Source organism: Hypanus sabinus, chromosome 10 (assembly GCF_030144855.1).
Source record: "Hypanus sabinus isolate sHypSab1 chromosome 10, sHypSab1.hap1, whole genome shotgun sequence".
NCBI classification, from domain to species: Eukaryota; Metazoa; Chordata; class Chondrichthyes; order Myliobatiformes; family Dasyatidae; genus Hypanus; species Hypanus sabinus.
Genome location: NC_082715.1, coordinates 34,667,513 through 34,728,933, shown reverse-complemented (window position 1 = coordinate 34,728,933; position 61,421 = coordinate 34,667,513). Strand labels below are relative to the sequence as shown.

At 42.2% G+C, this 61,421-nt stretch overlaps 1 protein-coding gene across 1 annotated transcript; it reads right to left on the bottom strand.

Annotated features, from left to right (window-relative positions):
* Positions 1-1,137: 1,137 nt before the first annotated feature.
* On the bottom strand, positions 1,138-46,088 carry si:ch73-340m8.2 (tyrosine-protein kinase SRK3). The gene is made up of 10 exons (XM_059981643.1): positions 45,622-46,088; positions 37,316-37,437; positions 29,501-29,634; positions 26,998-27,160; positions 13,654-13,815; positions 11,186-11,241; positions 8,706-8,859; positions 7,158-7,289; positions 6,818-7,033; positions 1,138-6,660 (listed from the first exon to the last, which is right to left on the bottom strand). The coding sequence occupies exons 1-10, from the start codon at positions 45,960-45,962 to the stop codon at positions 6,629-6,631; spliced, it is 1,512 nt and encodes a 503-aa protein (XP_059837626.1). The 5' UTR covers positions 45,963-46,088; the 3' UTR covers positions 1,138-6,628.
* Between the last annotated feature and the right edge of the window lie 15,333 nt (positions 46,089-61,421).

Genomic DNA, 61,421 nt, shown 5'->3' with positions numbered 1-61,421 from the left:
ATATTGTCGTGGTCCTGATTTGGCATAGTGTTAATTACCACTGGATCAATAATCCAGAGACCCAATTACACGCTGGGGACATGTGTTCAAATCCCACCATGGTAGACGGTGAATTTGAATTCTATAAAAATATCTGGGCATGAATCCATGTCAATTGTCATTAAAACCCATCTGGTTCACAAATGTCCTTTAGGGGAGGAATCCTGCCATCCTTACCTGGTCTAGCCTATATGTTACTCCAGACCCACAGCAACGTGGCCTAACAAGCCATTCAGGTGTATCCAACTGCTTTATAAAAAGCTTATTGCGATCCTGTATGGTGGCCTTCCTCTCCCCCACTCTCACCTATGCCAGACAATGATGCAGCCAGTTAGTGTGTTCTCCATGGTACGTTTGTAGAAATTGGTCTGTGTTTTAGGTTGTATTCTATATTTCCTCAAGCTCCTAATGAAATATAGTCACCGTCTTGCCTTCTTTATAGCTGCGTTGATATTTTGGGACCAGGCTTAAGTTGTGAACACCCAGGAAATTGAAATGACCCACTCTCTCCACTTCTGATCCTTCTATGAGGACCGGTGTGTGTTCCCTTTCTGAAGTCCAAAATCAGCTCTTTAGTCTTATTGACGTTGATTGCAAGGTGGGTGCTATGTTACCACTCAACTAGCTGTACGCCTTCTCATCATCATCTGAGATTCTGCCAACAACCATCAGCAAAGTTATAGATTGCATTTGAGCTGTGCCTAGCCACACAGCCATGGGTGTAGAGAGAGTAGAGCAGTGGGCGAAGCACACATCCCTGAGGTGCGCCACTGTTAATTGTCAGCAAGTCCTTATCCTTCGAAACCAAATAATATATAACTAGATTTTTATCAATATTATATGTAGATTATTTAAATACTCTTCTTGGTCTATCGATTTCTACCAAGTCTTGAAACAAAATTGTTAGTGTTCTATGTTTTATAAAAATGGAGGTCTAGGTCAAAGGAATTGATCTAAGAGTAGGTTAAAAGGTCGGTACGATATTGTGGCCCAAAGGCCTGTACTGTGCTGTTGAGTTCTATGTTATATTTTCCTTTTTAGATTCGTCGAGAAATGGATCTACAGAAATTACTGACAAGGTGGATTTCTTAAGTTACTTGGCATTTATTTATAACATTACAATAATATACATATTTACAAAGACTTTACTGACATAGATACAAAAGAAATTCGTAAAATGTATGAGATTTATTTTTAGTATTTCTGTAATTATCTGTTTATTATCAAAGTACAGATATGTCATCATATACAACCCTGAGATTCATTTTCTCATGGGAACACTCAATAAACCCAATAACTATAATAGAATCAGTGAAAGACTGTACCCAACAAGGTGGACAACCAGTGTACAAAGGGTAATGAATTGTGCAAGTATGAAAAGAAATTAATAATAATAAATAAATAAATAAATAAGCAATAAATATTGAGAACATGAGATATTGAGTCCTTGAAAGTGAGTCCATTGTTTGTGGGAACATCTCAGTAATGGGGCAAGTGAAGTTCTCCCGTTTGGTTCAAAAGCCTGATGGTTGAAGGGTAATGAGTGTCCCTAAACCTGGAGGTGTTAGCCTTGATGTTCCTGTACCTTCTTCCTGATGCCAGCAGTGAGAAGAGAGCATGAGATAGCTGGTGAGGGTCTCTGGTGCTGGATGCTGCTGTCCTGTGTCAGCGCTCTGTGTGGATGTGCTCAATGGTTAAAAACCCTTACAGACCCAAAATAAGTGAGCTGTGTTCAAATTGTGGTTGTGGAAGTTGGTCCCATTTGGAATTCACGCCTCAGTTTGTTGGAAGTCCCCAATTAATCACTGTGTATTCTCAGTGCAAAATCATCATCAGTTTTGAGATCATAATTACTAATTCATTATTTTTAATCAACTATGTTTATACATAAACTGAATGGTACGAGTTGGACCAGATAATATTAACTGTTACTGGACTATGTACCAATCAATTATGGCAAAACTGAAGAATACAGCTTGCTTAATATATAGTTTTTAAATCATTGGGGTGACTTTTGCAGGTGCTGTAAATCTACAGGTCATGCTCTGTCTGACAGCTTTGGAAGAACCAATCTACTGTTGTGATCTGGCTTTATTACTCTGTAGGAGGTACCATTGCTAGTTGCACACCTAATCATGATACCTGTTCAGAAGATGGGAAGCTCAGTGAGATTATCACCATTTAAAAGTAGCCTGCACCTCGATGGACAGGTACCTTTACAATGTTTACTATTGTAGAGCTGAGATGAAGATATATATGTTATAATATAATGATTCTTCTGTGCCTTGCTGTCAATGCCAGGGGTGAGAAGTGACATCATAAGTAATGCCAGTTAATGTTTCTAGATGCTGGCTGAAATGCTGAGCAGAATGATACAGCAGGAGTCTACGTTTGGCAGGCCAAAACACGAGATTCTGCAGATGCTGGAAATTCAGAGCAACATGTGCTAAATGCTGGAGGAACTCGGCAGGTCAGGCAGCAATAAGGAGAGAAACGAACAGTTGATGCTTCAGGCTGAGAGCCTTCATCAGGAAGGGGGAGTGAAGCCAGAATAAGGTAGGGTGAGATGAAGGAGCACAAGCTGGCAGGTGATAGGTGAAACCAGGTGGGTGGGTGGGTGGGGCAAGGGGGGGAAGAAGTGAGAAGCTGGGAGGTGATACGTGGAAGAGGTACAAGGCTGAAGAAGAAGGGATCTAATTGGAGAGGTAAATAGACCATGGCAGAAGGGGAAGGAGGAGGTGATGGACAGGTGAGGTGAAAAGAACGGGTAAGAGGGGAGCCGGAATGGGGAAAGGAAATAGAGTAAAGGGGGACAGGGGAAAGTTAACAGAATTTAAAATCTATATAGACAGGAAAAACAGATGGATAAAATTATATCGGAGCTGACAGAATATTGTGGGAGTAGTTTCTTTGAAAAGATTTAATTTTAAGATCAAGAAGTTAAAGAGTGAAGAATAATGCAAAGCTAGTATTTTCAAGTTAAATAAGGGCATGAAAGGAATGCTTGCCAGGGTGAACTGGTAGATTAGATTAAAGGATCCATTCATGACAATAGAATGGCAGATGAGGGAATCCTCCATAATACACTGTATAGATACGATCCAAAGAGAAAGAAAAATTCCAGGAAATGTAAGAACTTAAATATAGTTAGCCACTTAAAACAATAACACAGAGAAGGGTGGCAGGTCAGAAAAAAAATTATAAAATATATGTTCAAAAGATTAATAAAGACAAAATTAGAGCACAAACTATAAATATTTGGCAATATAAATACAGATAAAGAGAGTTTACATAGTTCATACACTGGTAAACAAGAAGACTATAAGACCATAAGATATAGGAGCAGAATTAGGCCAGTTGGCCCATCCACTCTTATCAAGGCTTTTCACCAATTGATAGGTTTCAATGAGGTCATCTCTCATTCTTCTGAATTCTCGTGAATACAAGCCAAGAGCCATCGGACATTCTTCATATGACAAGCCATTCAATCCTGGAATCATTTTCATGAACCTCCTATGTACCCGCTCTAGTTTCAGTACATCCCTTCTAAAATGAGGATCATCATACAAGGAACAGCATTGTGGGCCAAAGGGCTTGTATTGGGCTGAAGGCTTTCTATGTTTCTGTGAACGTTTGATGGCTCCGGGTCTGTACTCGCTGGAATTCAGAAGGCTGAGGGGGAATCTCATTGAAACCTTTTGAATGTTGAAAGGTCTAGAGAGTAGATATGGAAAGGATGTCTCCATAGTGGGAGAGTCTAGGACAAGAGGGCACAGCCTCAGGATAGAGGGGTGCCCTTTCAAAACAGAGATATGGAGAGATTTCTTCAGCCGAAGGGTGGTGAATTTGTGGAATTTGTTGCCACGTGCAGCTGTGGAGGCCAGGTCGTTGGGTGTGTTTAAGGCAGAGATTGATATGTTCTTGATTGGACATGGCATAAAAGATTACAGGGAGAAGGCTGTGAACTGGGACTGAGGAGGAGATTTAAAAAAAAGGATCAGCCATGATTGAATGGCGGACCAGACTCAATGGGCCAGATGGTCTAATTCTGCTCCTATGTCTTATGGTCTTATAAGGGGCCCAAACCTGCTCACAATATTCCAAGTGAGGCCTCACCAGTGCTTTATAATGTTTCAACATTACATCCTTGCTTTTGTATCATCCAAATCATTGATATAAAGTAAAAAGGAGGCAGAAGAGTTAAAGATTATTTTGCATCAGTCTTCACTATAGGAAGTAACACCCCAGAAATAGCTGTAAATCAAAATTGGAACTCAGGAAATTTAATATCCCCAGGAAAGTGGTACTGAACAAATTGATGGAGATCCAGACTGAAAACTCTCTGGTTCCCCAAGGACTTCATCATAGGATCTTTAAAAAAAAAGAAATAGCTAGTAAGATAGTTGAGGAATTGATTTTAATTCTCCAGAATTTGCTAGATTAAGAGAGGTTTTTTTCTGGGTTGCAACTTATTTACTTAAGAGACAGAAGACAGGGATCTACAGATTAAATGTCTTAACATGTCTTATGGGGAAATGTTTGGAAACATTGGGACGTATAATTATTTACATAATAGCAGTCCACTTAGCAAAATTTAAATTACTCAGGCAAAGTGAACAGTTGGTTGAAAGGAAACTACGATTAACCAGTTTATCAGGTTTCTTTCAAGAAGTGTGCTGTGGATAAAGGTAGATCCATCGAATCATTAGATGTCAAGAAGGCATTTGAAAGGATATTTAATCAAACGTTATTGTAGAAAGTAAAAAGTCTAGTCTAAGAGGTAACTCATTTGAGAGGGCAGAAGATTGGCTAGATAACAGGAAACAGAGAGCAGGTGTTTTCCCAGATGGCAGCACATAATCAATAGTGTACTACTGGGACTGCTCCAGTGTCTGATTACATACTTGACTTGCAAGAAGACACCAAAGGTATGGTGGTAGATTGGCTGATGGCAGGACATCAAGTGCGAAGTTTTCACCGGAAAGATTGTAGTGGATCAAAGGTGATGGATCATCGCTTTCGCAAGGGCAATTAGGGATGGCTTGCTAATGTTTGCACAGCCCTCATCCTGACCTCCTGGTTGCAATTATCAAACAGGCAGAGGCAAACAGATAGGTACAGTGACATATATTGTGCAATTAACATACTTGAATTACTAACACACCTTTGCTTCTTTGTAGATAATTAAAGTATGTTAATCACATAATAAAAGCAACCTTACCTTCTTGTTTTGAAATTTAACCCAGTTTGATTGATTTTCTCCACCTTCCTGAAAGTTGGCAGTGAAAAGTTGGTGAGAATGGGAAGGCAGTGTACGGAACAGATAAGGTGTCATCATAGTCTCACAATACACAGCTCCCATGGCTGCTGCTCTGGCCAAATGGATTTCTTCCGAATAGCTGTGTTGTTTGTTTCCTTGACAAATGTCTTAACACATTTGTGCTAACTTTATAGTCAGTCCCTCTTGTGTTCTCTCCCCTCTTCTTTCTTCCATGGCCTTCTGTCTTTCACCAATCAACTTCCCAGCTCTTTGCTTCATCCTTCCACCTCCAAGTTTCACCCATCGCCTGGCATTTCTCTCTCCCCGCCATATAAAAATCTACTCCGCAGCTCTTTTTCTCCAGTCCTACCCAAGGGTTTCAGCCCAAAACATTGACCGTACGCTGAGTTTCTCCAGCATTTCCAGCATTTCCAGCATCTACAGAGTTTCAACTGTTTGTGTATTCAGTACCTACCTGATTAGAATTGCCTAATTGTTTTATGAAATGAGAAGTTCTGTATAAGACAAATTGCACGTTGGCCTTTATTTGAAAGGATTTGTGTCTTCCTGCAATTGTAAAGGCACTAGATGGGACTGCATTTGGTAAACTCTGTACTGTATTAGATTGTCTGTAATTGCTGAAAAGGCTGATGGCTAGATAGGTTCCAGGGATCTCGGAAGCCTGCTTAAAACACTGCCATTTACTTGGATGTTTGCACAGTTCTTCCATATAAACAATACTTATGATATACTTGAGTGCTGTATATGAAAAAAAGAGTTGTCCTGAATTTTGTGGTAAAAAGTGTTACAATAATCCTTGGGGCTATTTTTGTTGTAGCATATGACATTGGTCTAAGATTCTAATGTCACTTGACACTAAAGGATGCAAAGTCAGAATCGAGGGGCGACCTTTTAGAATGGAGATGAGCCAAAGAGTGGTGAATCTGTGGGATTCTTTGCCATAAGCAGCTGTGGAGGCCAAGGCTTCAGATATTTAAGGCAGAGGTTGATAGATTCTTGATTGTTCGGAGCATGAAGGGATATGGGGAGAAGGCAGGATCAGAAAATTGGATCAGCCATTATGAAATGGTGGAGCAACTCAATGGGCCAAATGGCCTAATTTTGCTCCTACATCTTAAGTTCCTATGGTCTTATTTTTGAAGAGCATGAATCCTTCAATGAGGTTTGACATTGCTATTTCCAGACAAGTGCTCTCAGATTTACAATTCTGTATTTATATTGTTTGAACATGCAGTATGAACGTTCATCCAGGATCCCCATCCTACTCTTGTTGGTAGCTGATGCAATTTGATTTGTTTTTCAAGTGTGTTAAATGCTGTGCCATTTTCCCAGTTTCTTACCTGTCACAAAACAAGACGAAAGCATTAACTTGTTTTCAGGAAGTGCAGACTACAGATAGAATGAAGGAACAGGATTATTGCTGCGGTTTTCAGAGCTGGTTTACAATTTAGTGCAAATCATTGTGTAGTTGAGTAGAAAGAATTTTATTCTGCTTACTGTTGCATTCCAGTGTTGATAGAAGTAATTCTTCTGTTTTTAGCATTGGACTGCATTTCAATAGCATGGCTTGAAGGTCTTTAAATGTTGGCCTTTCATCTGAATTCCGATTCCAGCACTGAAGCACAATATCATTAAGGCTGTCTGGGCAGCAGGCGGGAGGAGAGACGTCTATTCCATTCAATAAGTCATTTACAAACTCAAGTATACTTTTATCTGTTTCAAATAAAACCAGAGCTGTAAAGTGTTATACACTTTTACAAGGGCACAACAAATGTCCATGAATTCATAACACCTGCTAGTTATCTCCAAAACTTTACTGGTGATGTGCATGTCATACCTGGAAATGGAGCCTCACCATATGACACAATTTCTGTCAGCAGGACACCAAAAGACCAGACATCAGACTTTACAGTGTAACTATATTCAAGGAAAATTTCTGGTGCCATCCACTTAATTGGAACTTTACAATCTATGAGAAACATAACAAAAATTTTAATATGGCAGAATATTATGTAAAATATTCTTTGATTCATTACATTTTGGATAGAAAAATTTGCAGGAAACTCTCATTATTTATCTTACAACTGTACTTCCAAGGCTGGAGGGAGAGAGGCTGTCACATGTTATGAACTATAGATTTGATGGACTCTGGATCAGGATCTCTTTGGGGGGGCTTTTGCTGATGTTTGCATGGTGGGGAGTGATGGTCCTGGTGCTTCTGCTGGCACAAGTGGGGGGGGGGGTAGGTTGATGCTTTTTGCTGCTGGGGGAAGGGAAGCTTCAGGGCTTTGATGTTTCTGTCTTTCATTCTATGGGGTTTCTTGTTTCTTGGATGTCTGTGAAGAGTACAAGTTTCAGGTTGTATACTGTATACATTCTCTGATATTAAATTAACCTTCGAAGGCTGAAATTCTTTGGACAGGATAAAATTCTAGGGTAAAATACAGTAGAACTCCATTAATCCCACATATGCAGGGCTTTGGTGATAACGGACTAGCAGATTTTCCAGACTACGGTATGTCATCCAATTAATACTCTAGCACATTTGTAAATCACTTTTATTTTTGAGATTACACAGTAAGGTAGCACAATAAGTTTTCAAGTGAAGCTAGTAAATTTCAGAGAAGCATGGGAACCAGGGCCCTGATGTGTTGCCTAAGAAGGGATACTTGCCATGAGGGGAGTGCACTAAACTTTCACTGGACTGGTTCTGGGGAGAGTGGATTTGGTGTATGAGGGCTTGCAATTTCTGGAGGATGACAGGAAGGCAAATGATAACTGGTCTGTTATTGTCACATGTACCATGACACAGTGAAAAGCTTTGTTTGCTTGTCATTCAGGCAGATCATAAGCTCATATAGCTAGTATTAAGGGAAAAGCAATGACATAATACAGAAACACAGTATTATAGTTAGAGAGAATGGAGTACAAGTAGACAAATAAAATACAAAGGTTATGACGAGTCAGGTTGAGAGATAAGGACTTCATCTTTATTGTATAAGAGACCCATTCAAGAGTCTTATACAAATGGAATAGAAGCTGTACTTGAGCTCGAGGAGATCTCAATGAAAATTGCAACAGATTTAGAAAACTCCTGGATGTAATAGAATCAAAGGGTTGTCAAAGGTCCTGAGGAATGGTGGAACCAGCTTGAGGGGCCAAATGGCCATCCCTTCTTATGCCCTTGTTTTATTTCTTATGCGCTCATCTTTTTTCCATTTTGGTTTGAATGGATGGAAACATCGGCCAGTGTCTGTTCTGATGGCAGCCAATTCTCATTTATAATTTGATGATTGATTAATGAGCGAGATCAAGAAGAGCACATTCTGCACCAAATGCTGACCGGTTAAAAGCTGTTTGTATGGCAAGTTAAAGCCGATCTTACCAGGTGCCATCCAGTCGTGATCATTCTTAAGCAGGCGTGCAAGGCCAAAGTCAGAGATCTTACAACAGAGCATTTCTGTAAGGAGGATATTTTCAGACCGTAGGTCCCTGTGAATGCAACATTTCTCTTCAAGGTAGACCATTCCTTCTGCAATCTATAATATGGGAAATATTGCTAGAGCTATTAATCTACACTGTTTTACATCATAATCCTACTATTCAAAACTATTCAATTATAAATTGAAATCATCAGTCGAAACTTGCTATAACTTGCTGAGAGCATTCTTTATACAGAGAAAGAGGGAGATATGGAGGACATTATTTATTTCCTTTTATTTTCAGCTTCTTTTATTCCATGAAAATAACATTTAACCATTTCACATTTTTTACCCAAAAGCTTCAAGAGATACGTGCACTCCCAGTCACTTATTGCTAAACTGAAGACAACAGAGCGCACACACGCGCACACACACACACACCCCCCCCCCACCTTCTTATGCACATCCAGCACAAGTAAAGAAGATAATATTGCTAATCTTGGGGGTTCTTGTGCAGAGCTGTTGTGTGTTCCCATTAGACTATTCCCACCCAGCTCTCCTCCATAGAACCATAGAACATTACAGTACAGAAACAGGCCTTTTGGCCCTTCTTGGCTGCGCTGAACCATTTTTCTGCCTGGCCCCACTGACCTGAACCTGGACCATATCCCTCCATACACCTCTCATCCATGTACCTGTCCAAGTTTTCCTTAAATGTTAGAAGTGAGCCCACATTTATCACTTCATCTGGCAGCTCATTCCACACTCCCACCATTGTTCCCTTTAAACTTTTCCCCCTTCACCCTTAACCCATGTCCTCTGTTCTTTTTTCTCCCTTAGCCTCAGTGGAAAAAGCCTGTCTTTTTACACTGTAATATCTTCCAAACCTGTAGATGGACTCTCCCTACTTACTATGATTTTCTACATAACTCTGGCCTGAGTGCTTTTGTTTTAAATATTGAGATAAAAGTTGTTCTGATTTGACACATGTACATCAAAAGGTACACTGAAATGCATTGTTTTGCATCAACGACCAACACAGTCCATAGATTATGCATGGGGCAGCCCACAAGTGTCTCTCTGGTTCGGGTGAAAATATAGCATACCCACAACTCACTAACCCTAAATCTAACTGCATACATCTTTGGAATATGGGAGGAAACCAGAGCACCAAGAGGAAACCTGTGCAGGGAGATTGTAAAAAAAAACTTTCAGATAGTGACAGTAATTGAAACTCAATTGGTGATTGCTAGCACTGCTTTAGCCTTATAGCACCTTCAATGTTCTTCTTTCCTGTCTGTATTTTATTGTGGCAAACAAATTTATACTCTTTCGAGTAAATTTGAAGTTATTCAATGCTTAAATAAGCTTTCTACTAATTAGGAGTGTCCTATATATTAGTAAAATTCTATTTTGTGCGTAAAATATTATTTAGGATAAGACATAGGAGCAGAATTAGGCCATTTGGCCCATTGAGTCTGCTCTGCCATTTCATCATGGCTGATCCATTTTTCCCTCTCAGGCCACTCTCCTGCCTTCTCTCCATATCCCCTCATGCCCTGACCAATCAGGAATCTATCAACCTCTGCTTTAAATATACATAAAGACTTGCCCTCCACAGCTACCTGTGTCAACAAATTCCACAGATTCACTACTCTCTAACTAAAGAAATTCCTCTTCATCTCCGCTCTAAAAGGATATTCCTTTATTCTAAGGCTTGGATCCTCTGGTCTTTGACTCTCTCACCATAGGAAACATCCTCTCCACATCTACTCATGAGGTTACCCCTCGTTCTTCTGAATTCTACTGAACACAGGGCCAGAGCCAACCAAAGCTCTTTATATGACAAGCTATTTAAACCTGGAATAATTTTCGTGAACGTCCTTTGAACCCTCTCCAGTTTCAGCACATCCTTTCTAAGATAAGGGGCTGAAAACTGCTCACAGTACTCCCAGTGCTTTATGAAGTCTCAACATTACATCCTTGTTTTTTATATTCTAGTCCTCTGGAAATGAACGCTAACATCACATTTGCCTTCCTCACCACAGACTCAACCTCGACATAACCTTTAGGAAATCCTGCACAAGGTCTCCCAAGCCACGTTGCGTCTCAGTTTTTGATATTTTCGCTCCATTTAGAAAACAATCGACCATTCATTTTTTCTACCAGAGTGCATGACCATACACTTCCTGACACTGTATTCCTTCTGTCATTTTCTGGCCTATTCTCCTAATCTGTAGCCTCTGTATTTGATCAAAATACCGGCCTCTGCACTTAACGTCTGCAGATTTTGCAACAAAGCCATCAATTTCATCATCCAAGTCATTAACATATAATGTAAAAAGAACTCCCTTCCTCCTTTCTCCAACACATCTGCATACAGATGTCACTTTTCCTCATAGCCTCTTTATTTTATGCTGAGCGAGGAGGTAAATCTTCAGACCTGAATGGCAAAGCCATTGAGCAAAGAAAATTCCAGATTCCTTGTTTCTGAATGAGCTGTAAAATGAATCAGAAGATTTCGTATTAGAAACAGGTTTAAATTGTCTGGACTTGCAAATATCTCATAAGGCAAGTGACTAAGATTACTGGGTATTGATGCTCCATCACACTTTAACTTGCTGCTTTCCTTTGCCACCAGACCTGTATACCCAAGGCTCAGATACTTTGCAACTGGCTTGTTTATTCTTGCTGTTTCATATGCTGCCCACAACAGGTGTAACAGATGTTCCTTGATGCTGTCCATAAAAATACCTTGCCTGAACATTTTGGAATGATTGATAGCCTGTCTCTCTCTGCACTGTGACACCCCTCGGATCCTTCTTACTGAAGAATCAAACCATCAGAGGCTGGGTTTTACTTTTTTTCCCAGTGTCTCTGCCTGAACTTGCTATGACACGATAGAGCCAAATGGATATCAAGGCAACTCCTCCCCAAAGCTTGCCCAGGGATGAGAACTTGGGAATCCTAAGGGATCAGTCTTTCCAATCAAACTCCATCCATGAACACTTCCCCTGAACTGAGGATTACTTACACCAAACACATCACTTCATCTCCAAATGTGAGACTGAAGACTCGTACTTCAGTGAACTGAAACCAGGGTCCCTCTTTTCCACATCTCCATCAAGTTGCCTCTCATCTTCAGTTGATTCAAACAGAAAAGCTGCAGCTCACACATCCTTTCCTGGTTAGACATGTTCTCTAATCCAGATCATCCCTCCCAACTATCAGCAGCATAATGTCTCGAATCAGGAATAGCATAGAGACAGAGCAGTACAACACAATTACAGGCTCTTCATGCTGGCTACAGTGCTCTCCCATCTAGTACCAATTTCCACGTGAGTACCACCTCCACCTCCCCCTCCCTCCCACCCCTGCCCTTTACCTGTCCAAGTGCTCCTCAAGTGATACTATTGCACTTACCTCAACCACCTTTTCTGGCAGCTGTTCCACGTACTCCTCACCCTCTGCATAGAATAAGTTTCCCCTCTCACGGTAAAAATGTGCCCACTACTCTGGGGAAATACTATTACCATCCACCTTACAATTTATGTTGTTCAAAATTTAAAATATTTTTATAAGGATGCCCCTAACTCTCCTACAATCCAAGAAGTAAAAACTTAGCCCTGGCCTGTGTCTCTCTATTACTCATGCCCTCCAGTCCTGGTAATATTCTCGTAAATTTCTTCTGCACTCTGTCCAGTTTAACCACATCTTCCCCATAACAGGATGATCACAACAGCACACTGTGCTCTGAGTGTCAATGACGTGTACAGCTGCTACATAATGTCCCACCTGAATGCCTGAGTGATGAAGACCAGCAGACTAAATGCCTTTCTCATCAACCAGTCTGCCTGTTACGTAGATTTCAGCCAAGTATGGATTTGTACTCCGGGGTCTCCCTGTTCCACCTCATTCCCTCGTACCCTACCATTCACCATGTCCTAAGCTGGTCTGACTTCACAAAATGCATCACCTCATACTTACCTGTATTGAAATCCATTTGCCACTCCATGGCCCATTTCGCCAACTGATGAGACCCCTGCAATTTACAATAACCTTCTTCAATTTCTACACCTCCTAATTTTGTGCCATCTTGTTTGCATCCATAGGATTTCAATAAATGATGAATAATGAGGGTTCCAACAACAACCTCTGTGGCACACAACTAGTCACTGGTCTCTAATCCAAGAAGAAATCTCAATTACCACCCTCTGCTTCCTACCTCAGAGCAGGTTTTGAATCCACCTAACCAGCTGTCCCTGGATTCCAGTGGTCCTAACCTTCTAGGCCAGTCTGCTGGGGGGATCTTGTTGCGAGCCTTGTTAATGTCCGATCCACTACTCCCATGCCCATCTTCCCTTTTGGTTACCTCTTCAAAACAAAACTCAGATTTCATGCTGACTCTTCCTAATCAGACTTTGTCCATTCAGGTAGTGGTAGATCCTATCCCTCAGTACTCCCTCCAGTAATTTCACCACTACAGATGTCAGACTGACAAGCCTGTAGTTCCCTGGCTTGTCTTTGCTACCCTTCTTAAACAAAGGAACAATAACATCTTCCAGTCTTCAGGAACATTACCAGTGGCTCATGATGAAGCAATTACCCCACAAGGGCACTGCTTTTGGTAGTTTAAATGTAGAAAATTAAAGTAATGTCCTGATGCATGCTAACAAGAATACAACCCTCAGTTGACCTGAGCTGAAAGTACAAATCACTAAACTTTGGGGCTATGGACACAGATTTCCATTCTGTAAAATCCATTATAATGTTTTCACATTTTTTTTTCTGTAAATCATGTTTTACTCAGCTCATATAGTGGTTAAGATTAGTGATAACTGTTGATTTGCCCATCAATTCTCATGGCTACATATAAAGGAAAGAAAAGATAAAATCCAGTAATTGACTTACACTTGAGATACTTGTGGAGATTTCCTTTTGTCATTAACTCTGTCACTATACAAAATGGTTCCCTTTCTGTGCACACAGCTAAAAGTTTGATCAACCTTTCGTGCCGTAATTGCTTCATGATCTCAACTTCTTCCAAGAATTTCTTCTTCGACTGTAAATCCACTGCCAGAACGAAAGAGAATAATGAGCCATTTGTTCTTATTATAATCTATTTTGTACTTAATATCCTTTACATTTTATGTATTGCACAGAACTACTGCCGCAAACAACCTTTTTTTTTGGTAAAATGACATGTTGGATGTCAGGCAACAAATTTCTTCCCCTGTACATCAACATCTGCACCTCACAGTGAAAATTACAGACTCCCCCCCCCCCCCCCCCCCCACCTCTGGGCCGCTCAGCCCTGCTTCCCAGTCCAGTCAGTTTCTAATAGTGCTGAATGGTCAAAGTAAAAAACGCTACGCTGGTGTGGTCATAGACTGCAGGGAGCAAGAGCTCAGCCGGAAGCTTTACGATAGAGATACTGCACAGGTAACAATGGACCTTGCTCCTGATAAGGGTGAGTCAGGGATAGGAATCATGCCATTTAGTAGTACGCTACCAGAGCTACTTCAGATATTCTCTGCACCCTAATTCTGTTTCTACCTTCTGCATCATTCTCCATACAATGGAGCAAAATCATAAATAGGCATGGGTCTCTGACTCAGGCTATTTATCACATTCCAATTGATGTGTGGTTGCCAGGACATGAAAGTAACTTTATTTTTATCAGTATGGTCATAACTTTCTTACCAGAGAACTGTACTGCAGCACAGTGACTGAGGTTCGGATGGTGTTGAACATGAAGTAAGGAGACTGAGCACATTAACTTACTTCAAATCTGCCTACTAAGCTGCAAAGACAATTCATTAGAACAGAGCAAACAGATAAAACCTCATGCCGAATTAGATAGAAGAAAAGTTGTTGCATTTACACTGGACAACAAATTAATTTGAAACTGTTGCTTCCTCAGAATTTTTTTTTTGGTTTTTGATGGACAGCTTAAGTCTGAACACCAACGTGATTTCAGACTACTTGTATCACGTAGGAATTTGGAGAAACAAGAAGTGAACTTTTATTGAATACATTGTGTTTAATTGCATAATGGTGCTGGCACTGTGGTGAACTATGTGCCTGTCGGGACACGCCCCCTGCTGAATGCTCCTGTGGCTCCTCCCACAGGCCACTGTATAAAGGCGATCTGAGGCCTGACGCTCGGCCTCAGTCTCCAGGACATAGTATGATGGACACTCACTCCTGGTTCCTTCTTCCAGTCAATAAAAGCCGATATCTCGCCTTACGTCTCAGTGTGAGTTATTGATGGTGCATCAGGCACTTAGTAATAGATCAACTAAGCTAGAAGGAGTGAAGTGAAGTAGCAACAATAGAGAGGATATTTTGAGAACAAGTGGGTTTGCTTGTAGATCTTCTCTGGAAGACCATTGTTAAGTGACGCTTTCTTTTGCATTTGGCTTTTGACTCATTATATCTCGCTCTGACATTCAAAGATATTTGTTTTTACCTAGTGGTTTTGTTCATCTCATGAGACTCATGTGGATAGAGGACATGGTTTAGGGTGCCAATAGATCGTAAGATGTAAGAGCAGCATTAAACCATTTGGCCCATCGAGTCTGCTCTGCTATTTCACCATGCCTGATCCAATTTTCCTCTCAGCTCCAATGTCCTGCCTTCTCCCCGTATTCATTCATGTCCTGACCAATCAAGAATCTATCAACTCCTGCCTTAAATATACATAAAGGCTTAATCTCCGCAGCTGTCTGTGGTAAAGAATTCCACAGATTCACCACTCTCTGGCTAAAGAAATTCCTCCTCATCTCCATTCTAAAAAGATGCTTTCCATTCTGAAGCTGTATCCTCTGGTTTAGTCTCTCTTAACACGGGAAAGGTCCTCTCCATATCCACTCTATCAATGTCTTTCACCATTTGATAGGTTTTAATGAGATCATCCCTCATTCTTCAGAATTCTAGTGAATACAGGGCAAGAGCCATTGGGTGCTCTTCATGTGACAAGCCATTCAATCCTGGAATCATTTTCATGAACTTCCTTTGAACCCTCTCCAGCTTCAGCACATCCTTTCCATGATAAGGGGTCCAAACTGCTCATAATGCTCCAAGTGAGGCCTCAAAGTCAAAACATTACACCCTTGCTTTATATTCTAGTCCTCTTACAATGAACACCAACTTTGCATTTGCCTTCCTCACCAAAGGCTCAACCTTCAAATTAACTTTTAGGGAATCCTGCACAAGGACTCCCAAGACCCACACAACAGTTTTTTGTTGTCTCTCTCCACTTAGAAAATAGTCAACCCTTTCATTTCTTCTACCAAAGTGCATGACCATACACTTCCCAACATTGTATTCCATCTGCCATTTCTTTGTCATTCTCCTAATCTGTCTAAGTCATTCTGTATCCTCTCTATTTCCTCAAAACTACCTGCCCCTCCACTTATCTTCATATCATTTGCAAACTTTGCAACAAAGCTATCAATTCCATCATCCAAATCATTGATATATCACATAAAAAGAATCGGTCCCAACACAGACCTCCGTGGAACACCACTAGTCACTGGCAGCCAACAAAAAAATGCTCCCTTTATTCCCACTCTTTGCCTCCTGAAATCAGCCACTGCTTTATCCATGCTAGAATCTTTCCTGTAATACCATGGGCTCATAGCTTGTTAAGCAGCCTCATTTGTGGCAGCTTCTCAAAGGTCTTCTGAAAACCCAAGTACAGTATACATCTCCTTTGTCTGTCCTGCTGGTTATTTCTTCAGAGAGTTTCCAACAGATTTGTCAGGCAAGTTTTTCCCTTGAGAAACCATGCAGACTATGTCCTAATTTATTGTGTGGCTTCAAGTACCCAGAAACCTCATCCTTAACAATCAACTCCAACATCTTCCAAGTACTGAGTCCGGACCAACTGGCCTGTAGTTTCCTTTTTTCTGCCTTTCTCCCTTCTTGGAGTGACATTTGGAAGTTTCTAGTCATCCAGAACTATTCCAGAATCTAGTGATTCCTGAAAGATTATTTCTAATGCTGCCGCAATCTGTTCAGCAACCTCTTTCAGAACCCTGATGTGCACATCATCTGGTCCAGATGACTTATCTACCTTTAGACCTTTCGGTTTCCCAAGAACCTACTCTCTCATATTGGTAACTTCACACACTTCATGATCCTTGACACCAGGAACGTCTGCCACACTGCTAACGTCTTCCACAATGAAGACTGATGCAAAATACTTATTGAGCTCGTCTGCCATTTCCTTGTCTCCCATTACCAACTCTCGAGCATTGCTTTCCAACTGTCTGACTCTTGCCTCACTTTTACAATTTATGTATCTGAAGACACTTCTGGTATTCTCTTTAATATCATTGGCTAGCTTACTTTTATATTCCATCTTTGCCTTCTTAATGACTTTTTTAGTTGCCTTCTGTTGGTTTTTAAAAGCTTTCCAATCCTTTAAACTTCCCACTAATTTTTGCTCTAATAGATTCCCTCCCTTTGGCCTTTATGTTGTCTTTGACTTCGCTTGTTAGCCATGGTTGTGTCATCTTTTCTTTAAAATACTTCTTCCTCTTTGGGATGTACATATTCTGTGCTTTCTGAATTGCTACAAGAAATTCCAGCCGTTGCCGCTCTGCCGTCATCTGTGCCAGTGTTCTTGTGCAAACAATTCTGGCCAATTCCTCTCTCATGCCTCTATAATTCCCTTTACTCCACTGTAATATTGATACATCTGACTTTAGCTTCTCTTTCTCAAATTTTAGGGTGTACTCAGCCCCCTGCTGTACTCACTGTATACCCATGATTGTGTAGCCAAGTTTCCTTCGAACTCAATATATGTTTGCTGAAGGCACCACAATTGTAGGCCGTATCTCGTGTAATGATGAGTTTGAGTACAGAGAGGAAATTAACAACCTGGTAGCATGGTGCAAAGACAATAACCTATCCCTCAACATCAGCAAGCCGAAGGAATTGGTTGTTGACTTCAGAAGGAGTAGCGGACCGCACAAACCCATCTACATTGGTGGTGTACAGGTGGAACAGGTCAAGAGCTTTTAAGATCCTCGGGGTCAATATCACAAATGACCTGACCAAGCAGAGTCCACTGCCAAGAAGGCCCCCCAGCACCTTTACTTCCTGAGAAAGCTGAAGAAATTTGGCCTGTCTCCCAAAATCCTCACTAATTTTTATAGATGCACCGTAGAAAGCATTCTTCCAGGATGCATCACAACCTGGTATGGAAGTTGTCCTGTCCAAGACCAGAAGAAGCTGCAGAAGATCGTGAACATAGCCCAGCACATCACACAAACCAATCTTCCATCCTTGGACTCACTTTACACCGCACGCTGTCGGAGCAGTGCTGCCAGGATAATCAAGGACACGACCCACCCAGCCAACACAATTTTTGTCCCTCTTCCCTCTGGGAGAAGGTTTCAGGAGCCTGAAGACTTCTATGGCCAGATTTGGGAACAGCTTCTTTCCAACTGTGATAAGACTGCTGAATGGATCCTGACCTGGATCTGGGCCGTACCTTCCCAATATCCAGACTTGACTTGCACTACCTTACTTCCCCTTTTTTTTAAATTTATGATTTATAATTTAAATTTTTATTATATTTACTATTGATTTGCACTCCAGGGATTGCAAAGTGCAGAATCAAATATCGCTGTGATGATTGTATGCTCTAGTATCAATTGTTTGGTGGCAATAAAGTAATAAAGTAAAGTAACTCGATCGTAATAAGACCATAGGGCATAGGAGCAAAATTAGGTCATTCAGCCCATTGAGTCTGCTCTGCCATTCCATCATGGCTGTTCCCAGATCTCACTCAACCCCTTTTACCTGCCTTCTCACAATATCCTTTGATGCCCTGACCGATCAAGAAATGATCAACTTCTGCCTTAAATATACCCACAGACTGTGGTGGAGGCCAAGTCTATGGTAGAGCATTCTACAGATACCCTAATCTCTGGTTTTAAAAATTCCTCCTTAATTCTGTTCTACAAGGTTGCCCCTCAATTTTGAGGCTGTGCCCTGGAGTTCTGAATTCCGCCACTAGAGATTGCAAAGGGAGCTGGCCTATATATGACTCCCATAATGGTTTTTTGACCCTTGCAGTTTCTTAACTCCACCCGCAAAGATACAGCATTCTCTGACCATATGTCACCCCTTTCTAAAGATCCTTACACGATCTCTTACCAACAGAGCCACACCACTTCCTATGCCTTCCTGCCTATCTTTTCAATACAAAGTATATCCTTTGATGTTAGGCTCCCGACTATGGCCTTCTTTCAGCAACGACTCAGTGATGTTCACAACCTCAAACCGACCAATCTCTAATCACTGTTTATGATCACTTGCCCATAAAGGTCCTTTGACCTTAAGCTTTTAATCAATTCTGGTTCATTGCACAACAATCCATTATAGTTGATTCTCTAGTGGGCTCAACCATGAGCAGCTCTGGAAAGCCATCTCACAGGTACTCTAGAAATCCCAACTCCTGGAAACCAGCACCAACCTGATTTCCCCAACCTACCTGAATATTGTAATTTCCCATGACTATTGTAAAATTACCTCTTTGGCATGCATTTTTTTACCTCCCATTGTCATTTGTAGACCACATCCTTACTACTGTTTGGGGGTCTGTATACAACTCCCGTCAGGGTCTCTTTACCCTTGCACTTCCTTAGCTCTATCTATAATGATTCAACACCTTCTGGCCCTATGTCACCCCTTTCTAATGATTTGATTTGAGTTTTTTTTTTAAAAACAACAGAGCAATGCTGCCACCTCTGCTTTCCTGCCTGTCCTTTTGATACAATGTGTATCCTTGGATATTAAGCTCCCAGCTATAATCTTTTTCAGCCATGAGTCATTGATGCCTACAACACCATACCTGACAATCTGCAACTGTGCCTCAAGTTCATTTACCTTGAACTGTATACTACGCACATTCAAATATAACAGTTTCTGTCCTGTATTCATCCGTTTTGATTTTACCTGATTTTTACATTGCAACTTATCCTGTTGACTTGCTGTTTTGGCCCATCAGCCTTTGCTTGCAAACCAGCTACCTCATCTTCAGCACTACTACCCACCTTTCCTACGATACTTCTTGCATTGAAATATACACAGCTCAGGACAGTAGTCGCACCACGCTTAACCTTTTGATTCCTGACTTTGTCTGAGGTCCTTACCAACATCTGCCTCCACAACCTCTCCACTAACTGTTCTGGCATTCTGGTTCCCACCCCACTGAAGCTCTAGTTTAAGCCCCATCAAGCAGCATTAACAAACCTCCCTGCTAGGATAACAGTCCCCTTCCAGTTCAGGTGTAAACTGTCCCTTCCGTGCAGGTCCACCTTCCCTGGAAGAGAGCCCAGTGATCCAAAAATCTTATGCCCTGCTTTCTACACCAACTCGTTAGCCAGGTATTAAATGTATAATCTTCCTAGTTCTGGTCTCACTCACACATGGGTAGCACTCCTAACATCACAACCCTGGAGGTCCTGCTCTTTAACTTAGCACCTAACTCCCTGAACTCCCTGTGCAGAATCTCATCACTCATCATACCCATGTCATTAATACCTACATGGACCATGACTTCTGGCTGTTCACCCTCCACACTTAATAATACTGAGGACTCAATCCAAGATATCCCAGACCCTGGCACCTGGGAGGCAATACGTCATCTGGGAATCTTATTCTCACCTATAAAATCTCCTGTCTCCTATCATCACAGCATGAATCTTCTTTCCCCTTCCCTTCTGAGTCACAGAGGCACACTCAGTGCCAGAGACCCAACTCACTATGGCTTTCCTCTGTTAGGTCAACCCCTTGACAGTATCCAAAGTGATATACCTGTTGTTGAGGGATAGCCACAGGGATACTCTGCACTGGCTCCTTAACCCCTGTCCCTTTCCTGAGCCAGCTTCCTGTGTCCTGCTCCTTGGGTATATCTACCTCTTTATATGTCTGTCTATCATTTCCTCAGCCTCCCAAATGATCTGGAGGTCATCCAGTTCTAGCTCCAACTCCTTAACATGGATTTTTAGAAGCTGCAACTGGATGCACTTCATCAGGGACACTGGAGGTCTCCCTGCCTTCTCACATCCCATAAGAGGAGCATTCAACTATTCTGCCTGGCATCCCTACTGTCCTAACTGAGCAGATATAAAGGGAAGGAAAAGAAAATTCAACCTTGAACTTTCCTTTCCTTTGCCTTCTCTGACTGAAACCTCTCCTTGCTGATACCTCAAAGAGCTAAACCCTCAAGTTCACCACTCTGACTCCGGCCACTCAAATGATGACAGGCCCTGCCTTCCTTTAACTTGCTCTTACTAATCAATCCCAAATGCCGATTGGTCGTTGGTCAAATCTCTATTTCGCTCTAGCGACCTGCTGTTGCCTTTTCTACTCACCCGTTTAAAATCCCCTCCTCTCCAAACTTCCAAATTTATGAACCTTCGTCACACTTTAGCAGAAAATAAACAATACTACAAACATCTGTAAGTCAAAATCTAAAGAACAGATGAAGAGAGGAAAAAATGTACCATAATCTGGCGACTCACCAACACCCAAGCATTGATGCTGTCAATACCATCTCTGGTCCAGAAACCTCTGGTGCTAAACAGCTAGAAGCCAAGATTAGAAGGGGACAGACAAACAGTAAGTACCTATATTTGACTGACTCTCATTGACCTTCCCACATCATTCTATCTGAAATGCAATAAGGCTTCTTTCGCAGACAAAATCCCCGCTGAAGAGGATAAGACTGACGGTTGGCTACAGGTTCAATTCTATTGTAAACTGGGATAAAGCCAAGCTGAGTCATTGTTCCAGGTCTCCTCAGTCTTCTGCCTTATAGAATGGCAACTTGCCTTCAACAGGCTTCCAACTTAAAGAGGAGTTAATCTGCAGGATAAGCAGGAAGCTCTCAACTTCTGTCAGATCTACTTCAGAGCCAAAATCACCACAGCCTCGGACACTGAACTGCAGTAGGCAGATTGTGCTTGCCTGAAAGGAGTTCAGGAGTGAGGTAGATCAGCTGGCTGAGTGGTGTCATAATAACAACCTGGATTGAGGGATCAGCAGTGGAAAGGGTAAGATGCTTCAATTTCTTGGTTGCAGACATCTCTGAACATCTATCCTAGGTCCAACATATTGATGCAATTACAAAGATGGCACAGTAGTGGCTACATTTCATTGGGAATATAGGAGATTTAGTATCTCACCAAAGACTCCAGCAAATTTCTACAGATGTACCATGGAGAGTATTATGACTGGCTGCATCACCATCTGAAATGGAGGGGCCAATGCAGAGAACTGGAAAATCCTGCAGAGGGTTGTAATCTTTGCCAGCCCTAGCATGGGCACTAGCCTCCTTACTGTCAAAGGTGACACCTCAAGAAGGCAGCATCCATCATTAAGGATCCTCACCACCAAGGTCATGCCCTCTCCTCACCATCAGGGAAGTGGTACAGGAGCCTGAAGACACACACTCAATATCTTAGGAACAGCTTACTGCCCTCTCCCATCAGATTTCAGAATGGTCCATGGACCAATTACCACCACCTCACAAACTTTGCTCTTTTGTGCAAGATTTATTTATTTATTTATTTATTATTGTGACTTGAGTTTTCTTGTGTATTGCACTGTACCGCTGCATCAATTGACAAATTTCATTACATACTCTCAGTGGTCACTTTTTTTTAGATACATCTTTACATCTGTTCATCAAGGCAAATATCTAATCAGCCAATCATGTGGCAGCAACTCAATGCATAAAAGAATGAAGACATTGGTGAAGAGGTTCAGTTGTTGTTCAGAACAAACATCAGGATGGGGAAGAGGCGTGATCTGAGTAACCTGTTGGTGGTTTGAGTGTCTCAGAAATTGCTGATCTCCTGGGATTTTCACACACCACAGCCTCTGGAGTTTACAGAGAGTGGTGCACCAAGTGAAAACATCCAGTGAGCAGCAGTTCTGAGGGCAAGGATAACTTAAGAGAGAGGTTAGAGGAGAATGGTTCAAACTAACAGAAGTATGACAGCTACTCAAATGAACATACGTTACAACAGTGGTGTTCATTTGAGCATCTCTGAATGCACAACACATTGAACCTCGAGTGGATGGGCTACAGCAGCAGAAGACCATGAACATACACTCAGTGGCCATCTTATCGGGTACAGAAGGTTCCTAATAATATGGCAACTGAGTGTAGGTCAATGATAATAAACCATATTCTCAAAACCAAACTCAATTTTGGCTGTATTGGTACATGAAAATTGTACTATGCAATGACAATGAAGATATTTCACATTCTGATTCTGAGAGCTCACTTGCAGTTTATGCCCCAAGTTGTCACTGACACCTTTGTTGAAGTGAACTGAAATATGGAAGAGAAGAAGAATAGTCCTTAACTCGCCAATGGAGTTATTGGGGCACCATCTTTTGACAGTGTTTCTGTAGCAAGTTATTCTTGTTTTTACGAGGCCGAGTTGCCAGCTCGACGCTCAACCCGACTCGGATTCAAACTCGGGAACCTTCGCTCCGGAGTCCGGCGCTGAAATTATTGTGCCACCAAGCAGGACAAACTGAAACATGGACTTCAGATCAAACTGTTGGACAACAAAGGTCCTCGGTGACCTGCCCTGCCACATGACGCTCTCCAACACCTGAGATTTACGGTGAATTCACTGAAAGCATGGATCAATTTTCAAGTCCTTGGAATCAAGTGTCAGAAAATGTAGACTTTGCCGATGAGATCACCTGCTGCTTCGGTAGCCGAGCATTGGCTTTCTTTGCTTAAGGAAAAAAAGTTTTCAAAAATCAACAGCTCTGACTTGGCACCAAGTTTGTTATCCACAGTGCAGCAGGATCCTCAAAGATCTAAACAAGTTTCACCAATGGTGTCTCTGATAACTGTTATCAGCATAGGTAAACATAAGAATATAAGAAACAGGAGCAGGAGCAGGCCATGTAGCCTGTCGAGCCTGCTCTGCCATTTGACAAGTTCATGGCTGATCTGACTATGGACTCTTTTCCACCTACCTGTCTTTTCCCCATAACCCTTAATTCCCCTACTATTCAAAAATTGACCCAACCTTGTTTTAAAAATATTTACTGAGGTAGCTTCCACTGCTTCATTGGGCAGGGAATTCCACAGGTTCACCACTCTCTGGGAAAAGCAGTTCCTCCTCATTTCAATCCTAAATTTACTGCTCCGAATTTTGAGACTATGTCCCTTAGTTCTAGTCTCACCTTCCAGTGGAAACAACTTTCCAGCCTCTATCTTATCTATCCCTTTCATAATTTTAGATGTTTCTATCAGATCTCCTCTCATCCTTCTGAATTCCAATGAGTATGTTCCCAGGCAACTTAATCTCTCCTCATTGTCTAACCCTCTCATCCCTGGAATCAACCTGGTGACCCTCCTCCGCACCACCTCCAAAGCCAGAGTATCCTTCCTCAAGTAAGGAGACCAGAACTGCACACAGCACTCCAGGTGGGGCCTCACCTGTACAGTTGCAGCATGACCTCCCTGCTCTTAAGTTCAATCCTTCTAGCAATGAAGGTTTTGGCCTTCTTGATAGGCTGCTGCACCTGCAAACCAACCTTTTGTGATTCTTGCACTAGCACTCACAAGTCCCTCTGCACAGCAGCATGCTGCAAATTTTTACCATTTAGATATAATCTGCTCTTTCATTTTTCCTTCCGAAGTGGATGACCTCATGCTTACCAACATTGTACTCCACCTGCCAGACCCTTGCCCGTTCACTTAACCTATCTCTATCTCTCTGCAGGCTCTCTGCATCCTCTGCATTCAATTTAGTATCATCAGCAAACTTAGATACACTACACTTGGCCTCCTCTTCCAGATCAAGATAAACCAAGTCTGCATCCTCTCTCAGACCAACATCGCTGGTCACGTTCAATCCGCTCTGCTGGGTGAGTACCTGACAGACACCAGAGCCCTGAGGTAAATGAAGGAGGTTCTGCAGACTCTGGAATCTTGAGCAATGCACATAAAATGCTCGAGGAACTCAATGAATCAGGAAGCATTTATGGAGGGGAATAAACAATCAACAATCAATAAACAATACCTTTCATCAGGACCATTAGGATGAAATGTCTCAGTCTACAATGTAAACTGTTTATTCCCCTCCATATTGAGTTGCTGAGATCCTCCAGCATTTTGTGTGGATTGTCATGAAATAAACTTTCTCCTCTGCCCTCGGAATGATTGCCAATAGGATGGAGAAACACTTCTGCCTCAAGATCTCATTGAAGTAATGAAGCATCACCCTCCACTCATGGGCAGGTCTCACCTGTGACTGCCCAGAATGGAGAGGGGGTTTGATTGTGTGGGATCTCTATGCGGGATCATGTGGGGGTTACTCACTATCTGCAGAAGGAACAGACTAATTCACCAAGTAATTCACTTGTGCATCACCCTAGTCCACTTGTCGACACCACGTTGCCTCCTTTAACACACGGATCTAAAACGACTGTTCAACGCACACCTGCAGCTGGCCAGTCTGCTGGGGTGTAGCACCATCTACTGGTTAGTTTGAAAATACATTTTACTGATCTGTTTCAGGTGATGTTCTTATTTTTGTTGTCTCTCATCACGTGCCCTTTCACAGACAGCTATCTTTACCAAGTTACTTTCTTTGAGGAGCTTTAAACAACTCCTGGTGCATGTGGATATGTATTTTCATTTTGTTCCTCTGTCCTTTCTATAATGTTAGGACATCAGTTGTTTTCCAAGATGGGCCTGTAATATGGAAGTTGTGGTAAGGCAAGGGTTAAAGACGACGTCCAGGTAAGAATAACCTGAGGCATTTGTGGTCAAGTGAGACTGCCAGAGTCATCTCCGCTTACTACAGATGAGATGGGAGGGCAGGGATAACTGCAGCACTACGTATTCAAGTGAGACCTCTGTAGTGAGACTTTTCTTGAAATATTTTCCTAAGACATAGCATCCCTTTGCACAACAGGAAGTTGCTGGAGACAGACGAGATAGGAATAACAGAAGAATGTGAAACAGACCCAACAACTAAGGGACAATTGCTTTACTAACTTCAAAATATTGTCAGTTGTCAGCTTAAAGTTTCGATAGACTTTTAACACCTCCATTGTGAATGGTGATTGGTCCTGTGGGTTAGGAAGTCAAACATGTGCAACTTACCAAATGGTCACTATTCATAGCTGAGAAACTAATTTTGTACAAATCATCAGTTCAGACTTCAGAACATTCTGGGTGACAGGGGCCATACTGTTTCCCTTGTGCACATGTAAAATACAAATAATGTTTGAGTGTTTGTGTTCTGGGCCCAGTTATTTTAGTTACTTTATTATCTGGAATGACAGTCAATTTAAGATATTCACAAGAACTGAATATTGAACTCACCTTAAAATATTTTCTAAATAATACATACAAATGGAATTGGAATTAATTTATTGGTGTCACATGGACCAAGATAAAGTGTTTGTGTGCCCTCCAGACAGATCGTTCCATATTAACATATTATAAAAATAAAACAGAATGCAGAATACAGTGTTACAGCCTCAGCGAAGGTGTAGTGGAAGTAAACAAATGAAGTTCAAAAGTTTGAAGTTCAAACAAAACTTATTATCAAAGTATGTGTATGTTACCATATATACTGTGAGATTCACTTTCTTGCAGACACTTACAGGGAAAAATAATTTATTAAAAGCAAAGACTGACAAGTAACCAATGTGTAAAAGAAGACAAATAGTGCAAATAAAAAGGTCATACTGAGAACATGAGATGCAAAGAATCCCTGAAAGCGAGTCTAACGGTTGTAGAATCAGTTCAGAAGAAGTGGGGAATGCAGTTATTAACACTGCTTAAGGAGCCTGATGGTTGTAGGGTAATAACTATTCCTGAAGTGGATGGTGTGGGACCTAAGGCTTCAGTACCCCCTACCCAATGGTAGAAGAGAGAAGAATGCATGGCCAAGATGGTGGGGGTCAAGATGATGGATGCTAGTGTCTTGTGGCAGTGCTCCATTTAATGGTGGTGAGTGCTTTTCTTGTGATGGACTGTGCTGTGTCCACTATGTCCTGTAGCCTTTTCCTGGGCATTGGCATTTCCGTACCAGGCCCTGATGCAACCAGTTAGGATACTCTCCATTGCGCATTTATTGAAGGTTGCCAAAGTTTTGTCAAGGTAGAGTGGGAGATTAAGAGTTCTATGAAATTTCTGTTACATTCATCCCCACGTAGCCTTTAAAGTATTGACTTGAGACTGACCTCCTTTCAGTTCTTTGATGGCCACCTCAGTGGTGCCGTTCCAGGTGCCTTCCCACACCTCTCCGAAGTGACCACTCCCGATGAGCTGCTTCTTCTGAAGCGAGGTGTGTTGGATTTCCCATTCAGCAATATGAGCTAAAGTGCAAGTGGATGGGCGATCAAGCTGCAGACAAATTTTGATATACATTAATTTTAATCAGAGCAAAAATAGGTTTTTTTTGCCACATTTGCTCTCCAGGTACCATTGGCACCTCTCTGTAGCATCTACGCTAGGACAACTTAGTAACACTTTGCCTGGAGTAGATCAGTAAACTAGTATAAGTTTCAACTTGTTACAGTTCCAGGCCCCAAGAATGACTGGTTTACTCCCACTGACTGCTTGAGGTCTACCATCTCCCTGATTGTCTGAGACACAAGACCTTCCACAGTTCATGATAGAACCCTGATCCTAGGCCTCCTCCCCAAGATAGTCAACTGATCCCCAGACCCCAATTCCTTCCATATTTGCTAACATCCTCCTCACCCTTCTCCTCATCTCTTTTTCCATTCCCCATTCTGGCTTCCCTCTTATCCCTTCTCTTCTATTCTCCTACCCCTCCTCCTTCCCTTTCTCCTATGGTCCTCTGTCCTCTTCTATCAGACTTCTTCAGCCTTTTACTTCTTCCTCCTAACCCTTCCCCAGCTTCTCACTTTATCCCCCTTCCCTGTCACCCAGTGGAATGGTGCCGCAGCAACAACCTGGCATTCAACGTGAAAGAGCTGACTGCGGACTTCAGGAAGGGTAAGACAAAGGAACACATACCAATCCTCAGAGGGATCAGAAGTGGAGAGAGTGAGCAGTTTCAAGTTCCTAGGTGTCAAGATCTCTGAGGATCTAACCTGGCCCAACATATCGGTGTAGTTATAAAGAAGGCAATACAGCGGCTATACTTTATTAGGAGTTTGAAATGATTTGGCATGTCAACAAATACACTCAAAAACTTCTATAGTTGTACTGGGGAGAGCATTCTGACAGGCTGCATCACTGTCTAGTATGGAGGACCTACTGCAACAGGACTGAAAGCTAAATCTGGTTGTAAATCTGGTCAGCTCCATCTTGGGCACTTGCCTACAAGGTACTCAGGACATCTTTAGGGACCAAGGTGACTCAGAGAGGCAGTGTCCATTATTAAAGACTTCCAGCACCTAGGGCATGCCCTTTTCTCACTGTGACCATCAGGTAGGAGATACAGAAACCTGAAGACACACACTCAATGATCCAGGAACAGTTTCTTTGGACAATACCTCAATTTTTTAATATACAGTATTTCTGTTTTTGCACAGTTTTTAATAATCTATTCAATATACATAATTGATTTGCTTGTTTATTTATTATTATATCTTTTTCTCTTTCTGCTAGATTAAGTATTGCATTGAACTGCTGCTGCTAAGTTAACAAATTTCACATCACATGCCGGTGATAATAAACCCGATTCTGATTCACCTGCTGACTTGTACTCCTTCCCCTCCTGCCACCTTCTTATTTTGATTTCTTTCCCCTTCCTTTCCAGTTCTGATGAAGTGTCTTGGCCCAAAGTATCAGCTGTTTATAGGTCTCCCTAGAGGCTGCCTGGCTTGCTGAGTTCCTGCAGCATTTTTGCGTGTTGCTGTAGATTTCCAGTACCTGCAGAAGCTCTCGTGTTTATGTCCCCCTACAATCATCTGCTCCTACTTCCAATGTTGCTCATTAACATCCAATTCCAACTTCTGCCCTTATCTTGCTTGGACACGACCATAACTTTTACCTTCATCAGGACTGGAGAAGAAAAGAAACAGAGTTGAGGGCAGCAGAGATCACAGAAGGGGAGCTGTGAGAGAGGGTGAACTCCTGTCGAAGGAGAGATTTAAACTCAAACTTTTGGATGTTAATGAGCAAAGTCGTGAGTAGGACCAGATGATTACGGGGGGCATACACTGAAGAGATTCTGCAGATACTGGAAATCTAGAGCAAAGTGCAAAAATACTGGTGAAACTCAGCTGGTCAGGCAGCATCTAGAGAGAGGAATAAACAAAATGGCAGGTCTTTTGCATTGGTGGGTGTTGCCTGGATTTCCAGCATCTGTAGATTATTTCTATAACTATTACCTGCTCGTTTACTGGACCTTAGTCATACTCGAGAGGCAGTCTCTAGCCTCAACCTATCCATAACCCTGAACTTTTACCCTCAGGTCAAGCCTTGATGCCCAAGAGCACATTTTCTACACCAAATGTCACTCAGAAATTCTTAATTGATAAGTGGGAGTTTCTACTGATGAATTATCAAATAATACACAGACTGCTATATTAACTGCTAAAAATACATCTATTTCAAGCTGAATAGATTTTAGTAAAATATGAATTATATAGTTAAAAATATAGAACACTTATTAGAATACTACTAGGCAGATCTGTTAAATTTCTCCATAGAAATTATAAAGAAAATATGTGTTGAATTAAAGTGCAACTGAGATTTGACTTTACATACCTTTACACATGGTTTAGTTAATCGTGTGCACAAGTAATCTGCCTCTTCTGAACACTGATTGATTAGTCGGGACAAGTTCTGAAAATCTGCCGCTTCATTGAGTTTGTAGTGTTTCACTATGTCACCATAACGCACTGCAAAGGAAATCCAAACTAAGCACAGTAGAGATGTCCAGAGCATTGCAGGATAAATGTTAATGCTAAATTAAAGTACAGCAGGTTATATTTGCAATTACCGCATATCTAATGCGGATGGCATAAAGGTTGATGGAGTTGTGGATTGTCTGGAGTCTTATTGTAGATTGCAGTGGGACACTGATGGGATGCAGAGCTGGACTGAGAAGCGGCAGATGGAGTTTAACCCGGAAAAATGTGAAGTGATTCATTTTGTAAGATTGAATTTGAAGGCAGAATACCTGGTTAATGGCAATGTTTTTGGCAGTGTGGAAGAACAGAGGGATCTTAGGGTCCACATCCACAGATCTCTCAAAGTTACTATGCAAGTTGATAGGGTTGTTAAGAAAGCATATGGTATGTTGGCTTTCATTAGTTGGGGAATTGAATTCAAGTGGAATGTCCTGCTAGGGGCATTTAAGAAAATCTTAGATGGGCAGATGATGATAGAAAAGTGGAGGGCTATGTAGGAGGGAAGGGTTACATTGATCTTAGAGTAGGTTAAAAGGTTGGCACAACATTGAGGGCTGAAGAGTCTGTACTGTTCATGAATTTCTATGTTCTAATGATGTTGTTTGTTGACTGGAATTTCTCTTATACAGCCAAGGTTCTTAAATTTTTGTGAGTCATATTGCAGCAAGGATAACAGGATAGTGGACCCAAATGAATAGAGAAGCTTCTAATTGATTACTTTAATGAATTATGAAATTAACAGCCAAGGACTGAACAGGAAGTATAAACTATAGTGAATGAAAGATTGAATAAAGAGCTTCCTTTTCAATTGCATTATAAATATTTTGAAGTTTAAGCAGTGTAAATTCTTCCTCCATGGACATCAATAGGCTGAGTCATGTCTTTTTGTCTGCTCTGTCAGGGCTGGAGTGAAATTGTTGATTTTGTACTTTATATGAAAATACTGCAGTTTTTGGAAACACAACATAAAATCAAAAAGTAGCACAGTATTTGGAAAGCAGATGAGTCTGGAATATAGGAGTGGGACATTCCTCAAGACTGGTTATACACAGTAGAAAAACATGCTTGCAGATACTTTTAATACTCAGGCCCTATATAGAGACAACAATCCCAGCTTTCATCTTGGGTAGATAATTGTACCTTGTCAACTCTTGCAACATTTTAGAATCTGTTCATGGTTGCAGCTTAGTTTAGAGAAAGCATTGATTTTTATTGTGTACGTTGCAACTCCATTAATGAAGGAAAATCCAATTTGCCTTTTAAGAACATTCTTACCCTGATTGTGCTGTACACACCACAGACCTTTATTACTCATCTACACCATTTATTCTATATTGTTATTCATCAGAACCTCTACCAAAATACTCACTTCTCACTCCTCTGCACTAGATTTCATCCACCATGTGTTTGCCCATCGCACTGCAGTTCAATCTGCCAATGTCATTCTGAATTCTGTAACTTCATACTGCTTGTCTCATTTCTTGGGTTTGCTTCAACTGTGAACCTTGAAGTTATGCTCCAAACATATGCCCAGTGGACTAATATACTGTAAATCACAATAACTAATGGGTATAACACTGATCCTTGGTCAGGTATATTTGCTCCAGTCTGATAAATAACTATTTCTGCATTCTATTTCTTATCTGGTCTGTATTCACACTGCAGCTCACACAGCAATTCCATGGGATTTAATTTTGCTTACAGGTCTCCTGTCTGGCACATTGTCAATTTTTCTTTTTGCAACCCTTCTACACAATATACTCCTTAAACCTTCTCTGTTACTTCATTAAGAAACTAATTTAAGTTGGTCAAACATTATTTCCTTTACACTAATATCATTTCCATTTCTCAGTCCCTACACTTTAATATTTTCTTGCCCTTTTCAATCACTGATCTAAACTCAGATGTTCCTAAAATGCTCCCTTGCTGAAAGATTTATTAGCTTCATTTCATCCCCCCAGGATTATACCTACTGCCTTTTTCCTTGTAAGGCTGCAAATACAGACCAAAAAGATGCAAGTTTACACATGTCAATAATTCCTCCCTCTCTTTGGCTGTTACTAGTCAGAAACTACATTACTGTAAACATCTATCACATTCTCTGGCTTACCTGGGGACAGAGACTTAACAGAGTGAAGAGAGGTGTTCAAGCAAAGCAGTTGTAACGGAGAACACAGGGTTCATATTGGTTCATATGAATGGGAGTACCAGAGTTCCTTAGAGAGAACATTCCTTCTGAACGTTCAGGTTGAACAAGCTAGGTCTTCATTCCTTGGAGCGTAGAAGGTTGAAGGGGGTCTTGATAGAGGTATTTAAAATTATGAGGGGGATTGATAGAGTTGACGTGGATAGGCATTTTCCATTGAGAGTAGGGAGATTCAAACAAGAGGACGTGAGTTGAGAGTTAGGGGGCAAAAGTTTAGGGGTAACACGAAGGGGAACTTCTTTACTCAGTGAGTGGTACTGTGTGGAACAAGCTTCCCATAGAGTGGTAGAGGCAGGTTCGATATTGTTACTTAAATCAAAATTGGACAGGTATATGGACAGAAAAGGAATGGAGGGTTATGGGCTGAGTGCAGGTCTGTGGGACTAGGTGAGAGTAAGTGTTCAGCACAGAATAGAAGGGCCGAGATCGCCTGTTTCCGTGCTGTAATTGTTATATGGTAATATGAATGCTAAAAGGAGATGGGATGATTTGTTTGATGACAGCTTCAGGTTGGAAGTTCTGTTGTTGGCTAGAAGGAACTACAGTGTACGAATTAGTGGATTCAAATGAATCAAGGGCAGTGGAAGTAGACAAAATGAATGTCTACAAATTAGTGGATTTGTATGAATCAAGGACAGGGGAAGAAGACAAACCAATTGTCCTTGTTTCCCCCATTTTGTGAACCCTGAACTGATTCGTGCTGTGATAATCTAATCAGAACAATTCAAGGTGGACACGAGGAGCTTCAGGTCTGGTCTGGTGGTCGTCTCTCAGGGTCCGAGGAAGACTGAACATTGTGCAGTCATCTGTGGATATGCATGTGGCTTCGGGGGCTGAAGGCCAAAGCACATGTGCAGTTGCAGGTTAGACATGGAATGTTGGAACAGGTGCATACACAGCTTTCTGGCGTTGGTCTCGTGCTGCTGCAAGGCGCTGATTTCGGTCATCCCCAAAGTCAGACGCAGCTTTTCTGGTCAGGGCGCACCACACATCCCTGTTGGCTGCGGACTCCTCAAGTTGTCGAGGCTGGAGGTCTACCCATTTTATGTACGATTTCAAATTGTCTTTGCATCTTTTTTTGGGGCGGCCCTGATTGCGACTGCCGTGCTCAAGCTCACTGTAGAGCAGCTGCCAGGGGATTCTTGTTTTACCCATGAGGATTACATGGTCAGTCCAGTGTAGCTGGGCCTGGAGGATCCTTGCTTCAATGCTTGTGCTGTTGGCTCTGTCAAGAACTTCCTGGTTGGTGATTCGGTCCTGTCATGATCGACCGCAGAGAGCGCATGTGAAACTGCTCCAGCTGTTTGATGTGCCTGCAGTACAGGGTCCAGGTTTTGCAGCCATACAGGAGAGAGGTGAGGACCAGAGCCTTGTACACCTTGAGCTTGGTTGAAAGCTGAATGTCCTTGTGCTCCAGAACTGTGACATGGAGTTTCCCAAGTGCCCGGCTGGCTCTCTGGATCCTTGCTATGATCTCTTTGTCAAGGGATCCTTCACTGGAGATGGTGCTTCCTAGATACTTGAAGCTCTCCACATTCTTCAGCACAGTGCCATCGATGGCGATGCATGGCTGAGGAGGGTGACTGTTTGGTGCAGGTTGTAGGAGAACTTCTGTCTTACCGAGGCTGATTGTCAGGCCGAACAGCTTTGAGGCTGCGGAGAAATTGTCGACATCGTCTGCAGGTGGGTCTCCTGGTGGGCCATGAGGGCACAGTCATCGGCAAACTGGGCTTCAGTGATGAGCCTCCTCAGCGTTCTGGTCTGCAGCAAGGTGTCTCAGGTCAAACATCGATCCGTCTGGGTGATATCTTATGTAAATACCCAGGCCTAGGTCCTCAACAGCATGCTTCAGCATTTGGGTGAAGAAGAGGTTGAAGGGCACTGGTGCTAGAACGCACCCTTGCTTCACGCCATTTGAGATGTTGGGAGTCTCAGATGGGGAACCACCTGAGAACACTTCTCCTGTCATGCCATCGTGGAGCAGGCAGATGAGTGGAGTGAACTTCTGTGGGCAGCCAAGCTTTCCAAGGGTGATCCACAGCACGTTTTTGTTGGCTGTGTCAAACGCCTTCGTCAGCTTAATGAAGACAGTATAATGTCATGTCCTGTTCCAGGCACTTCTCCTGTATCTGTCTCACTGCGAAGATCATGTCGACAGTGCTGCGTTCGGGACGAAAGCTGCATCGCGACTCAGGAAGGTTCTTTTCTGACACCATTGGAATCAGTCTGTTGAGGATGATGTGGGCGAGGATTTTTCCGGCAATGGAAAGTAGTGAGATGCCTCTGTAGTTCCCGCAGTCGGTCCTTGAACCTTTATTTTTGTATTGTTGCATCTCTGAGGTCAGGGGGCATCTCTTCTCCTTCCCAGGTGCTAGTCATGGTGCTGTGGAAAGCCTCAAGTGAGTCCTTGCTGCTGCCCCACTGAACTCACATCTGTCTTATCCCCCCTAGTTCAGCCCCTTCCTACCCACATCCGTGACACTTCACACACTCTGGATCTTTTCAATGATTTAAATTTCCCTGGCCCTTATTTTCACTATGGATGTCCAGTCCCCATACACCTCCATCCCCCACCAGGAAGGCCTCAAAGCTCTTCGTTTCTTTCTGGACACCAGACCCAACCAGTTCACCTCCACCACCACTCTCCTCTTTCTAGCAGAACTTGTCCTCATTCTCAATAATTTCTTCTCTGGCTCCTCCCACTTCCTTCAAACAGAAGGTGTAGCCATTGGCACTCACATGGGTCCCAATTATGCCTACCTTTTTGTCGGCTACATGGAACAGTCTATGTTTCAAGCCGACACTGCTGGTCATCCTGCACTTTTCCTACGCTACATCGATGATGGCATTGGTGCTGCTTCATACACCCATGCTGAGCTCGTCAATTTCATCCGCTTTTCCTCCAACTTCCACCCTACCCTCAAATTCACCTGGTCCATTTCTGACACTTCCCTCCCCTTTCTTGATCTCTGTTTCAGTCCCTGGAGACAGCTTATCTACTGATGTCTATTAAAAATCTGGAGATCCTCACAGCTACTTGGACTATACCTCTTCCCACGCTGTTACTTGTGAAAACGCTATCCCCTTTTCTCAATTCCTCTGTCTCCAGCATGTGTTCTCAGGATGAGGCTTTTCATTCCAGAATGAAGGAGATGTCTTCCTTTTTCAAAAAGAGCTTCCTTTTCTCCACTAACACTGCCCTCAACCGCATCTTTTTCATTTCATGCATGTCTGTTCTCACCACCCTACCAGGGATAGGGGTGTTCTTGACTCTACCTACCACCTCACCAACCTCTGCATCCAGCACATAACTCTCCATAACTTCTGCCATCTCCACCGTGATCCCACCACTAAGCACATCTTTCCCTCTCCTCCACTTTCTGCAGGGATCACTCCCTACGTGATTCCCATGTCCATTTGTCCCTCCCCATTGATCTCCCTCTTGGCAATTAGCCTTCCAAGTGGAACAAGTGCTACACCTGCCCCCTACACCACCTCCCTCAGGGCCCCAAACGGTCCTTCCAGGTGAGGCGACACTTCACCTGTAAGTCTGTTGGAGTCATATACTGTGTCTGGTTTCCTGGTGTGGCCTCCTGTATATCGGTGGGACCCAACGTAGATTGGGAGATCATTTCGCTGATCACCAATGCTTCGTCTGCCAGAAAAAGTGGGATTTCCCAGTGGCCACCCATTTTAATTCCACTTCCCATTCCGCTATGTCAATCCATGGCACCCTCCTCTGTCATGTTGAGGCCACACTATGGTTGGCAGAACAACAGCTTATATTCCATTTGGCTAACCTACAACCTGATGGCATTGACATCAATTTCTTGAACTTCCAGTAATACCCCTCTCCTTCACCATTCGCCATCCCCTTTTCCCTTTCTCACCTTATCTTCTTGCCTGCCCATCGCCTCCCTCTGGTGCTCCTCCCCTCTTTTCTGTCTTCCATGGCCTTCTTACCTCTTCTATCAGTCTCCCCCTTCTCCAGTCCTGTATCTCTTTCACCAATCAATTTCCCAGCTTTTTACTTCTCTCCTCCCCCCCCCCCCCCCCGGTTTCACTTATTTCACTTATTATCAATGAGTTGAGAGTTAAGGGGCAAAAGTTTAGGGGTAACATGAGTGGGAACCTCTTTACTCAGAGAGTGGTAGCTGTGTGGAATGCAGTAGAAGTGGTAGAGGCAGGTTTGGTATTGTTATTTAAAGTAAAATTGGATCGGTATATGGACAGGAAAGGAATGGAGGGTTATGGGCTGAGTGTGGGTCAGTGGGACTAGGAGAGAGTAAGCGTTCAGCACAGACTAGAAGGACCGAGATGGCCTGTTTCTGTTCTGTAATTGTTATATGGTTAAATTACCATGTGTTTCTCCTGCCCCTCCCCACACCTTTTAAATCTACTCATCCTTTATTTTCCTGCAGTCCTGCCGAAGGGTCTCAGCCTGAAACGTCGACTGTACTCTTTTCTATAGATGCTGACTGGCCTGCTGAGTTTCTCCAGCATTTTTTGTGTGTTGTTTGGATTTGCAGCATCTGCAGATTTTCTCTTGTTTCAGGGTGTTTCTATGACGCACTCCTTTTGGTATCAGAAAATAAATTAGTGTTCCATGATGTAGATTATATTGTTAAATCAGTCTCTCTGTGGCCATCTGGTGGTTGAAGGGAACTTAATGATGAAGACAACTTAGGTCAGTGGTAATTAATCAACAAAAAGAACCAGACGTAGGAGGAGGTATAATTCATGACAGCCGGGCAGCAGGAGTCTTCTTGTCAGGAAAAGGTGGGCAATAACACCAGTGACTGTAACTTTTCATTAAGTCTGGTAATACATGGAATCAGCAGAGATGAGCTTAATAATAATGAAATAAGTAACACCTATTATTTCAGGCCAGTAAGCCAGGGGGCGCTGCAGGAGGAGTGTAGACAAGTTGATTCAAGCTTATATCAATATCAGAAAGCTGACAGATATTTGGTTTTAAGCTTCAGATAAACTATTTAATTACCAGGGTTTTACTGTGAAAGTGGAAAGTTAAGTCAGTAAAGCGTCGTGGTGAATTAAAAAGAAATCTGGTCCACATTAGTTTCCAAATGCCAGGTATAAAAGGGATTAAGATGGATGTCTGAGGAGAGTTGTGCACACTCCTTCCTAATGTTGGGTGATATCCAGTATTCTATTCATCATGGATATTATCATTTGTTAATAGATCTATTAAGAAGTGCAACTGAATACTATGTATATTTCTGAACTCTTTATTTTCCTGAGCAAGCTGGGTAGACTCAGTAGCACAGATGCACCAGGTTGAGACCCAAAGGGTGTGTCTTTACTCTGCCAGCACCAATACTGTCTCTGGCACAGGTCTGATCCCCAAATTTCATCCTCTCCTTATCAGGAAATGATGAAGTAACCTTTCATCATGAAAGGCTGATTTTCTTAAAATACATGCAATGAATTTTATTAAAATACCTGACAGGAAATAAAGGTCATCCATTTCCTTATTCTGCCAAACTAGGAATGAACCATTCTGATTTTCATCTCGCAGCAGACACCTCTTTACATCTACATGGGTCATTCTGCCAAAGAACCATCTGAAGGAGGAACAAAATTTTATTCAGTGAATTCTACAACCAGATTTATTACAATACAGAGGAAATCTCCTTTGCAGTTCTTGCTAATGGATAAAGAATACGACTGGAGGCTTGAGAGGGGAACTTTGATATTTTTCCATAGCCATTTGATATGAGATATGTTGCTCCTGGTATTCAAGGTTCAGCATTGTTTATTGTCATTCTTCAATACATAAGTGTAAAGGAGAACTTAATGATTCTGGATCTAATACAAAATACATGATAAGCACAACAAATATAAATGTAATCCTGTGAAACAATGTACAAGCAACTGTTGAGTGTGGTCATATGTACATTAGATTAGCTTATACACAGACTGGTTGTGTGAGTATGTACTGCGCATAAAATGACGCTAAGTGCAAGAGTGTTTGAAGGTGATTCTGACAGGAAATGATAAAACGACTCTTGGCAAAAAGAGACAGCAGATCACATCAAAACGTAGTAGGTCTGTGACAGTGTCAATGTGGGTATTTATGAAGTGTGGGGTGTAAATGGAAAGTGGCAGTGCATAGGGGAATGAGAGGTGCTGAGGGGCCGTGAGGAGGAGTAGCTGATATGTTTAGAGTGGTGGTGGGCTGGGTTAATGGGTGGAGGTGTTGATCAGCCTGACGGCTTGGGGGAAGCAGCTATTTTTTTGAGTCTGGCGTGGATGCTGTGCGGCCTCTTCCATGATGGGAGTGGAACAAACAGCCCAGAATCAGGGTATTTTCATATCCAGGAAAAAACATACTCTGCACATGGTACTGATACCCATTGTACAGAGGCAACTCACACCTAATATAATACTATGAAAATATTGTCTGTGCATTATAATAGTGTTTTAGGGAAGATGAGTAAAATCCATTTGAAATATTTTTATCTAAACCCCTTGCTCTAAGGAGAGACCAATCAATATTGGGGAAATTTAAATTTCCCACCATGACAATCCTGTATTTATAGCACCTGTCCAGAATCTGCCACCCTATCTGCTCCTCAATGTCTCTGTTACTAATGGGAGGTCTATAAAAAACACCCAGTAGAGTTATCAATCCTTTCCTGTTCCTAATTCCACAAATTCACCACCCTTTGCCTAAAGAAATTTCTCTGCATCTGTTTTGAAAGGGCGCTCCTCTATCCTGAGGCTGTGCCCTCTTGTCCTAGACTCTCCCACCATGGGAAATGTCCTTTCCAATTTTACTCTGTCTAGGCCTTTCAACGTTCGAAGATCTCCCCTCAACCTTCTGAATTCCAGCAAGTACAGACCCAAATATAAAATTGAGAGATAATGTGAAGTGAAAGCTGGTAGCTTTCTTTTCTTTTCCAAGATGTCTTTAGCCTGATACCCATGTGAGAGGGGTTATTTACCACTTGTCAGCCCATGTCTAAATGTTCTGCAGGTTATGCTGAAAGCACTTTTTCATTATCTGATGAGATGGAACTGAAGTAAATTCTGTGCATACACCAGATACAAACTTTACTCTACTATAAGGGGCAAGGCTAGGCAAAGCAATTGAAGATGGTTGTGCTTCAGGTACTCCTGTTTCAAAGCACTATTGTTGCAATACACAAAAACATGATGATGGACATCTTAAAGACAGAACCAGAGTAAAGGGAAATATCCCCACCCATTCAGGAGTCCATATCCTTAGTTACATTCAGTGCTCTTGCCTATTGGAAACATCACAACTGAGGAACATGCCACGCACAATAGTTGTGAATTGTTGTGGCAAGCAGGTCTGTTGTTGTCAGTGGCCGAAAGGCCTCATTGGTACCTAGTTCAATAAAGGTTGCATGGAAGGGAACTTCAGTGTGAAGATGATTCTATTTCTCCATAAGGAGAGTATGGGGATTATTTTTGCCTGTTTATTTGAATGTTTCTGTGAAACAAAGAATGATAAGGATCTGAAAAGATACAACAACTCTGTTTCTCAGCACTCTTAAGGGCACTACTAGAGGTGTAGCAGACAGCAATGCCAAGCAGGAAACATCTTCCTGTAAATCTCATTGACTTCCAGCCATAATGAAGCATCCCCTTCCATCTTTTTTTACCCTCTAATTCAGTACTCTTCCACACTACAGTATGGTCAATCAACTGATTGCTCTAAGTAAATAGCTTTGCATTTTTCATGATTCAGAGATGGTGCCATTTGAACCATTAAGTTTTGCTTAGCATATACTTTTGATCAAATATATTTCATGACGCAAAAGAAGCACATCCACCCAAGGAACTCCATGTCTGTGTAACTAGTAAAGTATTGGCAGTGGATTCAAAGAATGGCCGATCCAGTAAAACTCTAACAATCTGGGAAACCGAATGGCATGGCATCTGCCTCACCAACAGTAGCTCCCGTGCTCCTAACAAAGTCTCCTGGTTCATTGGAGAATTTAGTAAACTACAATATAACATCTTACGAAAAGACAATTTGGTGGTGGGGGGGGGGAAGGGGTTAGAGGTTGATGATGGGATTAGTAACAGTAATATCCATTAGTATAGACTGTCTTCCAATCCAGCACCAGTAAAATGCCAAGTGCTGAATTATTTGAATTTTACGGATAACCAGCACAGGATAACGGGTTGAAGTGAAACTGCACAACAGTAAACCAGCTTGAAAATGTAATGTTCTTTCAAATAAATGAATATATTGATGAAAGGTAACTGAATAGCCTTTTTTATTACTCGAGGGGAGGGTGACAAAATGTGGGGAGATGTCTGAGAACCATTCATAAAACACTGAGGTACCATAGGCCCAGATTCTGTGGAGGGAAGAACAATGAAAATATCACTGCTCGTTACTATTTCACCCTAAAGTGACTTTGCATTTAGGACTTTTCCTTGTGCATAGTTTTAATATGTAAATTATTATTTATTTGCTTGAAGATTTCCTCATTTCCACATTTAACATTTTTAAAATTATAAACATATTTTGAATATTTTGATCAGCATCATTTCTGCATGTCTAAGTTTTTTTAAGAACTTGATATTTGTTTAAATTTTTTTAAACTAAAGTTATCTGCGCTGTGCTATTTATAATCACTTTAAACTCCAGTTGGCAGATCAGTTAATTTGGTGACTTTACAGTTGCTGAATTTCAGGAACCCTGTTAAATTGACTGCAGCAATTCTAAAGGGAAGATCCCACTAGAAGGGTGGCCAGCTCAGTGGGGAACTCTTTACAGCAACTGTATAAACCAACAACCCTGACTGCAAGTTCTGGGCCATCATTTTATAACACTTGCTTTGGAAATGACAGTGCATGTTAGGACATTGTCTTCTCACTGAGCAATAAAGAAGCTGTTCATTTTTACAGAAATTATTCTCTAGGTGGCAGTTTTAGCAATTAATTACTTTATTCACAGTATATACTTTTCTTCCTAAACCAGCAAATTATTTAATAAGTAAAATTTTACTTCACTTTTTGAAATTAGCTCCCTTCCAAGAAACTGATTATATGACTTCAAACATTTTAATTTAAGTTGTTCTGTTTTAAGCACAGTAACACCAAAGATTCCTCATCCAGTTTCTAAGGCAACTTTTGGTTTATTTTTCTTTAAATGACCATTGTTCTTGCAGGTCCTCTAGTGAGTTAAGGTTGGGCAAGCTGGGCTTGTACTCACTCAACTTCGGAAGAGTGAGAGATGACTTGATTGAAACATGCAAGAACAGTGAGGGGTTGGCATATGGGTTGTGAAGACAGTGTTTCATTGTTAGTGTTTCTAAAATGAGAAGCTATTGTTTAAGACTGCAATGTTTCTCTGAGAGGGCCTGCATCTTTGGAAATTCCTTCCTCTAAGTGCAGAGGAATTAAAACCTTGAATGTATAAGGCAGAGGTAGATAAGTACTTGATTAGCCAGGAATTTAAAAGTTTCCTGGGTTAGGTGAAATGTGAAATTGAGTTCAACGTCATATCAGTCGTGATCATATAGAGTGGTTCCAAGTCCAAAGTTCAAAGTAAATTTCATTATCAAAGTACATATATGTCACCATATACAACCCTGTGAATCATTTTCTTGTGTGCATACTGAATAAATGTGTAGTATAATTACTATAACAAATCAATGAAAGACCACCCAACCAGGACAGTTGACCAGACTGTAGAAAACAACAAATTGTCCAAATGCAAAAGAAGAAACAATAGTAATAAATAAATAAGCAACAGTTATCAAGAACATGAAATGAAGTGTCCTTCAAAGTGAGTCCATGGGTTGTGGGAACATTTCAATGATGGAGCCAGTGAGGTGAGTGAAGTTATATCTGATGGCTGAAGGGTAGTAACTATTTTTAAACCTAGTGGTGTGAGTGGCTCTTGGGCCTTCTTCCTGAGGGCAGCAGTCAAAGGAGAACATGTTCCAGGTGGTGGGGATCCCTGATGATAGATGCTGATTTCCTGAGGCTGTGGTTCATGTAGATGTGCTCAATGGTTGGGAGGGCTTTACTCATGATGAACTGGGCAGTATCCCCTAATTATTGTAGGATATTCCATTCAAAGGCACTGCTGTTTCCATACCAGGCTGTGATATAGCCAATCAATATATTCCCAACAGGAGCAAGCTCAAAGGCTCCAGCGACCTACCTCTGGCCCTAATTTGTATGTGTGTCTGCAAGTGTTGTTTCCAGCCTTTCTCTGACAACTGCTTGCATGGTTCAGGCATGAAGGGATACAGGGAGAAGGCAGCAGATTGCGACTAAGAGGAAAAATTGATCAGCCATGATGAAATGGGTAGAGTAGACTCAATGGCTAAGTTCTGCTCCTATATTTTATGATCTTATAGTCTTATTATTCCCAGAGGACAGTATCAATGATTGATCCAAATTCATTTTTGCTCCCTCTTCTTGCATGAAAAGTGGCTCCAAACTTTCTAATCACCGACACTTAGTGGCCTGTACATCTGCTCGTTAATGCAAATATCTAGTAAGCCAATCATGTGGCAGCAACTCAATGCATAAAAGCATAAAGGCATTGTCAAGAGGTTCAGTTGTTCAGATCAAACATCAGAATGGGGTAGAAGCGTAATCTGTTACTTTGATTGTGGAATGATTGAGGGTGATTTGAGTATCTCAGAAACTGCTGATCTTCTGGGATTTTCATGCATAACATTCTCTAGAATTTACAGAAAAATATGTGAAAAACAAAAAAAAAATCCAGTGATGGCCATGCTGTGGGCAAAACTGCCTTGTTAATGACACAGATCAGAGGAGAATGGCCAGATTGGTTCGAGCTGGCAGGAAGGTGCAACCTTGAAGTAACTGGGATACACTAATGTATTAGGTAACAGATGTATCTAACAAGGAGGAGACTGAGTGATTGTATTTCGAACTCTGGCATTCTCAGTTCTTGCAGTGAGAGATGGTTTTGTCCAGACAGAGTGTGGAATGCCTAAACTGGACTGGTGAAGGGGGACTGCATGGTTCATTGCTTCTAATCCCCATAATACAGCTGGCCCGTAAGACCATAAAACCACAAGACATAGGAGCAGAATTAGGCCATTCAACCCATCAAATCTGCTCTGACATTCCATCATGGCATATCCCAGATCTCACACAATCCCATACACTTGCCTTCTCGTCATAACCTTTGATGCCCTGACCAATCAGGAAATTATCAACGTCCAGCTTAAATATACCCACAGACAGTCTGTGGCAGAGCATTCCACAGATTCACTACTCACTAGCTTAAAAAAAATCCTCCTTACCCCTGTTCTCTAACCAAGGTGTCAGGCAAGATTTCTCTTGACAGAAACCATGCTGACTTTGACTTATTTTATCATTAGTCTTCAAGTACCCAGAAACCTCATCCTTAATAATAGACTCCAACACTTTCCCAACCACTGAGGTTAGGCTAATTTCCTTTCTTTTGCCTTCCTCCCTCCTTAAAGAGTGGAGTGACATTTGCAATCTTCCAGTCCTCCGGGATTATGCCAGAATCAAGTGATTCTTGAAAGATCATGACCAATGCATCCGTTATCTCTTCAGCATTCTCTCTCAGGACTCTGGGATGTAGTCCATCTAGCCCACTTTAAGACCTTTAAGCTTGCCCAGCACTTATTCCTTTGTAATAGCAATGGCATTCACTTCTGCTCCCTGACACTCTCAGACCTCTGGCACACTACTAGTTTCTTCCACAGTGAAGACAGATGCAAAGTATCCATCACATTCATCTGCCATTTCTTTGTCCCCCATTACTGCCTCACCACCATCATTTTCCAGTGGTCCAAAATCAACTCTCACCTTCCTATTAATCTTTATTCAACTGGAAAAAAAAACTTTTGGTATCCTGCTTTATACTATTGGCTAGTTTGCCTTCATAGTTCATCCTTTTCCTTCTAATAGCTTTTTTAGTTGCCCTTTTTGTTGGATTTTAAAAGCTTCCCAATCATCCAAATTCCCACTCACTTTTGCTACATTATATGCCCTTTCCTTTTTTTCATGCAGTCCTCAACTTCCCTTGTCTATCCCATGTCTTGTGAACTATTCCTAGAAACTTTAGCTATCTCTACTCTGCCATCATCCCCCTCCGTCAAGCCACAAGTAATTGTCAGCCACCAGTCTGCTGCCATTCTCTACATGTCGTTATCAACACTGGTTAGTTTACAAAGTAGGGAAGGAAAGAGGCAGACGGAGCACAATTTTCCGTGCCAACACTATCTATATAATAGAATAAAAGAGCAAAACTTCGCGCAAACAGACTCTCCTGCCCAACTTGCCCAAGCAAAGCAAGGTGCCTTACTGAGTTCACAAGATCACAAGACAAAGAAGCAGAAGTAGGCCATTCGGCCCATCAAATCTGCTCCGCCACTCCACCATGAGCTAAACTATTCTCCCATCTAGTTCCAATTTCCAGCTTCTTCCCCATATCCCTTGATACCCTGATTAATTAGGTACCTACCAGTCTTCTCCTCAAACACCCTCAATGATCGAGCCTCCACAGCTGTATGTGGCAACGAACTCCATAAATCCATGACCCTCCTCATCTTTATTTTAAATGGGTACCCTTTAATTCCAAGACTGTGGCCCCTTGTCCTGGACTCACACACCAAGGGAAACAGCATTTCCACATCTACTCTGTCCAACCCTTTCAATGTTCGAAATGTTTCTACGAGATCCCCTCTCATTCTTCTCTAATCCAATGAATACAGTCCAAGAGCTGACAAACACTCCTCATATATTAGCCCCTGCATTCCAGGAATCATCCATGTAAATCTTCTCTGAACTCCCTCCAACATCAGTACATCTCTTCTAAGATAGGGGGCCCAAAACTGCACACAGTATTCCAAATGGGGTCTCACCAGTGCCCCACAGAGCCTCATCAACACCTCCTTACTATTATACACTATTCCTCTTGAAATGAATGCCAACATAACATTCGCTTTCCTTACTGCCGATCCAACCTGGTGGTTAACCTTTAGGGTATCCTGCACGAGGACCCCCAAGTCCCTTTACACTTCTGATTTTTGAATTTTCTCCCCATCTAAATAATAATCTGCCCCATTATTCCTTCTTCCAAAATGTACAACCATACATTTCTCAACATTGTATCTCATCTGCCATTTCTTTTCCCACTCTCCTAAACTGGCCAAGTCTCTCTGCAACCTTTCCGTTTCCTCAACACTTCCTGCTCCTCCACCTATCTTGGTGTCATCCACAAACTTAGCCCCAAAACCATTTAATCCATAATCATATATTTAAAAACCTCTTAGTATCCTTTTTGTTAGTTGCCAACTTGCTTTCATAATTCATCTTTTCTTTCCTAGTTTCCTTCTGTAAGTTTTTAAGTCGTCTAGTCCTCAGTTTTCCCACTAATTTTTGCTTCCTTGTACACCGTCTCTTTTGCTTTTATTTTAGCCTTAACCTCTCTCGTTAGCCACATTTGTGCCGTTTTTCCATTCATGATTTTCTTTTTACTTGGAATATATTGAATTATGATGAGTTAACGCAGTACCAACAGTTACGGTCGAAATGACAATAAAAGTGACTTGACTTGAGTTAGTCTCATTTGACCTGTATCTCTCTAAATCTTTCTTATCCGGCTTTATATGCCGAACTATACCTGCCTGAAGTACGCTGTCGTGCATCGTTATATGCACGCACTCCCTGTGTGAGGGAATCCTTGCTTCTGCAGAGCGTTAACGCTCTCACCTTTCGGAGTCACTGCGATGCCGTCGACTTACCGTGCAGCTGCCAGGCTCCCCACTTCGGCAACGAAGCTGGAAGGCACATAGCCTTCCTCCACAAGCTGCTCTGCATCACGTCCTTCTGTTTTTTTGACCAATGTCCACTCGCCTTCTTGGCTTAAAATTTCAACCTCTTCCCCTTCTTCGACGGGGAGATCCTCTGAAGTGCGGGGTTTGTAATTGTAGAGCGCGACATATCGCGACTGAACGGCATTTTGGTTCGTATAAACTAAATTGCCTGCTCGGTTTGAAGTCCTTTCATTGCTGTCATTAGAATTGGATCGGCAGCAGCGACAAGGGCAAACAGCACAGTATTGCTTACTCAGAGCTCTGCCCATGACCGTCTCCGATCGACTTTGCTTTCATTGAATGTTCAATCCCATGAAAGTCGTCAACGTCAATTCAGGAAGCAGAGCAGCAAATGCGTTAAATCTGTGCGGATTAGTTCTTCCTGCTTTTAAGATTCGCCGCCTCATTTGTATGTGCCGCTTTGAAATTGTTTAGCAGGAAGGTTGGTCCAGTGTGTGTGGGCGTGTGTGTGTATATGTGTATATATACACACACCACTTAATGGGGAGCGAGAAATGGAGGAGAATTTTAAGGAAATAACAGATATTTGTGGTAAGCACAGGGCTGAGATTGTGGGAGATTTTAATCTTCCACACATAGACTGGGAAGCCCATTCTGTAAAAGGGATGGATGGTTTGGTGTTTGTAAAATTTGTGCAGGATAGTTTTTTTGCAGCAATACATAGAGGTACCAACTAGAGAAGGGGCAGCGTTGGATCTCCTGTCAGGGAATGAAATTGGTCAGGTGATGGAGGTATGTGTTGGGGAGCACTTCGGGTCCAGTGATCACAATGCCATTAGTTTCAATGTAATTATGGAGAAGGATAGGACTGGACCCAGGGTTGATATTTTTGATTGGAGAAAGGCTAACTTTGAGGAGATGCAAAAGGGTTTAGAAAGAGTGGATTGGAACAATTTGTTTTATGGGAAGGATGTAATAGAGAAATGGAGGTCATTTAAAGGTGAAATTTTGAGGGTACAGAATCTTTAAGTTCCTGTTAGATTGAAAGGAAACGTTAAAAGTTTGAGAGAGCCATGGTTTTCAAGGGATATTGGAAACTTGATTCGGAAAAAGAGAGAGATTAACAATAAATATAGGCAGCATGGAGTAAATGAGGTGCTCGAGGAATAAAAAGAATGTAAAAAGAATCTTAAGAAAGAAATTAGAAAAGCTAAAAGAAGATATGAGGTTGCTTTGGCAAGTAAAGTGAAAATAAATCTAAAGGGTTTCTACAGTTATATTAATAGCAAAAGGATAGTGAGGGATAAAATTGGTCCCTTAGAGAATCAGAGTGGACAGCTATGTGTGGAGCCAAAAGAGATGGGGGAGATTTTGAACAATTTCTTTTCTTCGGTATTCACTAAGGAGAAGGATATTGAATTGTGTAAGGTAAGGGAAACAAGTAAGGAAGTTATGGAAACTATGATACTTAAAGAGGAGGAAGTACTGGCACTTTTAAAGAATAAAAGTGGATAAGTCTCCGGATCCTGACAGGACATTCCCTAGGACCTTGAGGGAAGTTGGTGTAGAAATAGCAGGGGCTCTGACAGAAATATTTCAAAAGTCATTAGAAACAGGGATAGTGCTGGAGGATTGGTGTATTGCTCATGTGGTTCCATTGTTTAAAAAGGGTTCTGAGAGTAAACCTAGCAATTATAGGCCTGTATGTTTGACGTCAGTGGTGGGTGAATTAATGGAAAGTATTCTTAGAGATGGTATATATAATTATCTGGATGGACAGGGTCTGATTAGGACCAGTCAACATGGATTTGTGCATGGAAAGTCAAGCTTGACAAATCTTATTGAATTTTTTTGAAGAGGTTACTAGGAAAATTGACGTGGGTAAAGTAGTGGATGTTGTCTATATGGACTTCAGTAAGGCCTTTGACAATGTACCACACGGAAGGTTAGTTAGGAAGGTTCAATTGTTAGGTATTAATATTGAAGTAGTAAAATGGATTCAACAGTGACTAGATGGGAGATGCCAGAGCAGTGGTGGAAAACTTTTTGTCAGGTTGGAGGCTGCTGACTAGTGGTGTGCCTCAGGGATCTGTACTGTGTCCAAAGTTGTTTGTCATATACATTAATAATCTGGATGATGGGGTGGTAAATTGGATTAGTAAGTATGCAGATGATACTAAGGTAGGTAGCATTGTGGATAATGAAGTAGGTTTTCAAAGCTTGCAGAGAGATTTAGGCCAGTTAGAAAAGTGGGCTGAACGAAGGCAGATGGAGTTTAATGCAGATAAGTGTGAGGTGCTACATATTGGTAGGACTAATCAAAATAGGACATGCATGGTAAATGGTAGGGCATTGAGGAATGCAGTAGAGCAGAGTGATCTTGGAATAATGGTGCATTGTTCCCTGAAGTTGGAATCTCATGTGGATAGGGTGGTGAAGAAAGCTTTTGGAATGCTGGCCTTTATAAATCAGAACATTGAGTATAGGAGTTGGGATGTAATGTTAAAATTGTACAAGGCATTGGTAAGGCCGAATTTGGAGTATTGTGTACCGTTCTGGTCACCGAATTATAGGAAATATGTCAACAAAATAGAGAGTGTACAGAGGAGATTTACTAGAATGTTTCCTGGGTTTCAGCACCCAAGTTATAGAGTAAGGTTGAACAAGTTAGGTCTTTATTCTTTGAAGCGTAGAAGGTTGAGGGGGGACTTGATAGAGGTATTTAAAATTATGAGGGGGATAGATAGAGTTGACATGGATAGGCTTTTTCCATTGAGAGTAGAGAAGATTCAAACAAGAGGACATGAGTTAAGAGTTAGGGGTAACACAAGAGGAATTTCTTTACTCAGAGTGGTAGCTGTGTGGAACGAGCTTCTGGTTGGAGGCAGGTTTGATATTGTCATTTAAAGTAAAATTGGATAGGTGTATGGACAGAAAAGGAATGGAGGGTTATGGGCTGAGTGCAGGTCAGTGGGACTAGGTGAGAGTAAGCGTTTGGCACAGACTAGAAGGGCCAAGGTGGCCTGTTTCCATGCTGTAATTGACACACACACACTCACTCACTCCAAAACAAAATTGCTGGAAGTGATGGAGGTCTCAATAGAAGGTTTATGTGCTTGCGCTTCAGAGCCATGGGCAATTAGGGTGTCAGTGTTAAAGATATTGGCCTAAGAGACAGTCCCTGAGATTATTTGGCTTAAACTGCCAGTAGGGTTGGAGAACCTTGTGGAGGACCAGTGAACCCCTCCAGTTCTCAAAGTATTTGCTGCCAGTAGTCTATTTCTGAGAAGCTAACACTGCAGTCTGATAGACCATTGGCTTGGTTGTCAGATTGAGACAGAGGCAGAAATAGACAGGAGTTACAGGGAGGTAGTCACCCCTAAGAGTCAGGAGACAGGTAGCTGCGTGACTGTCAGGAAAGGGAAGGGGATTAGACAAAATGAGCAGAGCACCCCTTTGGCCATTCCCATCAATAATAAGTATACCATTTTGGATACTGTTGGTGGGGATGACCTACCCAGGACAAGTTGCTGTGGCTGCATCTCTGGCACTGAGACTGAACCCTCAGCTCGGAAGGGAAGGAAGGAAAAGAGGAGAGCAGTAGTGATAGGGGATTCAATAGTGAGGGGGACAAATAAGAGGTTCAGTGGAAGAAATCGAGAACCCCGAATAGTCTGTTGCCTCCCTGGTGCCAGGGTCCACGATATCTCAGATCAAGTTCTCAGTATTCTCAAGAGGGAGGGTGCTGACTTACCCAATTGAATGACAGCTGTTGAGAGATAAAACTCAATTTTACATTCACGGGGATAGAACTGGTAGTTTATTAGCTGATCGCTTAAAATCTTTTACAGTTAATCGTCAAATCACAGAAATTTTTAAAGATAATGGAACTAAGACATCCGACCATTCTGAAATTAACAACGTATTTAAAGACTTTTACCTTAAGTTGTATCAGTCTGACTCTTCTTCAGATGATACCTATATGAATGCTTTTTTCAGTAATATCAACATTCCTACATTGTCTGCTGATAGTCTAACACAGTTAGATCAGCCTATTTCCAATGAAGAAGTGGCTGAGGCTATACGTGCTTTACATTCTGGTAAGACCCCAGGACCTGATGGCTTTCCTGGGGAGTTTTATAAAACTTTCACTACGTTACTTACACCTTATTTATCCTCTGTTTTATCAGAGTCCTTTAAATCAGGTAAACTCCCTCAATCTTTTTATGAAGCTTTTATTTCTCTTATTCTTAAAAAAAAATAAAAATCCAGCTGAATGTTCTTCATGCATACTGATTTCTTTATTAAATGTTGATGCAAAAATTTTAGCCAAAATCTTAGCTCGAAGACTTGAAAATATTCTACCATCTATTATATCACATGACCAGACAGGATTTATTAAGAATCGTTACTCATATTTTAATATATGTTGGTTATTGAATGTGATATATTCACCATCCAAAAAATATCAGAGTGTATATTATCCTTAGATGCAGAAAAAGCCTTTGATAGGATTGAGTGGAATTATCTTTTTAGGACCTTAGAAAAGTTTAATTTTGAGTATAATTTTATTCATTGGGTTAAATTAATCTACTTGTCTCCTACCACTCAGGTTATTACTAACTCCCAAATTTCTAAGCCCTTTAAATTACAGTGGGGAACTAGACAAGGATGTCCTCTTAGTTCTTTACTTTTTGCTTTAGCTATAGAACCCTTAGCAATAGCACTTTGAGAAGCTAAGAACATTTCCGGTATACTAAGGGAAGGTATGTCTCATAAAATTTCATTGTACACTGATGATATTTTACTTTTTATTTCTAATACTGAAACTTCTTTAACTTTGGTTCTTTCTTTAATTTCCCAGTTTAGTTCTTTTTCAGGATATAAGCTGAACCTACATAAAAGTGAGCTATTTCCTTTAAATGACCTAATGTCATCAAATGCCAAATTTCCATTCAAAGTTGTTACGTCAATTTACATATTTAGGTGTAACAATTACTAAAAACTTAAAGAATTTATTCAATGAAAACTTAAACCCCTTATTGAATTATGTGAAAAAGACACTTTCTAAATGATCCCATCTTTCTTTATCCCTAATTGGCCAAATTAATTCGATTAAAATGAAGATTCTTCCTAAATTTTTATATCTTTTTCAGGCCTTACCTATTTTTATTCCTAAGACGTACTTTGATTCTTTAGATTCAATTTTAACCTCTTATATTTGGAATAATAAACAAGCTCGTTTAAGTAAAGTTTACTTACAAAGAAATAAAGAGATGGGTGGACTAGTCCTACCCAATTTTAGGTTTTACTATTGGGCTGCCAATATAAGGAATATGACTTTCTGGTCCTATTTATCGTAAAGATTGCCCATCATGGGTCTCCTTAGAAGTTAATTCTGTAAAAAAATTCCTCTATTGTCTCTCTTCTTGGATCATACTCTTCTTTTTCAGCAAATAAAACAACAGATAACATAATTGTTAAGCAAACTTTAAGGATCTGGTCTCAATTTAGAAAAATTTTTGGTTTAGCGAATTTTTCATTATCATCTCCCATTCTCCTTAATTATTTTTTTATCCCTTCCATGACGGACAAAATCTTTAAGGATTGGGATGAACTAGATATTAAGTGTTTTTGGGACCTGTTTATCTCAGGATCTCCTGCTTCATTTGACCAATTGTCAAATAAATTTGCACTCCCAAAATCACATTTTTACAGATACCTTCAAATTAGAGATTTTCTATGTTTCCAATTAGCTACTTTTCCTATAGGTCCTGATAAAAATTTACTGGGTGGTCTTTTAAATTTAAAACCTTTTGTTAATGGTTCTATTACCGGTATCTATAACTTGTTGATTGAAACTAGACAAGACTTTTTAGATAAAATAAAAAAAGCTTGGGAGGATGACCTAAATTGTCAGATTTCTGATAATAGATGGAATAAAATTCTTAAACGGGTTACTAAAACCTCTTTCTGTACTCGTCATTCTCTTCTACAATTTAAAGTGGTTCATAGAGCTTGCATTTCTAAACAGAAGCTCTCCAGTTTTTACCCAAATGTTTCTCCACTTTGTAATAAATGCAACTCTGCTGATGCCTCTTTAATTCATATGTTTTGGTTTTGCCCTACAATTGAAAAGTTTTGGCGGGAAATATTTCATACCTTCTCACAACTTTTTAGGGCCCAATTTGACCCAAATCTCCTTACTGCCTTGTTTGGTATTATTGCAAATGAAGATATAACTTTAAATACTCCTAACCTACAGGTTTTAGTTTTTAACCTCTCTTTTAGCAAGAAGAGCAATCTTGCTTAAATGGAAGGAGTCTATCCCTCCTACACATCTTCAATGGCTACGTGATATTATGTTGTATTTAAATTTAGAAAAGATCCGCTGCTCAGTCTTCAATTCGAAACAATCTTTTTATATTTGGGGACCTTTCCTAAATTATTTTTCCAATTTATAAAGTTTAACAGTGCACAGCCTTATGTATATTTTTATCTTCTCTTAAGTGAATGTATTTTTTTCTAATTATCCATGGTCATCCATCAGCTTTTTTCTTTGGTAGGGGGTTAACTTTTTTTTAATATATAAAAAAATTTCTTTTATGATGTATGATCTATCTTTAAATTTTTGATTACAGAGTGGTATACCTTTATGTTATGCTATAACATTTTGATCAATTTTATTACAATATACGAATGTACACAAGGTATGTTGAGATGTATCTATGTGTTGCACTCTGTAAATCTTTTTTTCTGAATAAAAATATTGTAAAAAGAGGGAGGGTGAGCAGCCAGATGTCATGGTCCATGTAGGGACCAATGACGTTGGGAGGAAAAGTGAGAAGGTCCTGAAAGGTGAGTTTAGGGAGCTAGGCACCAAGTTAAAGGACAGGACCTCCAGGATAGCAATCTCAGGATTGCTACCAGTGCCACATACAGGTGGGTTTAGAAATAGTAAGATAGCGCAGATCAACACATGGATGAAGACATGGTGCAGGAGGGAGGGCTTCCGATTTATAGATGATTGGGCAGTTTTCCAGGGAAGGTGGGATGGTTTACATCTGAACTGGAGGGGGCAGTATGAAACATTTTGAGACTGCAAGGATAATGAAGTTTTCTAGTAATACTTAGTTTTCTTTGTTGAACTAATCCTATTCTTTTGAAATTTAATATCTTTTATACTGGCAACACCTTCTCTACATTTCTTAAAGTGGATTATAGTTTTTACTCTTGCTTTGCTCTGGATGATAAAGAAGATGTTTATTTTTAATCACTTATCTAATAAACTTATACAAGGTATAAGTAGTATCTAAGTTACAAAATATGGATTCATGATGCTGTTTTATATATGTCATTACTTTATAATCACTTTCCCCGTCAATTTAAAGTAAAATTGGATAGGTATATCGACAGGAAAGGCATGGAGGGTTATGGGCTGAGTGCAGGTCGGTGGGACTAGGTGAGAGTAAGCGTATGGCACAGATGGCCTTTTTCCGTGCTGTAATTGTTATATGGTTATAATGCCATAAGACACAGGAGCAGAATTAGGCTATTTGGCCCATTGAGTCTGTTCCCCATTCAATTTTAGCTTATGTGTTAGCCTTCTCAACCCCTTTCTCCTGTCTTCTCTCATAACCTTTGATATTCTTACTAATTAAGAACCTACTAAATTCTGCTTAAAATATGCCTTGCCCTTCACAGCCATCTGTAACAATGAATTCCACAGATTCACCACCCTCTGGCTGAAGAAATTCTTGCTCCTCTGTTCTAAAAGGGACATCCTTCTATTCTGAGGCTGTGCCCTCTGGTTCTAGACTCTCCCACTGTAGGAAACATCCCCTCCGTCCACTCTATCAAGGGCCTTCAATATCCGATAGGTTTCAATGAGATTTCCTCATATTCTTCTAAACTTCAGCGAATACAGTCTCAGAGCCTGCACTCCTCAGAAGTTAACCCTTTAACTCCAGGAATAATTTTTGTGACATCTTCTGGACCCTCTCCAGAGAGTGGTGTTGTGCAGCAAAGCAGATTGCTAAAACATTTTAGCTTTCTCTCATATGCATCAGTGAATGAGGGTTATAGATAGGGTAAATTCAAGTAGGCTTTTTCCACTGAAGTTGGATGGGACTACAACCAGAAGTCATGCATTAAGGGTGAAAGATAAAAGGTTCAAGGGGATCATGAGGGACATGAGAGTGTGGAATGAGCTGCCAGCACTAGTGGTGCATGTAAGCTTGATTTCAATGTCTAAGAGAGGTTTGGGTAGGTACATGGATGGTTGGGGTATGGAGGGCTATGGTCCCAGGGCAGGTCAATGGGAGTGGGCAATTTAAATGGTTCAGCATGGACGAGATGAGCCAAAAGGCCTGTTTCTATCCTGTACTTCTCTTTGACTTTATGAATAAGTGGATGAAAATCTGGAGCTTGGGATCCCCACACATGCGCATGCAAGTGTCAACTGTAGCTCAATAGTTGACACCATAGATTGAACATTTTAGCTTCCTTACCTTTATCTCAAAACAAAAGTAACACTATTGCAGCTGTTTCTCAGATTAGTTTCTGTTACACGAGCAAGGCAGCAGACAAACCCAAGTGCAGAACACAGACACGGAGGCAGAGTCGAGAGGCATTCTTAACATAGTGAGCATGGAGTCTGTATCCAGGAGCAATGCTTGACCTAGAACTGGCATTCCTATGACCCACAAAACAAGGTTATTCACACCAGAGTCAACCAAGCTCCTTGTTGTGATCACAGGGTTTTTATACTGCATTTGCTGATAGAAAGCAGGTGTGTGTAGTTAGTGGAACCTGGGAATGATTGGAAACTAAACGAGGGGATTGAGGCCCAATTCCTGAGGTAAATAGCCAGGTGGGGGATAGCCAGAAGAGACCATGACAGTATCCCTCCCTCAACGGGAGCCTCCCGGTGATCCTCCAGGCCTGTCTGGATGGTCCCGATGAAAATTCTGGATGAGGAAAGGGTCTAGGATGAAGGAGCGGGGGACCCAGGAATGCCCTTCTGGACCATACCCTTCCCAATCTACCAGGTATTGGAAACCCCTACGGCGTACATCCAGTAGTCTTCGGACAGTGTATGCCAGATGGGTGTCTATGATAGGGGCAGGTGGTGGCAGATCTCAGCCGGGGGACACAAGGGGCTGACAGAAACTGGCTTTAACTGGGAAACATGAAAGTCGGGTGGATGCGCATAGATCTTGACAGGTTTTGGCGGATTGCTGCGGGATTGATAACACTTTCGACCTGGAATAGTCCCTGGAAGCGAGGTGTGAGTTTCCAATGCTCGTTCTTGAGTGGGATGTCCTCGGATGCAAACACACCATCTGCCCCGGTTGGTACTCAGGCGCTGGAGTGCAGTGTTGGTCAGCCGTTTCCTTAATGAGTTTTGCTGATCTGAGTAGGGTCGTGCGTGTCTCCTCCCAAACCTTCAGGCACCGATCGATATAGTCCTGAACTGATGGTACCACAATCTCCTCTTCCTGGGCGGGGATCAGCGGGGGTTAGCACCACAGCGAACACTCGAATGGAGACCTTCCAATGGCCGAGCTCACCAGAGAGTTGAGGGCGTACTCATCCCGCGTGAGCTGGTTGCTCCAGGTCGACGGGTTGTGGGCGTATTCATCCCGCGTGAGCTGGTTGCTCCAGGTCGACAGGTTGTGGGCGTACTCACCCCGCGTGAGCTGGTTGCTCCAGGTCGACAGGTTGTGGGCGTACTCACCCCGCGTGAGCTGGTTGCTCCAGGTCAACGGGTTGTGGGCGTACTCACCCCGCGTGAGCTGGTTGCTCCAGGTCGACGGGTTATGGGCGTACTCACCCCGCGTGAGCTGGTCGTTCCGGGTTGATGGGTTTTTTGCCGTTATACAACGTATCATCGCCTCCAGGTCTTGGTTGACCCGTTCCATCTGCCCGTTCATCTGAGGGTGGAAACCAGATGACAGGCTGACCAATGCACCTAAGGCTTGACAGGAGGCCTTCGAAAGATGTGAGACAAACTGGGGATCACGATCGGAGATGATATCTGTGGGGATTCCGTGGAGACGGAAGATGTGGTGGATGAGAAGATCTGCGGTTTCTTGAGAGGAAGGGAGTTTAAGGAAGGCTACAAAGTGCACCGCCTTGGAGAACCAGTCTCCCACGGTGAGTACGGTGGTGTTCCCATGTGAAGAGGGTAGACCGGTGACGAAGTCTAGGGCGATGTGCGACCAGGGACAGGTAGAGGACGAAGTAGACCCACAGATAGCTGATGAGAGGCTTTTCCCCGGGCACAGATGGAACATGCCGAGACATGGGAAGGGGTATCCGCCTCCATGGACGGCCACCAAAAGTGTCTTTTCAGGAGCACCAGGGTCCGATCACTCCCAGGGTGGCAGGTGAACCGAGACGTGTGCCCCCATTGGAGATCTGAGGCCTGACGGAGACGGGCACATACAGGCGATTGCCGGGTCCATTGCCAGGGTCGGGGTTATCCCATTGGGCTTCTTTTACTTTGGACTCAATCTCGCAAGTGAGGGTGGCGACCACACAAGATGGTGGGAGGATAGTCTCTGGCCTGGAAGTGTCCTCCTTGGAATCGTATTGGCGGGAGAGCATGTCCAGCTTCTCGTTCTTGGACCCCGGACAGGATGTGAAGGAAAACTTGAACCATCCAAAAAATAACGCCCAACTGGCCTAGTGGGAGTTCAAACGTTTGGTGGTCTGAATATACCCCAGGTTTTTATGATCAGTCCATACCACAAACAGTTGTTCTGCCCTCTCCAGCCAGTGCCCCCAATCTTCCAATGCTAGTTTGACCACCAGGAGTTCCCGATTCCCCACATCGTAATTCCGCTCAGCGAGGGACATTCAGCGAGAGTAGCACAGGGGTGAAGCTTTTCATCCGAACTTGATCATTGGGACAGGACAGCTCCTATCCCGGAGTCAGAGCTGTCCACCTCGACAATTAATTGATGGACTGGGTCCGGATGGACCAGGATGGGAGTGGTGGTGAAATGCCTCTTCAGGTCGGTGAACACTGAGTCAGCTTCAGAGTCCCAACAGAAGGGGGTAGTAGGCGGGGTAAGCCAGGTAAGGGGGGCCGCCATTCCACTGTAGTCTCTGATAAATTGGCGGCAGAAGTTTGCAAAGCCCAGGAACTGCTGAAGTTGTTTGAGGGTCATGGGCCGAGGCCATTCTTCCACCGCCCAGATCTTCTCGGGGTCTGCTCTCACCTGCCCGCTCTCGATGATATAACCCAGGAAGCTGATCGAAGGAACGTGGAACTCACATTTCTCCGCCTTCACAAGTAATTGGTTTTCCCACAGTCTCTGGAGGACTTGACGGACATGGTGAACGTGATCTTTGGGGCTGCTAGAAAATATCAGCATATCATCGAGGTAAACGAACACGAACCGATGAATAAAGTCCCTCAGTACGTCATTAATGAGGGCTTGAAAAACGGCAGGAGCATTGGTGAGGCCAAACGGCATGACCAAATATTAAAATGGCCCAGAGATGTATTAAAGGCCGTCTTCCACTCGTCCCCCTCCCTCACCCTGACTAGATGGTATGTGTTCTGAAGGTCCAGCTTTGAGAAAATGGTGGCTTCATGCAGTGGTTCAAAAGCTGAACTAATGAGGGGTAAATTGTACTTATTCTTAACTTTCATACTGCTTAGGCCTCTGTAACCAATACAAGGACGAAGTGACCCATCCTTCTTTTCTACAAAGAAGAAACCGGCGCCTATGGGGCAGTAGGAAGATCAGATAATGCCCGCCGCGAGGGACTCGCTGATGTACTTCTCCATGGCCTCTCTCTCCGGTCGGGATCGGTTAACAAGGCGACTGGTGGGTAGCGAGGCCCCGGGGAGAAGGTCGATGGCACAATCATATGGGTGGTGCGGAGGCAGGGAAAGGGCCTGTTGTTTACTGAATACCGGTCCCAGGTCAGGGTGCTTGGTGGGGACTTGGGACAAATCGAGGGGTTCTAGGACAGGCGGAGTCGCGGTAGCTTCCCTGGGAGATGGGGCTGACCGCAGACAGTTGGCGTGGCAAGACTGGCTCCATTTGGCTATCCTCCTGGTAGACCAGTCAATGTGGGGATTGTGTTGGGTCAGCCATGGGTACCCTAGAACCACTGGGGCTTGAGGTGAATGAATGAGACTGAATCGCACCTCCTCCCGATGGTTGCCAGGTAGAATGAAGGCGTACAGTGATTCAGCCGAGCCAGCAGTTTTCCGTCCAGGGCCCGGGCCTCCAGGGGTGTAGTTAGCGGCTCGCGAGAAGGCTTTGTCTTCGTCCAGCAGGTTGCCCTCGGCACCGGAATCCACCAGAGCGGATAGGGATAGAGACTGGCGTTGGTAATTCACGGTAGCCGGGATCTACATCCGAGTCTGGGGGGCTGAAGGGAGTATCGTCTGGCTCATCAGGTACCCTCCTTTTGGGCCGCTGAGGGCAGGTATCCCAGAAATGTCCTGGCTGGTCACAATAGAAACAATCTCCAGCTCTCCACCTCCGAAGTCGTTCGGCCGGGGAGCGCCGGTTCCATCCCAGCAGCATCGGTTCATCCCCCAGGGTGGTGGGGACGGTCGGAGCAGGAGCTACATGGAGCGGCTGGGGAAGGGAGGCTGGCTGGGGTTGATAAGGTGTACCGTGGACTTCCCCGAGGAATGGGGCGACTGGTTCTTTCTCTCAGCCGCACTTGAAGTCGATTACCTAACCTAGTGGCTAGTGAGATCAGAGAGTCCAGACAGTCCGTGTCGTCCCTCGCTGCCAGTTCATCCTTTATCTTGTCCGAGAGGCCCTGTCGAAACACCTCCTGCAGGGCCTCATCATTCCACCCTGAGTCTGCAACTAAGGTTCAGAACTCGATGGAATACCTTGCTACTCTTTGTGAACCCTGACAAATAGTCAGCAAGCATTTGGTGGCGTCCTTGGAGCGAATGGGCTGTTTGAAGACCTTCCTCATTTCAGTAACAAAGGAGGGGAAGGAGGAACAAACCTCCGGTCTGTTATCCCATATCGCGGTTGCCCAAGCCAAGGCATCCCCTCGTAAAAGCCCCATGATGTATGCAATCTTGGATTTATCTGAAGTGTAGGTACTTTGCTGTAGCTCAAAGACTGGAGAGCATTGTCCCTATGACCCCAGCGTAGGACTTGTGTTGCTGATCCCAGGGGAGACACCATCCCGAGCGGTGCGCTCTGGGTAGTCGGGATTCTTGGAGGGGACGGAGAAAGGGAAGCTGAAACTCGATCCACCTGCTCACTGACCTTCCGTACATTCATGGACAGTGTCCAAAGGTTTTCCATGACCTCCCTAAGTAGTTGATCGTGGGTGCCCAGTAGGTAGCCCTGACAGGAGAGGGCCAGTTTACAGCTCAGAAAGAGCTCATTTGCCTGACTGAGTTCATGTAGGTTCAAAGTAAGAGTAATCCAGATGCCATCACTCCCTGCCCTCATTTAACATTTTCTCCAAATTCTTTCTGACAATTTGATGACTTTATAGCACAGGTAGAAATGGGCAGGTACGGTGTTGGGGGCATCACTGAGGCATGGCTGAAAGAAGATCATAGTAGAGAGCTTAACATACAAAGATACACATTGTATCAAAAGGACAGGCATGTAGATAGAGGGGGTGGGTGGTTCTGTTGGGAAAAACAAATCCTTAGAAAGAAATGACATAAGATCAGAATCACTAGATCTGGAAAGGTTCCCCAGGATTGGAAAATTGCAAATGTCACTCCACTCTTTCAGAAGAGAGGGATGGAAAAGAAAGGAAATTATAGGCTAGTTAGCCTGACTTCAGTGGTTGGGAAGATATTGGTCCATTATCAAGGATGTGGTTTTGGAGTATTCAGAGGCACATGATCAAATAGGCCAAATTCATCATGGTTTCCTTAAGGGGAAATCTTGCCTGACAAATCTGGTGGACTGCTTTGAGGAAATAACAGGCAGCATAGCCATGAGAGTCATTGGATATTGTTTACCTGGATTTTCAAAAACCCTTTGACATGTCACTGCACATAACAATCTTTAAGAAGGTAAGAGCCTATGGTATAATAGGGAAGATTCTAGTGTGGACTGAAGATTGTCTGATTGCCAGGAGGCAAACAGACAGAATAAAGAGTGCTTATTCCTGTTGGCTGCCACTGATTAGTGGTGGTCTACAGAAATGATTATTTGATGACTCAGGGTCTATACTTACTTGAATTTAGAAAAGTGAGGGGATGATCTCATTGAAACCTATCAAATATTGAAAGGCCTAGACAGAGTGGACATGGAAAAGATGTTTCCTATAGTGTGGGTGTCCAGGACCAGAGGGCGCCTCAGAGTAAACATCTATTTAGAACCGAGATGAAAAGGAATTTCTTTAGCGAGAGGGTTGTGAATCTATGGAATTCATTGCCGTTCATGGCTATGGAGGCCAAGTCATGGGGAATATTTAAAGTGGAGATTGATAGGTTCTTTATTATTAAGGGCATCAAAGGTTACGGGGAGAAGCCAGGAAAATGGATTTGAGAGGGAAGTAAATCAGTCATGATTGAGTGGTGGAACAGACTCAGTGGCTGAATAACCTAATTCTGCCCTTAAGCCTTTTGGTCTTATGGTATAAAAGAAGCTTTACAACTCCAGCATTTTTCATCTATACACAGACCTTCAATAGCAAAATGTTGTGAGACATTTCACGGGAGCTTTAAAAAGGAATGAAGATCTAATACTGCATCTAATCTAATTAGAAATAAAAATAGAAAATGCTTAAGAGGGTAAGCAGGTCAGACAACTCGGTTCTTGATTAGCAAAATTTACAGGCCGAAGGCAGGAGAATTGGATTGAGAGGAATAATAAATCAGCCTTGATGGAATGGCAGAAGAGTCTTGTTGGGCCGAATGACCTAATTCTGTTTCTATGTATAATGGTCTTATGGTCTATTCCTGTTGTCACTGGACATGGCCATGATTGTGTTTTACCAGACCGCTGAAAATAGCTTCTATTTCAGGGCATCCATGATCACCTTACAGCCCATGAAGTTGTATTTGAAGTGTAATCACAGTGTTATGAAAGAAATATGACAGTCAATTTGTGTACAGTAAGCTCCTATAGACCACCAATATTTCTTTAGTCATGGTGCTTGTGGTGTTAATATTAAATTGAGAATTTGGCTTAACTCTAAAATCAAAACAGGAAGTACTAGAAATTATCATCAGCTCAGTTCAGTGAACATTAATAGAGAGAAATACAATCATTCACCTAAAATGTTAATTATTTTCCTCACTTCACACGTGCATCCTAATGACACTGAGTATTTCCAGCATTTTCTGTTTTTTTTTCCAGATTTCCACAATCCCTTGATATTTTTCCAAATGATGTCATTATATCTTTTACATCACCTCTGTGAGCAGAGAGGGTACCTACTTCCTGTTAAAGGCAGACCCTACCGACAACGCAGCTTCCCCAAATCCCCATATGCAACTTGGAATTTTAGGTTCAAGTCACTGGAGTGGGCCCTGAGTCGAAACTGGTCTGACTCACAAGAGGGAATGTGACCATCTGAGCCACAGCTGAGAAGTGACTGTCAGAAACTCTAAAGACAGGAGTTCTAATGCAAAGTTAGAGCATCCACAGCTCTAACTTTCCAAATTATTTATAGTAGGATTATCATTTATCACATTCTTACCTAAATCTAGTTTGCATTCTTTTCCACCTACTGGTATCACCATAAAGCTAAAGTTGATTCTCAGTACAACCGAATATTTTAGTCATGATCTGAAAACA

Coding starts and splice junctions, on each gene's coding strand:
- si:ch73-340m8.2 (XM_059981643.1), bottom strand. CDS start 45,962: ATGGGCAGAGCTCTGAGTAAGCAATACTGTGCTGTTTGCCCTTGTCGC. Junction 37,438..45,621: donor GGGAGCCTGGCAGCTGCACG/GTAAGTCGACGG, acceptor TTCCTCCTTCAG/ATGGTTCTTTGGCAGAATGA. Junction 8,860..11,185: donor TCAATGGCTTTGCCATTCAG/GTCTGAAGATTT, acceptor CCCATATTATAG/ATTGCAGAAGGAATGGTCTA.